Genomic DNA, 71351 nt, shown 5'->3' on the forward strand with positions numbered 1-71351 from the left:
AACCCCACAGGAAAATCTCAAACCATTGTTACTTGCCTCCACTGGATTTCTATCCAGCAACTGGGTCACATCTTCAGCCTGCAATGATGCATTCCTGACCTGAAAATCCTTGGGTCTCTCATCTCAGCACTTGAAAGGAGACTCAAAGGAAAATGGCCATGGCATAAATCACAATATGAAAGCATTGAACTGTGGAAAGCCAAAACAGAGCCTGTGCCGTTGGCTGGGATGTCTTCAATTACAGAGTCTGTTGGAAAATTACCGCCTGTATATAGCATGACTGCACACCTGGGGCGGTGCTAGAGCAGTATAAAAGCCAGCCCAAACATCCAGTCTTTCATCCACTTCTCTCACCTCTTTCTCCTTGAGGATCAGGTGAGTCTGAAGCCCTTCCTCTTCCTTTCTCTCCTCCTCTGAGCAGCATTCAGCTCCTCACCCAGCATGTGCCTTGGCTCCCTCGTAGTGGGGTGACAGGCTGCTCCTCACACATCTCCCCTGCCCTGCTTCCCCCTGCCCTCTCTCCCAGGCACACCTCCAGCCCCAAGACATGTCCTGCTACAACCCGTGCCTGCCCTGCCAGCCCTGCGGCCCCACCCCGCTGGCCAACAGCTGCAATGAGCCCTGTGTCAGGCAGTGCCAGGACTCCACCGTTGTCATCCAGCCCTCCCCCGTGGTGGTGACCCTGCCCGGACCCATCCTCAGCTCCTTCCCGCAGAACACCGCCGTGGGATCCTCCACCTCCGCTGCCGTTGGCAGCATCCTCAGCTCTCAGGGAGTGCCCATCTCCTCCGGGGGCTTTGGCCTCTCGGGCTTCGGCAGCCGCTACTGTGGCAGGAGTTGCCTCCCCTGCTAAAGCTGCTGGCAATGGCCCTGAGGATGGCCCGAAGGGACCCACAAGATGGTGGGTCCAGACTGAAGATGCAGCATAGGCTTGTGGCTTTCAGAGGGCCTAAGCAATGCCAGCAGCCCTTGCAAAAGGATAGGGCCAGCCTGGGCTCTCCAAAAGCATGGCCCATGCCTGCCTTTCCCTCTTCCGCTCTCTCCTTTCCCTCCTGTGTCCTTGTTCTGTTGCGCTCCTGTGGGCTGTGAGCCCCACAAAGCCAGCCTAGGGCAGAACTGCTGGCCCTGCTCTGTCTCTGGGGCAGGCAGATGGAGACCTGGCGGGATCTCTGCCACAGCCGTGGGGCACAGACTCTTGTCTGCTCATGGTGCTCCCTGCACTGGGATCTCCACTCAGAGTGACCTCATTTTCCTCTTGCCTCATTAAAGTTCTGCTGCATCCCAGCCTGTGCCTTTGCATCTTCATTTTACCCTGCAGACCCTCTCCCAAGATGCCCAGGGAAAGAGATGTTGCTCAGGGATGCGTTTCAGGAGGTTCTGGGGGACGGCTGTGCAGTGGTTGGTAACACTTGATTGTTAACTGTCATTGCATGGTTCTCCCTTCTTTGGATGCTCCAGACACACACAGTTAGGGGGAAGGGTGTTTCTCTGGGGAAGTTAGGGGTGCGTGCGGCACATGGAGAGCCTTTAACATTCCCAAAGGCAGGGAGGGTGGGACATAGTGCAGTGTCTTCACCCCCACCCTTCAGACACTGTCACTTGCAGATGAGGACAGGATACATAACTCCTCAGCCCCTGGCCATCAGGCCCAGCTTTGTTGAGCCTCTGCCCAGAAATGCCCTCTTGGCCTCGGTGAACTTGTATAGATGGGGTATGTGGCCATTATCCAGCTCAGTTGAGGAGCCTGGGCTGTGGAAGGCCCAGGGAGGGCAGCAGCCCCACAAGGTCTTGAAAAGGGGAGGAAAGGGAATTCCTCTTGCTCTGGATGCCACTGTGCTAGGGGGAAAAGGCTTGGGTAGAAAATGTTCCCAGAGAACAGCAGGAGCAAGAATGAGGTGAACAGGCACACAGCGCACGTCGTCCTCCTACTTCCATCTATGCTGTGGGTTTCCTAGGGAAAGTTTCTGGAGAGACACTGAGGGCAAGGAGAGAGGCAGGGGTTGTGGCCAATCATTCTTTAAGGGGAGTCCAGAAGCTCTCCAAAGCAGCACGGCCACCAGGAAAGACTGCATAGATGGTTGCAGCTGAGGAAGGGGAGCTGCTGAACTGCTTAAGGACATTCCTGAGCATGATGATGCAGGAACCTCCGAGAGCCCTAATCAGCAGTTGGCTTGGTAGCAGAGACACTGCCAGCTTTCTCCACACACACCTTCCAGCCCCTTGCAAGAAAAAGTTCAATTGTGAGTCAGGAAAATGTGTTCTGCTGGAAAATTCCATCAATATAAACATGTCCCCCACTGGAGAGATCTTCCCACTGTGGGCAGGGTCTGCTGTGGAGGCAGGTGCTAATCAGTCTAAGAGGGGAACAGACACACATGGCTCAGCTTCCTTGCCAAAGAGGCTGGCTGTGTTCATGACGGCTCTTGAATTCACAATAACACATACCCCTGAATTTGGGAGAGTCTTTTCACTGTCCCCATGGTTGGAGAGCAGCACATAGTATTCAGCACTTCAAGGCTTGCCAGACCAGACCGTCAGCAAGCAAGTGAAGAGCTGCTTTCCCTTCTGCTTGCCTTTTCTTCAAGAAAAAAGAATAAGTGAAGATCAAATGTGGAAACAAAAAAGGAGAAGGCAAGGCAAGATGCCAAGAACTCAGGCTGAGTTTTGCAGAAGTCATGCATGCTCTGGAATCGAGTGACCTGTGACTGTGAAGAGACAGTTTCCTCTCAGAAGTTCTCCCAGTCACTTTGAGAATTCAGTATAGCCCATCCTTGTATCAGCAATGGGTGCTTTAGATTCTGCAGCCCAACAGACAGCTCAGGACGGGCATCCAAGACACATGTCAGTCATTGCTTGACTGGGGAACATTCTGAAAATGGGGATAAAAAGGGTCATTCCTGTGTGTAAACCCTTGGGTTTACATAATGGTCAGAGTTGGTTTATGATCTGCACTAGTGCAGATGAGAAATACGCCACTGCAGATCATGTATGCAGGCAGACATCTCAATCCTTTGACAGATTTAGTCCATCTCAGTCCATCTTCCTGCATCCCAGGAAGCAGTTTAAGATTTTACATATTTTTTGAAGATAAAAGGACAGGAAGAAGCAAGCCTCTCTGTGCTTGAAAATGTCCTTTGTTAATATTTCCATTCAAGAGAAGCCTACACTGTTCTCCTGATCTACTGTTATGATTCTATAGACACACTATCTCTTGTACCTTAAGATGACTCTGCTGTTGCTACTACCAGAGAGCATTGGTAAGTCTTCAGTTACCTCCTGGAATTAAATTAGGCAGGACAGGACCTACTGCCAGAAAACCTTGTCCAGTAACTTCTAACAGAAAACAGTGAGAAACTCTCTAGTGTATCTTTTTCCTCTCAAGGAAATCAGGGGATTGAAGGTCAGTTCTTTTTGCTCACATCCATATGAGTCTCCCCATATGAAGTCAGTTCCAAGGAAGGGCTGTTGCCTTGAGATGTGGGCTGTGAGCATATGTTGTCCAGGGAGGACAGAAGTAGAGGCAGAATGATGGAGGAGAACAGAATGTTTTCAGCTCTACAGCAAACAGATCCCAGAATCTCATTTAGAGGGAGAAAATTAAAGTGTTGCTTTCTTTGAAGAAAAACTACCCAGGTTCCAAATTAGAAGCCAACCACCCTCCTATCCCTTGCCTGTCTCACTACTGAGAAAACCTGTTCAGCTGCAACAGGACGTCACTTTAGATGGAGTGGGGATGTAGAGGAGGACACACCAACGCAAAGCAAGTTTTGTAAGAAAATGCTAGCCACGATTCTGGCCAAGCTTGTGTGTTGGTGCAGCACATGGCAGAGCAGTGATCATGAATATCACTGTCATGGAATATAATCTTTACAGCATGATGAATGCCAGGAAGACTATGCAGTAAAAATATTCAGTGTGTAACATACCCAGCAGCGCAAGCACGAGTCAGCTTTCTCTGTAGGCTCTGTAATCTCTTGGTTTGCCCTTTGTCCTGAAGTGCTTGTACCTGACCAGAGTAGCTGTGTCCCCTATCTTGGCATCCTGCTGCAGTCAGACAACAGGGTAGAGGAGGACAACCAAATGGAAGATGAAAAGGCATCTCAGCAATGCAAGCCCAGAGGGGACAGTCAGCCAGAAAGTAAACAATGGCTTCAGTGGGCCTTAGACGCATCAGCACAGCAACGACTCACCTTCAGCTGGGACTCCAGATCCTTCAGCTCTAGGGGATGCTTATCAGGCTGTGACAGTGCTGAGGAGAGACAGTGGCAGGAGACTTTCCAGTCCGCAAGAGGAATCAGGGTGGGGGGGTGTCTCCCTTGAAAATCTCCCTCCAGGCTTTCAAGTTCACATGCATAGGAGGAGAAGAGAGCTGGGGGCACCCCACTGGGACCCTGGGAGCTCAACCACTTGCTTGGGGCAGTGATGAGACCCCTTGATGGTCTAGGCCTCCTGGAGAGATTTCACAACACCTCTAGGGAGCGTTCCTTGTGTCAGAGTGGGCAGCATAAGGGGGCCAGTGTCTCAGCCTAACAGCAGGCCTTTCCATGGACATGTCTTCAGTTCATGGGTCCTACATTCACCTGAACTAGCTGCAAATGTGTCCCTCTGAGAGGGGCTTTCCGGCTCAGAGCCCCACTGGAACCAGTGAAAGGTCATGGCAGTGATGCAGCCCTGGAAGCCACATTGCTCCAGCAGTGCTTCGTGAGCAGTATGAAAATCTGCATGGTGGATGGGAATGGATGAGGTCCACACAGCCATGTTGTGATGCTCTTGGCCTGCTTTTACCAGGAAATTTTGCAAGGGAACACACTGGAGTCTGCACTGACCTCCAAAGAGCAGCAAACTATTTTCAGATGTTTGTTGTCTCTTCCTGCCCTGGGAAAAGAGGGGACTGGAGGGAGAAGCTAAGACCATGCTGCAGTGGAAAACACACCTCTTCTTCCAGTCATTCCGGTTTCCTTCCCTCATCCCTGAAAGACACTACATAACATCAGGACAGGGATCCCCTCATGGAGCAGAACATGCCTGTGCCCCTGGGGAGCTCATGAACCCCGTAACCAGCCATCTTCCACACACATCCAGGCTCTCCAGGCTGGTGTGTCCCACTCCACAGGCCTGAGAGACCTACTCTTGAGCCCAGTTGACACGAGCCAGTGCTCAGGCAGATGCTGTGCTCCAACCACTGGGCTGCACCCCCATCCTGCCGCTGAAGGGACCTGGGTGGTGGTCTGCAGAATCCAGGCCCCTGCATTGCCAGCCTTCTGCTTTGAAAAAGTATCTTTCCATTCATTTCTACATCCACTGAACATTTATATTTTGGTTGCAAAATGACGCAATCATGAGGCAAAAGCAAGTGGCTTTGAACCCAGAAAAGTGAGGAGAGGAAGCAGCAGGGCTCTCTGATTTCATTTGACAGTAAAACCTCACGTTTCTTTCCTCCTGTGTTGCATGTGCCAAAGAGTAGTGTGTAAAAATGTGGCCTTTTTTCGAAGCTGGCTCTTTTCTCAGAGCCTTTGAGGTAGGAGACCTGTGAGGACAGAAATCAAGCGGAGCAAATAAGTTTCCTTGCTCCAAACAGCTGGAAACAGCCCAGCAGGTCAGGCCACCCACCAGGGCTGCAGGGTGCATGGCTCCACCCTGCCCTCGGCCACCTTCCAGCTCCTTCTCAGCGGCAGCCTCCTCCAAGACTTCCAGCGCAGGGACACACTCTCCTTACCTTGGGAAGGCGTTTTGAGTTTTCAGTCCCCATCCTGGGCGCCAGTGGCGAGGGGGGCCATGGCGCCAGGCCGGCGTCAACGGTTGATGATCTTAAAGGTCTTTTCCAACTCAAACGATTCTTTGATTCCACGAAGCCTGGCTTGGTCCGGAGGAACCGCGCTGCCCCGGACGGCCGCGGCCGGGGAAGATGGCGCCCTGCAGAGACTCGGCTCACGGCGTTGCCCCGGCAACCGCCCCGCGGCGGGAGGGGCGTCTCGCGGGGAGCGGGCGGTTGCTAGGAAACAGCCGCGCAGGCGCAAAGGCGCCGAGCGGCACGCGGGCCCCACTGCCGGAAAAGCGGCAGCGGCCCCGGCCCGGCCCGGCCCGGCGAGGCGAGCGCTCCCGGTCCCGCAGAGCCCTTCTCCGCCATGGAGCTGGAGGATGACTTCGGTGGGGCTCAGGGGGGAGCGTCACGGGGGAAGGGGGAAGAGGGAAGAGGGAAGGGAGTGGGGAGCGGAGCGGAGCTGAGCCATATTCTGCTGCAGGTGAGCCCCGGTCTGGCCCCACAACAGCAGCTCTGAGTCTGGCTCTGTGTCTGAGCCAAGAAGGCTCCAGTGGGTTCCGATTATTTAACTAGGCCAATATTATACGTGGTTACCACATGGAGTGCGCTGCTGGTGTGGGTGGGGTCTGGCCTTTAGGAAGCATCTGAATGAAGTGACTGAATTTGGTTAAAGTGTTGCTGCCGCCTGTGGCCGTGGTCTCAGCTGACTCCAGCCATGCTGCCTTAGGATTGTTGTGGGTTTGCGTTGGCATGCGGTATGGCAAAGGGCCAGGGATCTCCTTTGCACATAGTATTGCTGTGGTGCCCCAGCAGCTTTGGGCATTGCAGCCTTGTGTTAACTACATCTGTTTACCTGATCAAGCCAGCTCCTGTGATTTTTGTGTTTGCTGTTTTACCTGCTGTGGTGAGGGCTTTCTTCTTCCTCTGGTACTCACCTCTGTCTCCTTCCTTTTACTGGTAATGCACTCGGTCTGATCTTGTGTTGAGCCAGTTCACAGAAAGAAACCACTTCTGATTGCTCTTCCAGGGGTAGCTGAACCAGTACAAAGCTTCTCAATCCTTTGTAGTGATGAAGTCTTTAGTTTTCAGCTGTTCTAATAACTAAACTGCCTAATGGAGGGGAGAGGTGCTGACAGCAGCAGCACTGCACAGCTGAGATGGAAAGAAGGATTAAATCTCTCAGTCCTTCCTTTCTAATGGCTCACAGCATGAATTCTGCTCAGTGTGACCTGTGGAACATCATCTTAACTAGCTGTCAGCCCGTGGGCTGATATAGCTCCCTGACCTGGCTGTTGAGACAACTGGGCACGAATGCATGTGTAAGAGAAAGGGATGTGATGGCAGGGGAGCGGCTAAACTGCAGCAGCCCATATTTAGATCTGTTTAAGCTACTGTGTAATCAAATCCTAAAGGTGCTAAAAGCCCATGCAAAAAGAGTGGCAGAGCAGAAAGGAAGAAAGAAGCCTGGTCTGACTTCCTTGTGTGTGCTCCACAAACAGACCCGCAGGCAGCAGAGGGCACCCATGCCTCTGTCTGGCTACTTCTCTTCCTCACTGAGACTATGGAAATGTGATTTTTTAAATAGATATATTAAGATTTGTATTATATTTTATCTATAGGTAGATAAATTTATATCATGTGTGCATGCACCCATGCTGCTTTATTGTTCAGAGCCTAGGTTCTTAAGTGTTTTAGCTGGTCTAGTAACTCCTCAGCTCCTAAATAATTGCATGACTGTCCTGGCTTCAGCTGGGATAGAGTTAGTTTTCTTCTTGGTAGCCGGTATGGAGCTGTGTTTTGGCTTCAGGATGAGAACAATGTCGATGATACACTGATGTTTTGGCCCTTGCTAAGTAGTTGCTAAGTGGCGCTCACACTGGTCAAGGACTTCTCAGCTTCCCATGCTCTGTCAGGTGCACAAGAAGCTGGGAGGGGGCACAGGCAGGACAGCTGACCCAGACTGGCCAAGGGGCTATTCCATACCACATGACGTCATGCTCAGTATATGAGTGGGGGGAGTTGGCCAGGGGAACAAAGATCGCTGCTTGGGGCACGTGCTGGGCATCGGTTGGCGGGTGGTGAGCAATTGTACAGTGTATTGCTTGCTTTGTATTACTATTGTACTATTATTACTTGGTTTTATTATTATTGTTATTATTACTATTACTACTGTTCTCTTTTTATTTTACTTTAGTTATTAAACTGTTCTTATCTCAACCCACGAGTTTTCCCCTTTCACCCTTCCGATTCTCTCCCCCATCCCACTGGTGGGGGAGTGAGCGAGCGGCTGCATGGTGCTTAGTTGCCGGCTGGGGTTAAACCACGACAATGACTTCTGAAAATTTTCACTTAGAAGTCACGTGCACCGTGTTAGGCACGCTGCTTCCTCAGAAATGAAATTGAATTGTCTGGCATTCTTCCTCCGGCAAAACTAGGTGTTGATCAGAAAAGATTTGGTTCAGACTGGCAATGCTCCTGAAGGCACTGGTGGGTGTGTCATCATCCCACTGATTCTCCTCTAAGATAGCTGGAAAAGTACTGCTGTCCTCATTCACTTTGAGTAAGTGTGGTTACCTACCTAATATGGTAACTTAAAGAGTTATTATGCTCAATGCTACTGACTATTTATTCTGTGTCTGTTTTGACTAACATCCCAGTCACCCCAAACTTCAAAATGAATTTGTTTGGTTATGCAAAACAGGTGCCTGCCTTAATGAATGGTTTCATACTAAGAACTACTGGTTTAACTCCCTAAGATCACAGCCCTGATGTGGTGGTATGGTTTTTTCCCACTTCACTGTGTTTGTGATGCTAGATCTTGTCTCTCTAACTATTTTTTTTTTTCTCTCTGTTCTTCTGTTCTACTAGATGTTTTGGATCCAGACAGATTAATACAATGTCCATATAATAAACATCATCGAATAAGAGCCTGTCGATTTCCCTATCACCTTGTAAAGTGTAGGAAGGTAAGCGGGACTGCCAAACACGGCACTGAATGGGAATAATTCTGTGCATGTAAATATGACGCGCGTGTTCTCATTCTTGCTGCATGTGCTGGCTGTCTGGACTAAGTTCCTGACAAATAGCTTGTTTAGCCTTTATTTCAGATAACTTTATTTTTTGTTTAGTAATAGCTTCAAGCACACGTGAGTTCACGCAAGACCAGTGTGGCTCTGTTGAAAGGAGATAGAGATTCTTCATGGTTAGGTCAGGGAGGAAATTCTGGTCTCTTCCAGCCGCTTGCGTGGAGGTCAGATACATTTTTCCACTTTAAGTTGAAGAGGGAACTCGGTCCGAGTTGTGTGCACCCCTTCTGGCTAGTCAGAGTAGAAGTGCTGTGATGTTGCAATGCGTTCCTTAAGTGCTGGAAATGCAGCTGCATAGCAGGGGTGGTTTTGTTCATTTGTTTTGCTAATAACTATTTAATGTGCATCTGGCAGAAACTGCACATCCTGGGCTCAGCACATATGGGAGAGGGTTTTTTTCCCCATCTCCATCTTTTATGCAGAACTTGAATACAAATAATGTAATAGGAAGTATTCCTTCCTCTCTTCTCCTCTGTTGTCCTCATAGTTTGTTTTCTTTAAACCTCTCAAGTGCTAGCGTCTGACTGAGCTTTGGGTTTTTGCTGAGACCTTTTAAAACCCAGCTGTTCCTCTTTAAGTTTACCAATAAGTTTGCCAATATGTTTTTAAGATAGTGTAACAGTGCTGTGCCTTCCAGTTAAGATGCAGTTCTAGGGTGTGTGTCCTGGTATCAGTATGTAAAACAACTCATTTTGGTGCTAGAGCCTTAAAAAATACTAAGTAACTAGTGAAAGTGGTGGGCAGAGCTAAGTGGCAAGTACTTCCATCTTTCCAATGTTCAAGAGGGCTGGAATTTTCCTTGTTGACCCCCTGCAAATTTTGGCAAGAATCTGCATGTGGGCTAGGTGAACAATGTTGGCCAGTAAATATTTAACCATGTTGGTTTTGTCCTTGTGGTGCATAACTAATGACCAGACAGTTTTGGCAAGCCTACCTAGTTAGGAGGATGAGGCGAGACGGTGATCACCAATCAGACGCGGTTGGTGTCTGTAAGTAATTACCAGAAGAAGGGCTCGGGGATTATCATCTGATCCATCTGAAGATGCCACTCTGTAATTATTTGCAGTGGCAAGCGTCTGGGTGGAGACTGTCCCTCTTGCTTGGTAGTTTGTTGAATTTCCCTTGCATACCTTATGCATAAACCCCAATTAAATGCTTCCACCTCCCTCAGCTTCCCATTGCTTTGTGCAGAATGTAGTCCTGCCACATGAATGGGGACACCGCAAGCAGAGCAGGTTGAATCCTCTCAGCTTGAACTGCATTAGCATGGAGAAGCTGCTGCTCTGCAGCCAGAATAGCTTGCTCAAGCTAGTTGAAGCAAATAATGGACACATGAGGACACAGCAACCCTGGCTGTACAGACTGGGTAATGACAACTGCCTTGGGTGTGCCTGCAGCCGGTGCTGCAGTCACGTATCAGTGGTAGTGGAGGAGACGCTGCCTCAAGCGGCGTCTGTATGAGGCACATCTGCCTCAGGTGCAAGTCTGATCCCTGACCAGCAGAGCTGCACCAGCCAGGACCAGGCAGACACTGGGACAGTGGCAAAGGTGTGCTTTTCCCAATAAAGGCTGCATCATTTGCAGGGGGTGGACTAATTTACCCTAGTAAATTGGCAGCTGAGTGCTGCCAGTAGAACCTGGTCTGTGATAAAGTTTTACATGAATGGTAATCCTGTAGCACCAAAGTCTGCAGGTGGAATGCTACCAACTCCCTAGCTGTTTTGAAAGGTTTAAGTAATTTCTCTGCCTTTGTGCCTGCTTATTTAAAAAATATCTGAATGTTTTAGATTTGCCTAACATCTCTCCCCTGTTGTTTTTAAATTAGTTTTATCTGTGCTGTAAACCATGCAGCCATATTGCCAGTGTTGCAGCAAATTGTAGGGAGTTTAGCTGAGGGTGTGTTTCATTTCAGTCAGCTCCAGGGTGGCTCAGTTTCTCAGTGAATTGTGTTTTAAAGAGCAGTCATGTTAGTTTCCCCATGCATTTTTACTAAGTGTCTGAACAATATATCGCCACTCCTTGCTTAGCCTTTTTTTTTTTTTAAAGCAACATCACAAATATCCTTGTTGTTTTTTTCTCTGGATTAGCAAGAGATAAATGAACTTGAGGAGAGATATGGCACATGATGTTGGTTTTCCCTTGTCTAGAACTACCCTGAAGTTGCAAAGGAATTGGCCACGTGCCCCTTCAACGCTCGCCATCTAGTTCCTCAAGCTGACCTCAGCGATCACATAACAAAGTGCAATGACAAAGGGTTCATTGAGCAAGATATAGGTAAGAGAACCACCTGTGCTTCAAGATGTTTGTTCACCCTGGGGACTGAGGTCTCCTATTTGTAAGGATAGCTCACAGAATAACCAAAAAGTGGGAGTCAAAACTATTGTCTGTAGTTTCGTGTGACACAGCAGCTTTGGGGAAACTTGAGTGTTATTTCCTTTGATTTGTTGGATAGGTTCATGAGAGTATTGCAGATGCTTCTGGCAGGCCTTGCATGTATTTTGTTACCAGGCTTGTAGAATAAAAAGGTTATACCCTAGACTGTGCATGTTGAAGTACCTACAGCAGGAGCTGGGCTGCTTTAATGACCAGAAGGACAGGCACTTCTTTTTGTAGACCTGATCTCCCTTTGTTGAGCCTTGACCACTGATGCCATGTGAAAAGCTGATTTCTACCAAACGGGTGTCTAAGCTATGGAAACCCCTGGAGCTGTTCTCCTCCAGGCAACCTGAATAGTTCACTCCCACCAAGAGATGGGGCAGCTCCTCTTCCAGGCTGCTCTGCTGCTGCACTCGCTTCATCTGCTGTACAGTTAAGATTTCAGTCTCCTGCCCAGTGAGATAAGGTGGGAGGAGGGCTCTCCAAAACCACCAAAATATTTAGGAAAGCATCCTGTGCTATGCAGCGTCTTTTACATCCACTGCAGTGGCTCTTTAACTATTGCCACACTACAGAGCAGGTAGATACTTTTCTGTCTTCTGTAGAGGCTAGCAGTGATGCACTGAGGCTGGCAGTGATGCCTGCATTCATGTAAGCAGGTTTCCTCTTCACTCGAGCATTCTTGCTGCAAAGTTCCAGGGGGCAGAGTCTTTTCCTGTTCATTGAAAAAGACGAATTTGAAGTTGCTCGATTTCAGATCAGTACCTGGCTCCTGAGTGTACCTGACCCGTTTGCATTGTGCAGGGTTTCCTCTAAAGCCAAGAGATGTTTTGCAGCTTGATGCAAAGCACTTAATACGTCTGAACCAGGACTGACTGCTAGTCACTGAGTTTTCTCTCTTCCTGAAGTGAATCAGTCCTCTGGCTTCCAGAGAGAGCAGATGAATGCTGTGAGCACGTGGCAGGCACCTCCCTGTGACGAAGACTGGGAAACAGGTGAGGAACATCTCCATCTGCCTTCTCCCTGGTCCTGTCCTTCAACTCCACTTGGGACAGTGTGAGTCCAGAGATCCTGTTCACTTAGGTCTCACTTGTAGGACACCTTGCTTATGCTCATTCCTGAAAACATGCATCTCTCCACCCAGCAGGCTTTTCTTGGTATAGAGAACTATTCAACATGCCTGCCGTAATTGGCATGGAGATCTATTTCCAGGCATCTGCTCCTTCCCATCTAAGCTTTTGTTGTTTATGTGCAATGATGACAATGGAAACATGATAACTTTTGTGTTTGTCGGTTAAATGACAGTGAAGCAGACAGATTCATCATTAGATCAACTTTTACTCCCTCTTGAACACGTAGAAATATGAGAAGAGAGATTCCTGATCTGATGGTGGTTGCTGGAGTGTCTTAGTTCTGAGCTGCAACATCTCTTTCCTTTTGCAGAGTTGTTGGAGCAGTCAGATTCTCCTTTTGTTTGGGGCATGACCAATTCTGGCATGAACAGGTAGTGAATGCAAGCTTGATTCCTTACAACAGTGTCTGGTATAGAGGAATATTGCAGCCTGCTCCCAACCCAGCCTCGATGGCTGGACATGGGCTGACTTTGCTGCTGGGCGAACGCTGGGAGGAGGGATACTGATTCGCAGTGAACGTTCTTAGGGTGCTGGTTCAGTGTTACTTGCTTTCTTATATGGCTTTATGCTGACTTTGGAAATGTGGCCAGGTGCCTCCCTCTGGAGCATTTTCAAACAGTTACGGAGCTTCTGTTGAGCTAATGGTTAGCTAGCAGTCCCTTGCCACCTCCTGTCACTCAGACTTGGCAGATGTGCTGGCGTTAGGGCGCTATGTTAGCAGAAGTCCCCCCCTCTTGCCCTTTGCAAAGTGTAATCACAGTTTGGGTTTGGGGGAGTGAGGAGCTTAATGGCTGGAGCTGTCTTGACTGGTTTCATTGATCCAACAGTGGATCATGATTGCAGGCTTTATACAAGATGTGATGGCACCACCAAAGTTGCCAACGCCTGTTTTAAGGTTCGTCTAAGCCCATATGCAGCAACAGTCCTGCACCTGACAGCTCTGCAGTTCTGTGTGAGCTCCACCGTGATACAGCTCTCCTTCCATAGCGGGTGACAACAGTGCTATTTGTTTCACTTGTTACACTTTTTGGAAAACTTTCTAGTGTTTAGAGCATACATAGCTCTTCTGAGCACCACCACCTCCGAGTGGCAAGGTTCCATCCCCTTATGTCCCTGCTCTCCTCCATGCTATAGTAAAATGCATAAATTTGAGCAACTGCATTTGTCAGGAGAAGTAACTGAAGTCTTTCAGTTCCAGTACCACCTTTGAACAAAAGAATTGCTTGCCTTCAAGAGTACGTGCCCCGGAGTCCTTCCCATACGCTGTATCATGGAAAGGCTGTAAGTACTATGCATGTGGCTTTGGCACTGTGATTTCTGTAGATGGTGACAGCTGCTGAAATCTCTGGCTGCAGCAGTGCTTTATGGCCACTGCTGCATGGTTGGAAGCGGTAGTATGTAACACCTGCCTCCTCGAGAGCAGCTTCTGAGGGAATCTGATGCTTGGGTCATCCTCTGTGTGCTTTCTTTGAAGCCTCCTCTGTATTCTTTATTTCATATTCTTGACAGGCCCTTCATTACAGCGGTCCAATTTAAGCAGCCCCGCTCCCCAGCCACTTTGGCTGTGTCTCTCACAAGCCCATCCACGCTATCTACACTAACCCCTTTCATCCCCCACCCTCCCCTCCCCCCCGACTTAAACCAAATGATTTCCTTGCTTTGTGCAACTCTGCTCACTGTCGTATGCCGCAAAGTCAGAGCAGGGGTAAAGCTACGGCCACTTAAACCAGCCCTACTGGGGGAAAAAACTACACCTGGAGGTGGGAGGGAGGGAGCCTCCCTTGTTGAAGTGTCTGATGCTGAAATCACAAACCATTATTTGCCATTAGCAGCAAAGCAAAAGCTTAAAGGTGCTTTGAGGAATGACTGTCTTGTTTCCTACTTGGAGCAACTAAACCCGGTACCCTCGGGGCTTTGCAGGCATGGCTTCTGCACAAGCCAGTGACTGTGCAATTGCCATAGTGTCAGCCTGAATCTGCCAAACCAAATTAAAATACCACTTGTAGATAAGCTTTGTTGCCAAGGTGACAAGTGCTGCTTCAGCAAAGGCCACTCTCACCTGGGGGAGTGGAGGAAGTTCTTGTATTTTCCTCCATCTCATGCAAAAAATGTGTCTTACCCTTTTCAGAGCTGGGACTATTAGTGTCTCTTCCCCCTGGAAGTTTGTTCCCCCCAGCACTAAATGGCTCCCTTTCTAGGACCATAGAGCTCCTGCGGATGGGAGGTATTCTCTGGACCTGATGGCAGGACGCTGTAGACTTGGCTGTTGCTGCATGACATGTTTTTGCAACATTTGACTTTGTAAAACCGCCCTAGGTTGCCAAATCTTTTTCCCAAGCATTTGTTTCATAAGTTGCCCTGATCTTCATTTGGTGATCTTTGTTACTGTTCTTGAGTAAATGGACTAATAAATTTACACAGCACCAACTCGGAACCCTTCCCTCAGACAGCAGTGAGTAGTTAACAGGAAAAATGCAAGAATTAGCCAGTCTCTGTTAGTTCACTTGTCAAATGGCAGCACTGATGATCTGTGAAGCTGTTCTGTTTACTCCCGTGATTTGGAAACAGCAGGAAAACTCTTCTGAAGTGATGATGGGGTTTAGGGGGTGGAGAAGGGGGGGTAATTTTAAGTAGAGGAGGTGGGGTCTGATTAGGTTCCTAATCAGAGAAGTGATAGTGGGAAACAGAAGATCATGGGGGGTTGCACATACCACTAAAACCTTGTCCCTTAGCTTGATGCTTTAAAACAAGCGTGTGCATTTGCAAAAGAGGCCCCTTCAGAGTTGTGTACCTGCAAAAATGGCAGATTTGTGTGAATTCAGCCCTTGGTGTAGTCCCATTTCAGTGGAGGTCAGGAACCACACAATGGAGTAATTTCCAGGAATTTCTACCCTGCACCATAAACACGTGTCTTGCATCTGCAAAGCAGTACTATGTGTTCCTGTTCTCAGGATTATGTGGTGTCTGGTGTGATTTCTGTGGAACTTTTACTGGGCATTTGTGAGAACATTTGGTTGTTTGCTGGGGAGGTGCAGAAAACTTTCTCTGCAGTAAGCTGTGGTCACAACATCTGTAGGTAGTGAAGTCATATTTGAGGGCCTGTTACAGCCTGCAGAGCATAAAGTAAGTTCTGAGAGTTTCTCCAGCCTGTAAAGAGGCCAAGACTTCCTACTGCATAATGTTTAATTAAAATCATCTGGATCAGCCAAAAACCTAGAAGTATTTTTTCTGTGCATGCGCTTTTTGTTTTTTATCTTGTCAGCATCTGAGTTTGTCCATATCGGGTACGTAAAGTGGACAGTTGGTTTTAAACTACATTGTCATTTACAAACTTCTGTCTTCTTCCTAGAAAGCATCCTGATCACGCCTTCGCAGCTTCAAGCCTTAAGCCTGAGCTTTGTCACGGGGGTGCGTGGTGCTTCAAGTCATACAATAACGGGGAATCCTCCGTGAATTCCTCACAATATGCGTAATACCAAACAGGTGAAGTTTAAAGAGTACGCTTAAGTACTTGTCTAGTTTCCATTAGGATTTTGTAGTTTTCTAACACTTAAAACATATTTGAGAGCTCTAATATTACTCTTCTTTGTTGGTGGGGAGGGAGGAGGCAGCAATGGTTTAAATCACTAAAAATACGTTTGGGAGAGTAAATGTTTGGATCAAGCAGTGTATTTCTAAAAATGGATGCAAAGTACAAAATGGTATCTAAATATACAAACACAAAGAATTAAGAAACCAGATATGGTATCTGTCTAGAAAGAAATTAATGCCTTTCACATTTGGAAAAGAATGTTCCTCCAAATACTGTATTTTCACCACTTGTATTACTACCAGTATAAAATAATACCTGGTGACTAGAATGTGCAAGATTAGGATTATCTTAAAGTTCAGTTCTGTTAAGGTTCTTATTGGCAATTTAGAATAAAAAGGTTATGAATACTCTTGGACCCATTTTATATTTCTAAAAGATATCTGCAGTGATTAGTTATACCCTCATTCTGTTGAATAAGTAAATGCTCACACGGTAAGCCCCCCACTCAACCTTTGATATTTTTTTTTTTTTTTTTTTGGTCACTTTGAATGAAAGTGGTGACAAATGTCAGCTGTGTGATTGTTTCTGGTTTGACTGCAGCAGCTTATTTGCAGGATTTGTGGGCTAGAGCATTATAATTTTTCAGATAGATGCCGTAATTGGGCCCCATTACCCTAAGTTCATTTACCTGCCAGTTGGTAAAAGACTGGCAGTACTTAGTGCAGTAACTACCTGCTTTTTGATGGGTCTCTCTGCACTGCAGAGGAGGTGAGCTTTGAGTGCACCTACTCCCAGGAGGCACATTAGCCCCAGCTCTTTGCCAGGGTGGGTCCTGGGAAAGCACTGTTCTTCAATAGCCCTGCCTTCCTGGAAAGGACCAGATGGGCTTGGAAGGTCATGGTTGTGACTTCAAAACATCCCCTGGCCACAGTAATCGGGGGATAGGGACCACAAGAAGTGGGTTTGCCATGTAGGGTAGGCACAGCCAACACATGACAGCTCTGAGATCTGAAATCCCGTATCCTTCTGGGCAGCTTCCTCAAGCACGTCCTGCACATGCCACTGCCTGTGATGAGCGGGAAACCCATCATTTTACTGTTTCCTGCAGTGATTTGGGAATGCGAGATTAACAGGCTGTAAGGATATAAAACACAAAGATGACCCTCCTCCAGCGTTATGACTATTCAAAATCCCAGTATCGTCTGTCATTGGGCTGTTGGGATGAAGCTCCCTCTGATTTTTTTGTATTTACCACAAGACAAGGACTGCTTTAAGAAGTATGCCAAATGCCACCTACTCCAAGGTGGCAGAGCAAGGACTTTCACGTGACTACCACTGCAGTCACAGCCACATATCCCTGTGCTAAATCCTCAGTCTCTCTTATGATGGGCAGGCTCTGCAGTGCTGGAGCCTTCACCCCTATCCTTAGAGGCTGGATGTGTCCCTTGCCAGGAGAAGCTGGTGGGATGTTGGATGAAGGATGATGGGCTGATGGGGAAATATCGGCCCCTTTTGGCCTGCCAGGGAGGGTTTCTGAGCACACGCTTGGGTGACTCTCCCCCAGCCTGAGCTTCTTGGTAGCTCAATGGTGCCTGCGCTCACTCTGTGAGCACTCCTATGGGTGCAGCCTGCCTGCTGGGCCATTTCTGCCTAGCAATAGGCCTGGTCTGACTAGAAATGCCTATGGAAATTTGGGATAGAAATGGTTGTGTCTGCAGTTGTCACTGGTGACTCAGGAGGGAGGAGAGAAGGCAGCATTTACCTTTAAGCACAGATTCCTCTGTGTTGCAGAGCCTGGACACACTGGAGTTCCTTGTTGTTTCTCCTGGTGCTCGCAGCCCTGCGTGGTGTCTGATGGGTCTCCTGACCCCTGATTTGCACCCAGCCACAGAGGTGCAGCGGCTCTGCTCAGTGATGAGGTGCACCCATGCTGTTGGTGCAGCTCCTGGACCCACAGAGGTCTAGTGCTCTGCTTTGTCCCTGAGGCTTACTGTATGGTTCTGCACAGACTTTCTCCCGCTGTAGGGCTGAGCCTGTGCTGCAGGACACCCCCGTGCTGTTGCTGTTCCCCACTGGGGCTGGAGCACAGCAAGGAGCACAGGCCTACGTGGATTGGGGGCGAACCACATCGCTTCCCCTTCGTAGGCTCTGTGTTCCCCATGGACTGTGGCCTGGTCAGCGCAGCCAGCTCCCTGCAGTTCCCCCTGTGGGGACCCTTGCTTGCCGGATCTTTCCTGAGTCAGACCCTCTTCCACACCTTGGCGGTCTGGTCTGCGGTGCCCAGCTCCTCTCTGCTTGGCCACTGGCTGCAGCTGGAACAGGGACACCATGAGCAGGGCCCTCTGCCACTTCCCACACTGTCCCTGCTGTTCTCCTCTGCAGGATGCAGCACGTGCTTTCCCTCAGCAGAGCTGCAGTCCACTGGCCCAGGAAAGAAGTGTCCTTTCTCCAGCCTTCCCTCTCCTCCCGCCGGTTCCAGAGCACTGAGGAAGGGATAAGTCCCTTTCCTTCCCCACTCACATGGCCAGAGCCAGGCCTGTGCACAGATTTGTTTATTTTTCACTTCACTGTCTTGGGGGAAGAAGAGGGGTGCTCTGCCTTCAGCCAGACATCTTTTCAGGGTCAATCCCCTGGTCACAGCCAGTGGCACCACTTTCTCCTTCTGTTCCGCACCATTTTCTCCTTCTGTTCCCCTGAACCTTTGTTGTGATCTAGAGATGAACACAGGGTGCCTGTAATCCCACGGAGACGCACTTGTGGCTGCAGTGTGTCCATATGCATGGCTCACATTCAGTGGCATAGCCCTGGAGAACCACGCTCCCCTGCCTCGCGCTCCCCCAGCAGTTCAGACTGTGCTCTTTCCTCCTTTCCTCAGTGCTGTCTTCAGTTCATTGGGATTTGGGGTAGTTGTTGTGTTTGTTCCCAGCCAATATCCAGGAGACCGGCACTCTCTGGTGTCCCCCTATCAAAGGGGACAGGGATCCTTGGTACTGCAAATAAGCAGCTTTGAATCTGATCAGTTAAATCCTGCTTAGTCACTCGTGTAACCTAATCATCACACACAAATACAGGGTCCTGAGCTATATTGGCTCCTGCCCGGTGCAAAAGGGAAGAGGGAAAGGGAATAAGGAAGACTTTCCATCATGAGGGTGTTTGCAAGCAAACATAAAGTGCTAGAGGTGGGAGAGAGAGAGAGAAGGGAACACATCCACATGGCAGGGCAAGGAAACACCAGCTACAAAAATGCCCCTTCATGCTTGTCCTGGAAGGTGAACGAGCTCCTGGTAGTGTTTTGCCTTTGGAGTTCAGTGTCCAGCTCCTTTGTGCTGTGGTCAGGAAGGCTGGAGGAGAAGAGCTGGGGGGTGGTGGGGACCAGGCTGTCCAGGGACTTTTCCCAGGGACTACGGCCTTGCTGCTTCGCAGCAGCAGTTCAGCCTGGCTTACGCTGATCAGTTGCATGCGATGTTTCCTGTAACTCCCCGGGGAACCACCTCCTGCTTCTAAGAGTCAGGTTCCAGCGGGCGAGAGCGCCTGGGGTAACTGAAGGCAGCACAAAGTCGCCTTTTTCTGGCAGATCAGGTTCTGGTGGCAGATCTCAATTTTATAACCAAACCACATTTAAGAAGTCATTTCCCCTTTCCTGGCTTTTAGTCCAGGTTATAACTCATAAAAACAAAAGCATGGTTTCAGCTCGGAGATCGTTTACGAGTGCTTGCTCAGCGATAGGCTGAAAATCAAAGCAATGGCTGTGTGGGCTGCCCACACGGCTGCAGAGCTGAGCATATTTCTCTCTAACCATTAGCCAAACCGTGCAGACAAGATGTCTCCTTACGCAGGTCTGATGTGCACATTCCGGAGCAGGTAGATTGAAACAGCCCATTTGCCTCCTATCCCGTGTCCGGGAAGGACCTTCCTACACAAAGCTCCCAGCCCTGCCGATGTCTGGGTGCCCTGTGGCAGCTGTTCGTCGTCCCTGGAGCGCGCAGGTCAGCGTGGGAAGGACCGTGGCTGTCACGTCCCATCCTTGCGCTGTGATGTCCCTGTCCTGGGAATGCTGTCGTGAGCCGCTGGGATCGCAGGCAGCACCTGCTCCGTGCTCCCAGCTAGCCCCTGCCACTTGGGCTCCAGAGGTGGACAGGCTCTTGCACACTCATCCCAGAGCCCTGCCACCAAACCAGGCGGGAATCCAGGGGCTGCAGGCCAAGTCCCTCCGGCCGCTGGCCAGCCTGGCCATGCCCTCCTCCCTGCCCATGCCCGCCTCCCTGCCCATGAGGAGGGGCTGCACCAAGCCAGGGTCTGAGTTACTCTGGAGGTACCGCGATGGCCAAGGGCAGCAGCACTCCTTTGCTATGTCCGCCACAACCGATGTCTCCGACAATATACCTGCCCTATATTTTGTGAGTCTGGTATCATCTGAAGCCCAGCCAGGTTGTCATTTCTACTGCCCATTTCCAGAACATTGCTATCGCTTACTGTTCTCTGGTACCCAGTCACTGTTTTACCCCCCCGCATTGCTCTTAGCTTTTCACTTTCTAAATCCAGGTGCAAAGATAGATACCCAAGCATGGTAGAACAAGAGCCAAATGATTGCCTGGGGAGGAGGAGGGCCGCTTGCTGCCAAGAATCCACCTGGGACTGGAGCAGCTCCTGCTTGCTGGGTGCTGGGAGAGCTGGAGTTGGGCTGAGGGAGGGGCAGGGGGTGCACAGGCCTTGGGCAAGACAAAACAGAGTGAGGCAGGAGCACCCTCTGCAGAACAACTACCGAAATCGTTATATTGAGACAGCGTTATTGTGAAACAATGATACCATCACCTTGGGGTTGTCTTACAGCGCACAAAGAGAAATTTTTCTTCTACAGTTGAGGCGTTCAATATCGTTACTATAGTCACGGGTTGTGTTACCATTGTTTTTGTTTTACACTAAAGGAGGTGTTGATTTTTTAATATCAGTTGTAATCATGCATTATAGGGTTAACATTTGGAAACAGTATACATAATACAGGCATACATATTAAGCTTTGGTAGACAAGTACAAACATCCTCTAGTACTTATCTCTACTGTCTTCCTTCCAACGTAATTCTCTCCCACCCAGCCATGAGGTCTTATTATCTCCCCTTCCAATCTGTACAGACGTTAGAACCACAGAATCATCAAGGTTGGAAAAGACCCTTAAGGTCATCGAGTCCAACCGTTAACCCAGCACTGCCAAGTCCATCTATACTATGTCTTCGAGCACCACATCTATCCGTCCTTTAAATACCTCCAGGGATGGAGACTCAACCACTGCCCTGGGCAGCCTGTTCCAATGCTTGACCACCCTCTTGGTGAAGAACTTTTTCCTAACATCCAACCTAAACCTGCCCTGGCGCAGCTTGAGGCCATTTCCTCTCGTTCTGTCACTTGTTACCTGGGAGAAGAGACCGAGCCCCACCTCGCTACAACCTCCTTTCAGGCAGTTGTAGAGAGCAATAAGTCCTCCCCTCAGCCTCCTCTTCTCCAGACTAAACAGCCCCAGCTCCCTCAGCCACTCCTCATCAGCCTTGTGCTCCAGACCCTTCACCAACTTTGTTGCCCTCCTCTGGCCACGCTCCAGCCCCTCCATGTCCTTCTTGTAGTGAGGGGCCCAACACTGACCCCAGCACTCGAGGTGCGGCCTCACCAGTGCCAAGTACAGGGGCACTATCACCTCCCTGATTAGCCACATTTCAGTCTGCTTTTAACTGCTAAAATACTGACTGCACTCAGCCTCTCTGTTTCAAGATGTTTACCTCTCCGTTTTGTACCCTCCTAGATCTCTTCTACACATGCAATCACACCTTACAGCACACAGCTGATCAACAATCCTATTTCTAGGCTTGAGCTGCTGCTTATCATATTGAAGTCCTTCAGGGGACCACCCAAGAAGATAAACCGTGAGGACCTGTCTCAGCAGACTGCCAAAGGCTGATCTCATCTCTGTATCTAGTTGATACCTACATCACTGGATGAATTTTTAACTTTTTGCATTCTTTGCTGGATATTTTCTCATTTAATAACTGTTTTGTAGCTGTGGGGAATGTCAGTTACAACAAAACATAATTGTAGGAGAAAGATCTCACCCCTTGATCGCACATTTTAAATCCACAATCTATCAGCAAACAAACAGCCACGTTTTGCCCTCTGAGTTCTTCCTTTGCTGTCCTTGACGAGACCCCCGAAGGAAGGTTGAGCAGGACACCAGGGCTCCAGCCCCCACCTCCTGCATCGGTAGCAGGCCGCGGGCAGGAGAGAGGAAGGTCTGGCCCCTCTCCAGCGCCAAAGGGAGCGGGCAGCGCTCGCTGAGGTCCTGGATGGCTTCCCCACAGCACAGCTCCCACCTGCCCCCAGCTCCCCTCCACCCCAGGTGCCCCCGCACTCCTGACCCACCACCCAGCCAGCAGAGACCACCACCACCATTTCCACCACCCTTCTGAGCCACCACCACCTCCAGGGCCATACAAGCGTGCCGTGCCAGCACCAGCCTCACCAGGGAGAGCCGTCGCTGGGAGCGCCTGGTCTGGAGCCAGCGCGTGCTGTCCCAACCCACAGTGCAGCTGCAAGGTGTAGACTGGGCCACCCCACAGCCCCCCTGCGACCCTCTCCCTTCTCCTCTGCAAAACCCTCTCTCCATCCATTCTCAGCGAACTGGGGAGAAAATCCACCCCACCTCTCCCATCTCTTTTCTCCTCAGTGCACCCTTTCTCCCGCCATATGCAGGACATTCCTGGTTTCTGCCTCCCGGGGTGTTTCCATCTGGCTCTGCGCTCCCTCCCTTCACAGAAGCCCGGCGAGCCAGTCCCCTCCCTTCTGGCACTGCTTCCCCCTCAGCTGGGGCATCTGCCGCCATGCACCCTCCTGCGCGGGCAAAGGGTGGGGAGGCTGCGGGAGGAAAGACTGTCACCCGGATACCTCCTGTAGTGCCACCCAGGTGCCTCCTGTAGTGTCATAGAATCATAGAATTGTTAAGGTTGGAAAAGACCCTTAAGATCATCAAGTCCAAGCGTTAACCCAGCACTGCCAAGTCCATCACTACACCATGTCCTCGAGCACCACATCTATCCGTTCTTTAAATACCTCCAGGGATGGGGACTCAACCCCTGCCCTGGGCAGCCTGGGCCAGGGCCTGACAGCCCTTTCGGTGAAGAAATTTTTCCTAACATCCAACCTAAACCTGCCCTGGCGCAGCTTGAGGCCGTTCCCTCTCGTCCCATCGCTTGTTCCTGGGGAGCAGAGACCGACCCCCCCGGCTCCAGCCTCCTTTCAGGCCGTTGCAGAGAGCGATGAGGGCTCCCCTCAGCCTCCTCTTCTCCAGGCTGAGCCCCCCCAGCTCCCCCAGCCGCTCCTCCCCAGCCTTGTGCTCCAGCCCCTGCCCCAGCCTCGCTGCCCTGCTCTGGCCACGCTCCAGCCCCTCCATGGCCGCCTTGGGGTGCGGGGCCCAGCGCTGAGCACAGCATTCGAGGGGCGGCCTCACCAGTGCCCAGCGCAGGGGCACCATCACCTCCCTGGTCCTGCTGGCCACGCTATTCCTGGTACAACCCAGAATGCTGTTGGCCTTCTTGGCCACCTGAGCACACTGCTGGCTCATGTTCAGGCAGCTGTCGACCAACACCCCTAGGTCCTTTTCCGTCAGACAAATACCTCCTGTAGTGTCCCCTTCCCTTTGGCTGGTGGCTCTGGTTCTTTTTGCTACCAATGCACTTACAGGAGCCCTTCTTATCCCTCACTTGTTGCAGTGCCAGCTGAGCTTTGGCTTTGACCCTTCAGTATCATCTTTCCATTCCAGATCGATTCCCTGTCCTCCGGGGTAGCTGAGCCCCGATTCCACCATCTGTGAACCTCCTTTGCACAGCTGAGCTCAGGCAGGGGGGGCCGCCCATGTGGGCAAGCCGGCCTTCTGCCTCACCTGCCTCAATATTTAGAATATTGGAATTTGTCCAGCTTGTTTAAGTCTTTGGGCACCTTACATGTTAAGTCGAGGTAAAAAACTTCATTTTGGTTGAAAAATCTTTATTCACATAACACATCACATGAATCACATCATGTCCCAGCCCTGCCCCTTATGTATAAAATACTGGTAAAAAGTTTTTTTCCAGGGGCAAGTTAATTTCCACAGTGTCCTCACATGAGAAAGCAGTTCATCCAACAGCTGGGCCGCTTGCTGTGCCACAGAAAACAGCTCTGTTGAAGGAAACGTAGTCTTTAGTAAGAAAGGAAACTTTTCAGAGAGCTGTAGCAGCCACATGTGTAAAGCCACCAGGGTTTCAGCTCTGTCTCTTCACATTAGCAGGGATCTTGCTCCCACCTGTGCTCCCACTGTGACACGGTAACAGAGGCTTTGCAGGTTTTACACTAACCGTTGGAGATAGCACAGATGCTCTTGTGAACCGTTTTGGACTTAACATGTAGTACAACTTTGTTTGAAGTTGCACATCATCAAATCCAGTTACCTACGTGGTTCCTTCAAGCCCCTCATCTCACCTTTCGACACGGTGAACAGCAAGGACACTGCTTACAAAAGGGAAATCAGCCTACATAAGGAGACTCTAAAAGGGCAAAATAAATGAACAGAGAAACACGTATTAAAATGCCAAGCTAGTCTCAAAAACAGAACAAAAAATCCAGTTCCAATTATTTTATGGCTCCTACCACAAGCCAAAAAAGGAAACAAATTGGCTAGAGTCCCACCCTGGTGTAAGGCAAATCCTGCGACACTGGGCGACAACTATATAAACTTTAAACACCGTCAAATGATATCCTTCAAACACTAAATTGTAACGTTGTAAAATCAAGGTGGAATCGGACCAGTTTACTGGAACAGAAAAAGATCTGCCAGGGATCCCTCGCAAGGCACTCAACTGAGTTCACAGAAGATGATCTCGCCAGTGCGTAGTACACTAAATCTATCAAATTTCATATTTAAAATAAATTTAAGGTAAATTTCAATTTAAGACTTAGGTTAAAGATACAGTAAGACAGATGATCTATCACTGCAGAGTTCCCCTTTGAATTCCCTAGTCCCGTAGGCTCAAATGAAAACCAATTCCGTACTTCGTCTGCTGAGGTGTTTCCTTGGGAAAGCCTAGCCGACTGAGGAACACGAAGACCACAAAACACTTGAGAAGCATCAAACACACTGAGAAGCACAAAACGGAGAGCCAGAAGGCGCGCAGCACGCAGGATATTCAACAAGCGTTGAGGCTTTCCTGCTTTCTTCTGCTGAACCATCCGACGGGATCACCTAGGCCCTGAGGGCACCCGGGCTTCCACGCGTCTCCGCGGTGCGGCCAGCTGGCGCTCGACTGCTGACTTGTCCCTTGCCCTGGGTGCTCTCACCTGGGCCGCCAAGCTACGCCACGGCGCACGGGGCGGTCAATACTTCAGTTATGCAGCTGTAACCAAGCACAGCTAAAGCCTGTTTCACTTGCCCGTATTCACTGAAATTCACCACTTCTCCAAGTTTGCAACAGGCGACATAAAAGCAAAGCTTAGTGCTGCAAAGATAGGATGCAGAGCTTGTAATCTGTTACTAATTAAAAGACCCACAACCATTCCAGACAGAAAAAAATGAAGGCATTTCCAGCATTATGCCACATCATCGGAATACGACACTTCTGTGCCACCGTCAGACATGTGGAAGTGCTGCAGACTTGTACACAAACCGGGATGGAATGTATCTGAAGGCTGACTGAAATGGAGGATGCCCAAAAGTTCAGTATGGTGACTCGAACAGAGCCCCCACGGTCTGTAGGGAAAGGATTACCGTATTTAAACAATGAGGCATTTCATAACCGTGAATGTTTAAATGTGGATAGATATCTACAACCAAGGAGACAGGTCTAAGCTGGCTGTCATCTTGGGGAGATGATTGGTATGAGAATGTCTTTCACAGTAATTTTGTGGGTAGAAAGGATAACGCAAAGAACACCCTTCCCAAGGATGAGGGATGTTTACCATCCCAAGGCACGTAACTTCAGGAAACTCTTCTGACAACTGATTTTAAGCGAGAGGTCTGTTGCCCTGATCCCCCCTGTTACTCTGAATGTAAAGCACAGCAGAGCGTGCTCATTCCAGTTCTACGAACGTAATCACAAATCTGAATTTGAGCACGGTGAGGACGTACTGGCTTCATTGATTCAAAAAATACCAGCTACAGAGCACAAAACCCCAACCAGCCACCTCAGAAAATGAATAGAACTCACCCAAATGTGATGTGCACTAGCATGAAAAATGTCAGTCTCAAGAGTTTTCGGAGGCTGGATTTGGTACGAGGCACAGTGAGATGACACAGGCCTGATGCGCACCTGACCGAAAGCAGGCAGCACTACAGCGTTCAGCTTCCACTGGGAAGCAGCGGGGCATAAAAAGGTACCAGAACATACCTCGGATGAGAAGCATTTCAGCCTCAAACAGGAAGATTTGTGCTGGTTAATACTGTATGCGTAAACAAAAAAGTTTGCTGAGGTTATAACCGTGCTTTAAGACCCTTCCTCACAAATCCTTCTCCCTCCAAGCAAAATGGTGAGTTTGCAGAGGCACTTCCCACCTCTTTTTGCACATTTACTCCGCAGGAGTGTGCCCGCAATGTGAATTCTCCTCAGTGGCATTCTTTCATTGCAAAATACAGTGATCAGGGTCACTTCTAGCTCACTGCATCTTATGCTCTGCCTTTGCATCCTCTTATCCCTATCTACCCAAAAGGACGCTCCTACCTTGTAATACAGCCGGGCAAAATTTTCACTTCTGTTTCCTATTTAACCAGATTCTTAAACTTGCAGACAAGAAGGTGAGAACAGTAAAGGCTAGGGAGATTTTTATAGGGCCATTCTTAACTACAGCGTCCCCACAGAAATTCGTTTCCCTATGTGCTTTCCACACGACGTGTCTGAGCGTGATTTGTAAACTCTGAATTTCACAGGAGGGGCTCATCCAAAGCGGCACTCAGAGGAAAGTACAGTTTGGAGAACAGTCCGTCTTGCTCCAGAAGACAATCTCCTCTGGCTATAGTTCCGTAGCTCATGTCAGATACTGCACGACGAGGAACATAATTACACAAGTCAAAATCATTCCCCCAATCATGAAGTATTTATCTTGAAAAGCTCGCTTCTCAATCAGCCGCATTACTGTATTGGATAAACCCAACATGTTGGCAACATCCAGGATCTTCTTGTGAGTACCCTAAGAATAAAAAGACAGCAAAGAAACAATTAACCTCATGGTCCAACACCTCTTATTCCAGAGTCTGAGAATTTCATCATGGGTGGCAAATGCTGAATTCTCATCGATGGAACTTGCCATCGGCCAACAGTTCCTACAGTTTAAGAAGAAATGGCCACAGGACCCTGGAAATATGATGAAAAAAAAAATTGCCTTTCTTGCAGAACTTCCCTCCTGCTGAAGTACAGCTCATACCAAGAGATTGAAAAGGAGTCCAGAAACTTGTAAGGCTAATGGTTGAGTGCAATGAAAAGGGTAATTAATGCAATTTCAAGAAATCCTTCTGGAGAAAAGCACTGAATCATAGAATAGGTTGGGTTGGAAGGGACCTTTAAAGGTCATCCAGTTCAACCCCCCTGCCATGGGCAGGGACATCTTCAACCAGATCAGGTTGCTCAGAGCCCCATCCAACCTGGCCTTGACTGTTTCCAGGGATGGGGCATCTACCACCTCTCTGGGCAACGTGGGCCAGTGCTTCACCACCTTCATCGTAAAAAATTTCTTCCTTATAGCTCGTCTGAATCTCCCCTCTTTTAGTTTAAAACCATCACCCCTTCTCCTATCCCTACAGGCCCTGCTAAAAAGTCTGTCCCCCACTGAACAAAGACTGCTAGCAGGTGCACTGCAGGCAGGCCCACGCCTCAGTTTTGTTCCACTGCTGAAGCAGTTGGTGTTATTAAGAATGTGGATCCCACCAGCTACCACATCAGCAGGAAGCACATAACAGATAAACACAGCGAGCCGCACAACTGGAGGTACCAGGAGACGAGCCGGGGGCCACTGCTGCAGTGCAGCAGGAATACGCCTGCTTTATCTCAGGGCAACGGTCAAAGGAGACTGTAAGAAACCCAGGCACGTAGATGTACTCTGGGCACAGTTCAGGGCAGGATGTCATCCCCTCTGGGAAGAAGCAAGAGAACTCATGGCTGCAGTGTCACGATGGTACACATAGGCGAGAAGCCCCTTTTTAGATAAGCTAGACAAGCGGGCAGCATAGCGATGGGCAGGCAGGGATGCTGCACCGAGCCCCGCAGCTCAGCTCACAGTGCGCAGTCAGACCCTGGCCAGGAGCAACCTCCACCACACCTACGTGTGCACAAAGGGGGGTGCTGCTAGAGGGTAGCCTTGTCACATCGTGGTGATGATAACGGACCTCATCTCTCAGACCGACTTCTGGGTCCAGGTCCTTAACAGAACACCCTGCTTCAGAAAGCTGTTCAGACTTAAGTCACTTCTTCTCTGAGCAAGGTCAATAGCACAGATTCCCATCACAACGCTCCACTACCACACTTTAAAATAAAAACTCTAGTTTCTGTTCTCAACAGTCCACTGTATCTTTGGTCTCAAAAGAATAAAAAGGTGAAATTTGGGAACTGTTTTGAATATAACCTGATTAAAGATCAGAAAAGCTCTCTCAGGACAGAATTTATATCAACTATATTAGACATACATGCACAGTTTCTCAACCCGTAAAATATACAGATTTGCAACACCAAATTAGGTAATCAGTTTCTTCTGTAGAAGGCTGTGTAGGCATTCAGGCCCTTTGCTGAAATCGGGTCATCTCTCTGCTCGTAAAACATAATCACATTTTTCACCTTCATTTCATACACCTCACATTAAACCCCTGCATACTACGCTTTCAAGTTCTGTCTCTGGAGCAATCTTTTCACACTACTTTGGAACAAAAGAAAACCTTGCTTGGAGAAGAGAAATAAAAAATGAAGCTTTCAAATGAAAGCAAACAATAGCAAGTGAAGACACTTTGATTCTTGTGGTCCATGGAACAGTGGAATAGAATGACTGTAACAGTTAAAGCCTTGCAGCAATTTGGGAACACTGGGAACACCTGCCTACTTATATCCAATACCCCAGAAGCTACATAGATTAACATGCTTCCAAATTAACCCATTTATCGCGATAAGCTGTCTCTATGCTAGCTGGTTCTGCCAGATTTGTAAACGTGCAACGTCTTTGATAGTGTCAGAAAAGCTAAGCTAAGGGGGAAAGGAATATGAACAGATGCTTCCTCATCTGTGAGTGAGAAGAAATACTCCCTGAAAACATCATATGAACATGACAGTCCCGAAATTACAGACTATCAGTAGCAGTGGGCACATGAACAACTTCACTATTGCAGTCCTGACCTGAAGTATCCTGGACTTGCCTCAAGTTGGCAGCTGAGGCAAGGCACGCTTACATTTGCAGAAGGGCCATCATGACCTAATAGGAATCCAGGCACATCACTGCGACTAACTAGCAAAAGAAACAAGACAGGACTATTGACTACAACTAGAAATAGTATTTCCTCTCAATCTTTTTGAGGCAGCAGGTCCTGCAATTGTTCCTTTATCGTATTTGCCAACCATGGTTAAGTTCTCCTGACTTGTGATGTATGCAGTAATCTTCCAGAAACCAAGTGCTTCAGTCACTCATCAGAGATTACCTCGAATCAGTGACTCACCTTCTTGTAGAATCACCAACTCGACTCCCTGTGTGAAGCACAGCTACACTCATGCACTTTAATGACTGGATGCCCCAACCAAAGCTATCCAGTGCTAAACGCAGGAGACAAATGTCCTCCGCTGTTACATCCCGCGGCCCTGTCCAGCGCTTTGGGAATACCAGCTAGCCTGGACCTCTGTGATCAGGATAGGAAGTACCTGGCTTGTGAACTGCAACAGACATTAGGATTCAAACAAGCACCTAGCAACTCTGCCCTGCAAAGACACCCAGCTCCGGTAACTCCTCGGAAATGGGTACCACAGGTACTAGAAGCTGCTCCAGCAGAATGCCTATGCACTCCAAGGGTGAGCGCCATAGGTGCGTACGTTCAGGTATGCGTAAGCTGGCGAGACTGCCTGTACAGCCAGCGAAACCCCAGCCTATACAGCGAGTGGAGCCTGAGGTGCGATTCGTCTGACCCGATGTAGGGATTTATGTTAGCGATTAAAAATACCTAAATCCTCTGGCAGATACATCCCAAAACAAAGCAATATCACAAAACAGACAACAATAGTTATCCTCACCAGATGAATACAACAGAGAGATGAATTGCCCCACATTTTTCAGAAATCCAGCTTTCCCCCAACACAGGCTTCTTATTAAAAAGCTTTTTGTATCTTTGAGGTATTTGCTCAAAATTTAACACCACTTTGAATGGTCTTTAAAATAAAAGACAAATATTTGTTCTTAAGAGACATGAAGAAATACAGCTGTCATTAACAGTATTCAGGCAAAGATAATATTGTTGAGGTGATTAGACCTGGGAGAGTATTATCTTTATTACTAATCTTAAACACAAGTACTTTATGCCAGCTTTGTGGTTGCTCTGAGTGATGTTCATCTGAATCAACGTCTATCTGCGAGCTAGCCATTACTTCCCATTCTTCACCTGAACAAAAAAAAAACCCAAACAAACAAACAAAAAAAAGGTAACGGAACAAAACATAACATTCAGCACTCCAGATGCTAACTACTGTGCAGGTGAAGACTGCTAGGCCATCCAGCCACAAAAAGAGCTTAAAGGTCTTCCTAATAAGATGATAAAACGTAAAGATTTCAGGTTCAGTTAAAATGGAATTTGGGCCTTTCCCAGCATTCTCAGCTTGAAGCAGTGCACTGAAACAAACTCATGTATTTATTTTACTTAGCCTGGTCATCACAAACGCAGAAAAACGTGGGGTCTTTTTGGGAAAAAATGGTGCCCCCACCTTTAATGTCACTCTCTGGTCCCTCAGCCCCTGAAGGATGTTGGTCCCACTGCCAATAAGATCATCCATGCCACGATGGGCATTCTGGAGGGATTCATTAAACTGTAATGTTTCGTCGATCGGTATGGTGGTGTCAGAGTCCTGTAGGGGAAATGCAGGGTCTTGGTTACCTTGCCTGCTCACTCACACTGCCCACACATAGTTAGATCCAGAAAAAGAACATGCAGAAACAACGTGGCAAAAACTTGACAGGACTTCAAGGATTAAGTTTTCAACATTTTTTTCATAGGGATATTAAATATTTAATATTTGAGTGAAAAAAGTAATTTAGAGAAGGCTACAGGACACAAGCCGAAAAGCAGAGCTGATCAGCTATTCAACTGCAATTAGATCTCAAAGGATAAAAAGTCAGATTGAAAGTGGAGAGGTTTTTATAATCTCAGTTTATGGTATAGGTAGGAAAGGGTATTACAAGAGAGAACATCAAAACTAACAGAAGGTGGTTAACAGGGATTCATTTGATCATTGCAAGACTTTTGAAAGATTTAATATCACATTTCTAAGCGACAAAAGGCCTGCAAAACACAGTGTCTGGGAGATGACATTCTATCAATTCCTATTTACAACATGGTGCAAATTTCTGATGGTGAGGGCAGACGGACATGAACCTGGCTCACTGAAGGTCTGACTCGCTCAACACCAAAGGCCTTATCTAAAAAAAAAAAAAACCAAACCACATTTTTCCAGAAAAGATGCATTAGCTCCCCTAGAAACTATGAATCTTGAAATGGAAATAACTGGATAAAATTCTGTAACCTGGGTTGCACAAGACGTCAGAGGATGCGATCGCTTTTGTCTTTCAAAGGCTTCCAGTTTAATCTTCTCTGGACACCATTCCACCAAGAGAGCCAAGAAAGTAGCTCATCACTCTCACATTGTTTTACAAACAGGAATCGTGATACTGGTAGGAGGTAAGTGTGGAAACACTGGCTTACCTGCTTCCATGTACTCGGAATGGCAAGAACTACTAAAATGCAGAGTTCATATTTAGGGCAGAAGATGGTTAATACCCTACGTTTGACTCAGCTGCAGGTTACACGTATGTAACAATACTAAACTTGCTCTGAGTAGACTCTGGTGATTATTGTAAAAAAAAAAAGTTAATATGGGAATGACATTTACAGACCAGTGCTAGGTGTTGTACTGCCTAGCTGCGCGTTCTGCTTAGTGTAAAAGAATGAAGAATAAAGGACAGAGCTGTTAGCAGTTGCAGGATCAAAGTTACTGGATGAAGAAGCCGCGACAGCACGCGCACACATCTCTCTGATCAAATGTTAATAAAGCACTAAGGTTGAAACACGCGTCTTGTCTTACGTGAGTCTGCAGAGCAGAAGCATGTGGATTTGCATCTGAATGGCTATTATTTCAGATATTTATTAAAACTTCAAATCAGCAGGGATTCCATTTCCTATATGAGAAGCTTGCAGGGTTTGTTTTTTGGTTGGTTTTTTTTTTTTTTTTTTTTACACACCACAAGGCAGCAAGAAAAATATCGAAGTAGATTTTTGACCCTTCTCATAAGAAGACTAGATAGCATCATATTTTTCATTTGCTGTTAGTGGTTTTCTCCAGAATGGTACAAGGGAAGGCTTTAAAGACAAAGACCACATTTATCTTTGAATTAAGCAAAATGTTCAGAACTGCTACAGCTTTCAAAAGCTGTTAGGTGATATAACTGATTTATTCAGGATGCTCACATGCTCAGCTGACATTTCTATTTAATAGAATAGGGTAGTATATAAATAGAAACTGTGTAAACAGATCTGCCAATAACTGACAAATAAATCATCATTTTCCTATTAAAGGAATATTGTACTTTAAAAGGCACATTTTTGTAATGAGTTAAAAGAAATACAAAATAATCATGCTTTTTTTTTTCTCATCTTGAGACACCTTTCAGCATCTAAAGGAGGAAAAAAAAACCTCGCCATTTATTTTGTATTTGCAAGCCTGCTACTGCTCTTCAAAACTGTTCCACTTACACGTGTTTTATTTCTGCACAACAAGTTTTCCTACAGGAAAATTTCTCCACATTTGCAGAGGAACACCACAGTGTTTTGAAAACAAATCAGGTTTCAAATGTCAGTGTTCCTTTCGAGTCTCGTTTAGAATTTTGAAATAACCAACAAAATGCTAGATGACATCTTTATGTCAGGCTTTGAGAAGTGCATCGAACTTCCCAAATCTCAAGAAAACAGGACTGCTCACATTCATTCTTCCTTGCCCTAACAGTAAATGACAACACAAAAAATGAATGGTAGGTTATATGCCTTTAACAAAAAAAAAAACAAAAACAAACAAACAAAAAAAAAACACCAAACACCCCCCCGCCAAATAAAAAACCACACACAAAAAAAAAATAGACTACCTTTTCAGTTACAGAAAAGTGAGATCTGAAAGCAAACCTACGCTATTCAGAGCAAAATTCCTCTAGGAATTTGCACTGGGGGGACTTCCCAGTGCAGGAACTAAAAATTAACAAGAACAGGTGGAAACACATTCTTGTCATTAAAAACTTTTGAATCATTTACAGGTAAAAAGCAAGGGGTTTTTTCCCCAGCTCTGTGATTTATATTTGGACAAATTAAAGCTTGCTGACATCTACTGACAGCAGGGGGTATAAAAGCCAGACATTTTACAAGTCTCAGGATTTGACAAAGACAGACTCATGCCTACATCTTGCCTGAAACTTCTCTGAAAGACTATGGCTTCTAGAACACCGAGATCTAAAATAAAGAATATTTACATTCGTAGTGAATGTACGTGCAAGCAACTCTTCTCGCTGTCGCTCCTGCTGCTCCCGGATGTAACGGCGATGTTGGAAGTTCCTCAGAGCTGTCTGCAGATGCTGAACATCATACTTCAGCTGGTCAACTCGGCTAGGAAGAATCAACAACAGGAAGACATTCCCAGGGATAAAAATACCATTCTTTTCTGGTGTTTTATAATGAACAATAGAGTGTTAATATAAATTAACAGTGACAAATAATAAAGAATGATGGGTTCCACTTATCTAGAAGATAAAGGATGTTCAGCGTTAGGCTTCTATTCCAGACTTAGGTCTTCTGTGCCTCATTTTTCTACTAAACAGGTGATTATTTAACTGGAGGCAAACAACAGAATGTGAAGCAGAATTCTTGAGCTCTCTCGGACATCCTCGCCCATGACTAGTCTCTTCAGGAGTTATATATATATTCCTTATTTAACACAGATTTGGAAAGATGGTAGGATTTGAACAGTTTCTATTTTATGACCCTTATGCACATAAAAGATTAAGCTTTCAAGTTTCATTAATTAGCGCCATGTTCTTAAGTTTGAGTTTTTATTAAAAGCGAGTTTGGAAGTCAGTGAGCAAAACAGGAAACATCTCCATTGGGCTAAAACAAATAATGTCCAGAACTCCATTGGCTATGATTAAATGTTTGATGACTATGAAGAAAGCCTAGATGACTATTTCAGACACTGAACTCTATAATAGAGGTGCCATGAAATCCACCCTAGTATCTACAAAGGCATTTTGGGACTAAACATTAGTAGTAGAGTCACAGAATAAATTAGAACAGAAAGTCTTGAGGTCTCTGGTCCAACCTCCTGCTCAAACCAGCTCTATCTTTAGAAACCTCCTTATTTCAGTCACCAACAGCTACGAAAATGGTCCAGAGAAAATGACACCAACTGAAGTAAGTTTACTCCTTACCTCCACAAATGCCGTTAAAAGCAAATGCCATATAGAGTAGAAATATTTTTAAGCACCGCAGTGCCATGTTCTGCTCATCTCAGAACAGAGCCATGAATCCAGTTCCATCACCAGTCTGTGGTTAAATGCAGGAAAGTGATTTCGCCTCTGTGCCTCAATTTTGCTACTGTAGAGCACAGACATAAGTTATGCAAACTGTAAAGGTTTCACTCAACTCAAAAGGCAAAGGGCTTCAATCAATTTAATGAAAATAATTACAAAGACTACACTACACTATCACAGCAAAGAAGGTGAACTTACAGTTTAGCGTTCTGTCGCTTATTGGGAGGTTCTTTGCTGGACAGGATTTCCAGACGCTCCAAGTTGCTGAATATATTGTCTATTCTTGCCTGAATCTCATTTTCTACTACTGCAAGGAAATAAAAATGTGATTTGATTTGAAGAACTGCAATCTGAGTGAAGGTAAAAGCTCAAAAGCATTAAAACCAGCCAAGATGATTCTCACAAGAATGGCAATTGAAACCTCCGAAAACTGTTACCACAGAGTTAATGTACATCATCCATACCTATAACAGGGGAGACTGACAAGAGCATGGGAAGGATTCAGAGTTGACAGGAATTAGCAAACTGGACAAACAGCTCAGAAAGACACGGCCAAAACAGGGCTGAAGCCCTTGCAAGTGGGAAAACAAGGCCACAAAATAATTGCCTCTGTAATCATCTATATTGCAATTGCTTCTGATAATCTGGGCAGAAGTAGCAGAGGGGCAATAGTGCACAATGCACACTCATGTGCTTTAATGAGGTGGGAAACTGATACAGCTGGGGAAAAAGCCACATGCTTTCAGTTCCTGCAGTCATCGCACAGAAAACTCCGTACAAGCCACAACCCCCTTCCTCATTTGACAACCGCGTTTTCTAACCATGTCACAACCCAGCATTTCACAACTTAAAGAACTGCAGAGAAGGGTGAAAGGCAGGAGCACTATTAATCATTCTTGTGTTTAAAGAAGGTGAGCTGTAAGGCTGAAAGTACGCACCCTCCAGAGCACGTCCACAGACGGATTATTAGAGGACAGCAGCACCGTCGTGGCTGTGCAGCCACGAGGACAGTCCTGAACTCTCAGACTGCCATGGTCAGACCTGATATAAACAATCACCAAATCCTACAGACACCATTTGTTCTTATTTTGCATTTAGACTAAAGAGGCATACAGAAAAGCGTTATGAACCAACTGCTAACTACTCCACAGTATCTCGGGACTTCCCAGAAAACTGCATTCAGCAGAACCTGGAAAAGCAAACAGCACGTACAACCCCTTTTCTTTGCCCTTTGATCTCACACAATCAAAGAGTAACTAACTCACACACATAGACACAAATCAATCCAATTGTCCTAATTCATCTCTCCATCATTTAGCCCAGCTAAACTTAACAAAAAAGCAACCAGGAGAGCAGACAGACAATTACATCAGCTTTTGCTAGTCCAAACAATAGTCATACTTTCTTGGTCATTTTATGCTTTTCTGAGCAAGAAGGGATTATTTGCCCAAAGTTGGAAAAGGAAAGCTGCAACAGAAAGTTCGATTTCCTGGCTCTTATTCCCACTCTTCAGCCAAAAGATAATGCTTTTTCCCATAAATTCTGAAATATGCACTAATATCTAGAGCAGATATCTGTATCTTTTTATACGTATATAAAAAACCCAGTATGTTCATTTATTGACCATGTAAGATGGTGCATAATCCTGTCTCTTGAAATGGTCTCAGGTAGCAGAGGCAAGATGGCAACTTAGGCTAATTTTTAAGGGCCTCCAAAATCACATCCAGTGAACAGCGGTCCAGGAAGCCTGGCATTGTACTAGGAGTAGTATAACCACCACAAAACCCAAAACCAGTAGACAAGTCATTATTTTTTGATATAAAACGTTATCACAGCCCTTTCTACAGCAAAGTCATGCTTCACAAGTATATTTAGGGCAAGAGAAGTCAGTCAACATGTGCATAAATGTATCCCGTCAATGCAGTGTGCTTTCACTTCAGAAGTTTCTGATGAGGCCCATTAGCAATTACTTGTACAGAAATTAAAGGCTTCAAACACAGGTCCAAAATACATTTGCCAACTCTGCACTGGGGTAAAAAGTCCTGCCACAACACGTCATATTATTTTATTACAGTCATTTCATTAGCACAGGGCTATAGTCCAAATTTACTGAAGCAGTTTCAGACCAGGCTGTTCTACATAGTTCTCATAAGCAGATGGAATTACAGGTTCTGACTCTGATGCAACAGGAACGATCACAATCATCCTGCTTAAATTCCTGCACACCAAATCATGGCATTTTCCCTAGAAACTGGACTAAGTATCTTTTGGAGAATACTGCCAGTTAGTGGATGCCTAAAGAACAGCAAGATAACAGGACAGGTATACAGTGACATTTCTCAGCCTTTGAGCTTTTAACAAATGAGCCCAGTGATGCCCTGAATTTGCAGTTCTGTCCACCTCAATGTGTTCGTTACACCTCCACGAATGCATCAGTGTGGGCTTTTTTAACCTGTTTATGTTGAAGGCCTCTACAGCATACCCTGACAATGAGCTCCAAAATCTAACAGCACCAAAAAATATCTGGCATTCCCCTATCAAGACATTGTAGAAGCATCCACAGTAAGCACTATTTGTCAATTAAAGAATTACAATAGGAAGATGATTTGAAGTAAATTCTTGTGGCTTTTCTGCTCTGTCCTTCATACAAAACATTCACCTTACTGAAGTCAAATAGTCAAACTAATTTTAATGCGTTCCAAATTGGTGATGTGCCTCACCAGTTGATCACAATGACCGAAGAGACAAATTTGTTCCAATGAAGATTGTAAATACAGCAATAAAGCATACAAGGTTAAAGATGTGAGCTAAATCAAATCAGTACTGCAGTGGGACTTTTCTCACTAATTAATTACTTACAGTGTACTGACTCTTTGTCTGAAGTCTCCAGGCGCCCCATGTAAGACTGGACCTCATGGACTTGCCTATTGAAAGACAAAGAGTAAATTAACAGAAGTGAGTTAAGAGGTATAAAATCAAATCATTTTTCAATACCTCAATTTGCAGCTTCTTTTACTTAAAAGTACTTTTTAGAACAGAATAGGCATCAGCTACATGGTATTCAGTGCAGAAAGGCCACCACTGAACACAAATAACCAACCCAGTTCTTCAGCATGAAGAAAGCTGTGCTTTCACTTAATATACATCTACAAAATAACTTTCAGTTTAAAAACAAAAGTCAAGGTGAAAGGGCTTTTTTTTCTGCAGAGATTTCCAATCCAGTTCTAGCTCCCTTTTCATATTTATAACCTGAACTGGGGCTCTCCCCTGTGCCACACACCCACCATGCTGAAAGCCGTTAAGATCCACCTTCTCCTAGACAACCACGGAGACAAGGTTTCAGGCTCACACTAGGAACTCACAAGCGGTGAGCACAGCAGAGGGAAGATCTGACTGGGAGGAGAGTCGGTACAAGAGAGACCTTAATAATAGATCTGCAGTGAAATACTACCTACGTACGCCACTAAAGTGGCACTGATGAGACCCCATACATCTATGTCACTGCATAAATGGGTAGTATACATCTTCAACATTCAACACAGGTTTTGTGCCTCCCCTCTCAAAAGGAAAACAGAAGCACTGGCAAAGGTTCAGAGGAGGACAAGGAAGGTTATGAAAAGCACAGAACAGCTTTTATACAGGAAAAAGTTGTTCTATCTGGACTGGAGATGGTAACAGGGAGATGTCCTAGAGCATAGATGGCACAGAAGGTGAATAAGGAATGACTTTCACTGTCTCTTACAACATATGAATTACAGAGGCATCAAATGAAATTAAAAGATAGCTTAAAACTGAAGAGAAGGAACTCCTGACGCTGGACAGGCACTGCCAAACAAAAAAAACCCAAACAAACACTGATGGGGTTGTTAAGTTTCTCTGTTTCAAGAAGCCCCCAAGCCTCAAATTTCTGGGCGGCTGGGACAATATTCAACAAAAGTATCACATACGTTTGCCCACTTCTTACTGTCTGTCCTAGAGATCTGCAGGTAGACAATGCTGAACATACACTGGGACAGATGGACCTTTGGCCATACTGGGTGTGAACAATCTCACAGCAGCTGGGATTCAGACTTTAAGAAATGCACTTAAAAAGTTACAAAAATATCATGACCTTTTTCAAAAAATATTTAAGAGATCGTAATTTTGGTCACATTAGTGATTCTTTTTCTGGTACATGTACCATTTGATAACTACAGCACAAATGTTTATGAAGCCAGACCTCTGAAACCAACTAACCTTACAGAGCAATAAAATATTTACTCTTCAGTTGTTATATGAGATCTTTAAGTAACTATCAGGGCTACCTTCCAAACCATGACACTGCACTGCTAAAGAGATAACAGAGTACATCGTAAGTACTGTATTACTTGGAATTAACTAGAGAACCAACTCAATATCCAGTATCTTGCAGCCCACACTTGTTCTACCGTTTTGTTTTCAATCAGTTTCTCTAGGATGCCCCAGACAGCTCGAGAATCACATTGCTCTTAAAATGCCTGTTTAGAAACCCAGGTGTAGGAGCCAAATCAGATCATGTGCAACTGGATCAGACAAACTACTTTACGCTCACCAGGACGCTTCCCATGACAGGAAATACAGTCAGTCTGGGGAAAAGCTGGAAAGAGAGTTTAAAGATTCAGAGTATCTCCAGACTGACAACAACCTACAACAAAAACACAGCTCAGTGACTACGATGCCCAGAGAAGCTGTGGCTGCCCCGTCCCTGGAAGCGTCCAAGGCCAGGTTGGACGGGGCTTTGAGCAACCTGATCCAGTGAGAGATGTCCCTACCCCTGGCAGGGGTTGGACTGGGTGATCTGTCAAGGTCCCTTCCGACCCAAACCATCCTGCGACCACAGAATGAGGCAATATGGAAATGGGCACAAGACAAGGCTATTCCCCTTATCGATAAGTTACTGTTATGGGTATGCATTTCTAGATCAACAGCAGGATTTCCTGCTCTTCCCTGCAGGGTCACTCTGTATCGTTATTTAATGAAACTCTCTTTCTTACCACACTATCTCCTTCAACAGAGCTCAACACAGAAACCCATTACCACTAAAAGCTGAACTATTTGGATTAACTGTCTCCTTTGGCTCTTTCCCACATCACACAGAGCTGCAAGATTTTTCCCCTTATTTTGCAATTTTCATACCACTTCTATCTCACCAGACTGGCATTATCTGTGAAACAGTGCTTTATATCATCATGGAGTCACACGTTTCCCGAGGCAGTTTAAATGCTGCCTGCTAGCAATTGCGATCTCCCGCTGCCATATAAATCCTACTAAATTAGTATGCCTTAAATGTATGAACATCTGGTAACGCAGAATCCCTTGTTATCAGTGAATACTTGCAATCCTGCGCTTTAAAATCTCGCGGCGAGCAGGGTTTGCCTGCTTTCGACCTGACGTGGCTAAGAGCAGGCTGGGACTCCGGACAGACACACGGCCAGCCGGGAGGAACAGGCTTTTGCTTCCTTCCGCGGCTGAAACACAGCCCTCACGGCAAGGCTCCGGGGCGGAAGATGAGGATTTGCGTGACAGAAAAGCTTTTAAAGGGCGCTGGGCCGCAGGCAGGGGGTCCGCCCTCAAACTCTTCCCCCGCGCCCCCTCAGGCAGACCGCTGCGGCTGCGGCCGCGCCCGACCCCGGGCTTCCCTCGAGGGTTAGGCCAGTTACAGCCCCTCGCCCCGCGTGGCCTCACGCACTTGTTGGTCTGGTGGTAGAGCCCCTCCATAGCGACGGCCCGGCCCGCTCGCCTCCACGTCGCCGCCGTCCGCTTCCGGTCCCGCCAACTTCCGCTTCCGCCGGCCGCGGACAACGCCCACCGGCCTCCAGGCGCCTGCGCGGCTCGCGGCGCCAGGCGCGGCCGCCAGGGGACGCTGCGGGATCGCCCTCCCGCCGCGCGCCAGCGGCGCCCCCCGCCCCGCGCGCCGTGTGCCTCCGCATCCCCCGCATCCCCGCCCGCACCTGGCCCGGCCCCGGGCCGCCCGCGCGGGGGCGTCCTCCGAGGGCCGCGTCTGAGGCGCCCAGGCCGCGCTGTGCCCCTGTCAGAGGGGCTGTGCCCGTCCCGTCCTCAGAAGCGAGGCTGGACGGGGCTTTGAGCGACCTGATCCAGAGACAGACGGCCCTGTCCAGGGCACGGGGCTTGGCCGAGGTGATCTCAACCTGTTGGTTGGTTAACAGTTGGACCTGGTGCTCTTAAGGGTCTTTTGCAACCTTAACGATTCTGATTCTATGATCTTTCAAGGTCCCTTCCAACGCAAACCAATCCATGAGTCCGTCAGGTATGCACGCTGTGAAGTAGTTATTTTACATTCCCATGATGGTCAGGGAAGGTGTTGTCAGCTAAGACAGCTGCCTTTGGTCATATGAACTGCATCCACTCATAGAGTTGTTTAGGTTGCAAAAGACCTTTAAGATCATCAAGTCCAACCGTTAACCCAGCACTGCCAAGGCCACCACTAAACCATGTCCCTCAGCACCGCATCTCCCCGGCTTTTAAACACCTCCAGGGATGGGGACTCAGCCCCTGCCCTGGGCAGCCTGGGCCAGGGCCTGACAGCCCTTTCAGTGAAGTTTTTCCTAACATCCAGCCTAAACCTGCCCTGGTGCAACTTGAGGCCATTTCCTCTCGTCCTATCGCTTGTTACTTGGGAGAAGAGACCAACCCCTCTCATTCTTCATAGAATGAGAGAATGGTTTGAGTTGGAAGGGACCTTAAAGATCATCTGGTTCCAACCCTGGTGCCATGGGCAGGGACACCTTCCACTAGACCAGGTTGCTCAAAGCCCCGTCCAACCTGACCTTGAACACTTCCAATGAAATGGAACGAAATGCAATGAATGGGACAGCCACAGCTTCTCTGGGCAACTTGTTCCAGTGCCTCACCACCCTCACAATAAAGAATTTCTTCCTAATATCTAATCTAAACCCACCCTCTTTCAGTTTAAAACTGTTACCCCTCATCCTGTCGCTACACTCCCTGATAAAGAGTCCCTCCCCATCTTTCCTGTAGGCCCCCTTTAAGTACTGGAAGGCCGCTATAAGGTCTCCCCGGAGCCTTCTCTTCTCCAGGCTGAACAATCCTGACCCTCTTACAACCTGTCCTTGTAGGGGAGGTGCTCCAGCCTCCTGGTCATCTTCATGGTCCTCCTCTGGACCCGCTTGAGCAGGTCCATGTCTGTCTTATGTTGGGGGCCCTAAGCAGAACACAGTACTCCAGGTGGGGTCTCTAGAAGTCAGGTCATCTCTAGAAGTCTAGGTGACTAGTGCACATGGAGATGCAGATACCGAGCAGGAAGTAGGATGAATCCTGCAGCTAGCCATCCCTTCTACAACAGCTGTTCCAGCTCTTTGAGCATCATTACCGTCTTCTTTGAACCTTGCCTAGCTGTCCCATTCAGTCTTTCATTTTCATAAAACTACTTACTCTGATGCCAAAGGTTTGTTCACGAGTGGTCATGGTCAGCTCCGGGCATCCGTTGTGCACGTAGGTTTGTTTTCTTAATAATCTTGTTTTTTCCTCTCACATTCAGATACACTAAATTCCCTGCACCAGGTTGTCACCCATTCGTCGTGTAACAGCAGGTTCCTCTGTCATTTTTCACAGGGCTGGAAGTTTAGGCCTTGCGCTGGGGTTGTATGAAAGGCTCCTTTCAGTTAGCTCATCTGCACATAGTTTCTTAATTGTTTTGACCAGATAAGCAACTGCAGTTGAAGCCACAACCCTTTCTTGTATGTGCTGGACTACAAAATCTGACATGCTTTAGGGTCGTAGTCTGCTGAGCCATCTGAACTCCTGCAACCTTTTAACTTTATGGGAGAATCAGGGAGAAGGTGGCTTATCAAAAAAAGGGTAGATATAGGCCAGTTAGTCAGGGCACCAGGCCATTAGAAATACCGATACAAAACCTGATTGATTAAAAATCTAAAATTAGGACTATAACTCATTCTGCTCAGTGTACTTTAATGGCAAATAGTTCTTGTCAAGAAACATGACTTCATGCTAGCAAGACAATGAGCTTGATTGGGAAAAATTGGGAAAGACATGTATTCTGTAAAGCATTCAACTTAATACCACAAGATCAGTCATTTAAAAATTAGTAGGACCAAGCAAGCAGGGTATGCACCTCTTTCCTTCTCCACTATTTCTTCCCTCTCTTAAATGTTGTCTTTTTACACTTGTTCCTCAGGCTTTGAATTCTCCCTGATGTTGGGCTGTTACTGCCCTTTTCTGGGTTCATGCTACCTGTCCCACTTGTGGTATGGAGAGAAACCTGCTGTATCACAAAGAATAATGTACTAAACTGGGTCCATCCAAATAAAATGCTCCAATACATTTAAATATAATGTTTTAAACCATAAGTAGTCTTCAGCAACCTCAGCCCTATTCTGCACTTTTCTTCACTTAGGCAAAGCCTAAATAACTTTACAGGAAAAATTCAAGGTACTGAAGGATGACAAACATTGGAGGAAAGACCAGAAATTATTTGAAGAGGTGAGGAAGCTTAAGGCGCACAGCTTCTTACGTGACACTGGGCAAAACATGAAACCTTGAGACTGGAACAGTCTCCAAAGTGTTGGGTTTTTCTGCTGTTACTCATTTACAGTTGAGGGTGTGCACCTGAAGAATACAGTCTATTCACATGAGAACAAGTCACTGAGCATCATGAAGATATAAATGAGTGAAATAACTGCACATCTTTAATTAATAAGAGATTCTTGGTCTTGTGGATCCATCCCTTGCATTTCAGTTGATGCGTGAAACTTCCTTTGTCTGCCCTGCCCTGCTAGGCAGCGAGCCAGGTCTGTGACAAAACGTTATCGTCTGGATGTCTAATAGTAACTCCAGCCACAGAACTCACATCAGTCTAAGAATAAACAGCGTATCAATAAAAAACATTAACTGCAGCAGTAACAAATACATTCAGTCCTTGTTCTTTGCTCTCCCTTATCTGAGTTATTATACCCTGTTTTCAAACACTTTCTGGAAATAGAGAGGTTCAATGAAAACAGATGCTGGGATTTCCCTCCTGGCCAGGGCTTTAAGAAGTATCACAAGAGTTTTGATGAAGTGGCAAGCACTGAAATACAGGAACGAATTTCTCTTCTTTTGTGAAGAAATTGATTTTTGCCAGAAACAACATGCTGCAACTAAACGTCTGTTCTTGTTAGGCTTCAAGTCCTTCCAGGAGGAGTCCTTCAGCAAATTGGCTCATTTAGACACAACAGCCAGGAGCACGGAGAGTAAAAAAAGAGTTTTGTTCAAGGAAAGCCTCTGTATTGTAAACAGGATAAAAGGGGATGGAGAGAGTCACTTATCACTGTCTAATGTGTCCCCAGGTCATTCCTGTGTAGCACCTACTGGAGAAAAAGGATTTCATATTCACTGCTCTCTTAGAAACCCCAAGCCAACTGTGGGGATTTTCTCTATCAGACAATCTACAGACATCATGTGCATTCAACAGCAGCGTTCAAACCCCCATCAGTGCATTCCCCATTACTCTCCTCTGGCTTCTAGTTTAAAGCCTTGCAGCACCAAAGGGAAAGCTGGATCCTTGTAGGGTCTCCTTTGTTCTGCCTGCACCAGCCCGTTTTCCCCTCACAGCTCCAGGACTTCGTTCTCTCTCTGAAAAAGATGACCTTGATTCTTTATTTAAAACCAGACCCTAATAATGTGTCCCTCCCTGTTTCTCTAGGCATGATCCCAACAAGGCATAGAAACTCTCTTTCCCCCTCCTCTCTCCCTCCCTCCCTCCCTCTCTTTTTTAGGCACACAAAGATTCCCCAGCTCTTTGCATGCTTTCTCGATACTAATAACTGTGGCTTTAAAAACAAAGGAGTGCTGAACCTGAGGGCATGCCGCAGAGGCAAGACATTTAGATGAATGCTTGATGGAGACTCCTCACTTAGTCCAGCTGCAGGCCATGGGACTGCATGTCCCAGCTCTGTCAGACTCCCTTACAGAAGCCAGACCTCACAGCACGCCTCTCAGCATTTCGAGGCTGTGGAAGCAGTGAAAAAGAGAAGGGGAGACACGACAAGAATGTCGGAGACTCATCTATCAAATTACTTGAACTGTTGGGTGATGTGCTGGACCCAGGTCTTCCTGGGCAGTAAGCTTTTTAAAGACACATCGCACCTTCCTTCTCATCTTCCCAAATTGAGAATGGTTCTGCACTACTATCGTGGTCTGTTTTGAGACTGATCTGTGGCCAGAAGAGTCACAAATCCTTGGGCCATCGTTCCCTTCTTCATAAATATAATACCAGGTAAAGGGAGACGGCAAGGGTGGGGAAGGTGAGGCCAATGGAAAAAGAAGTCATGCAACATCTCTACCATTTGACTGATTCCCTCCCTTCTGCAATGACACCAGGGAAATATGACAGAAATAGAAGAAAAAAAAAAATCACCCAAGGGTGAGAAACACTGCAGCATCCCCCAGCTTTAGGGATCTTTGAGACACTGGCTGGAGGTTTGGAGAATATCCTCAGGAGGTATATTTGCCTCATGCTTTTATTTTTCCCTGGGTGACAGCCACAGATCACTGCTGGAGATGAAATATTGACCTCGATGGATTTTTGGTGCATGAACTACATGGAGTGTGTTTGGTACCTCCATGGTACCTCCATTGCAGTATAATGTGTCATATTATAATAATGATTAAACATGGCCCAGTTATCCATGCAGGACTGAGATCCTTCTGCCTTTCCCCTGTTGATCACATCTCAGTTTGACCTTATCAATGAAATTCAGAAAACAGAAACAGAAAAGCCTCCTCCAACAAAGCCAAGGAGGCAGAAAGGGCAAGAAATTACATTGCCTTCCCCAGTCAATGAACAGATGAAATTATGATAATCCTGCCAATAAATGTAGCACCTCGCATCCATTTGCCCAGCATCAGGAACTTGTTAGGAGCCTCAGTTGCCTTCTGTTGAGATGGCATTACCCCCTATATCCCAAATCCTATAGCAATCTCTGGGTCCAGGCCTTGAAAGCACTGGCTTTGAAAATCTGAATTTATTTACTGGGCAGCCCTGTTTGATACATCAATGTATTAGGACAGATGCTGTTTTGGCACTAATGTAGCCCTGAACTGTATACATAATTTAACACTTACATAGGAAAATCTTAAAATATGTGAGCAAAACCATGTGCTATTATCCTGATTTTTTCCAGGGGTCAGTTCCCTGACAGTCAGTCTCTCTGAAATGTGTCAAGTTAAGAATTCCATCAGCATTAGACAAAATCATCAGCTGCTTTGGGAAATTTTAGGCACAGATCTTTCATGTGCTACACTTTTCCACTGAATAAACACCCATTTGCTAGGTCTAATTTTGGCAAACCACTCCAGATAACTGCGCTGCTTTGTTCATTTGTTTAATAGGTTTATTCTGAACTGCTTTCCAAGTCAAATCTGAATGTCAATCTGCCTCATGCTCACATTTTGTCAATACGGGGGATCTCAAAATTTAAAAAAAATGTAAAAATTGTTTTCATCCCCGTTTCATCAACTGGGTAATCCAGGCATAAATGGATGGACGTGCGGGGTTGCCTCTCCCTGCTTCTCACACGCTGGACTGGATGCTCCAGGGGCTGTGATATGTTTGTTGTTAAAACAGCCTGACACAAAGCGGCCCCGGGAGCTGCATGCATCCACAGGATAGATGTCTTCTTCTGTCAATCCAGCTGGAGTCCCCCAAGAGGGAAAACTGGCTTGTCTGTATGGGTAAGGGGAGGGTGGGGAGAGTCCTCTTAAGAATGCCATAGAGGAATTTTCCTAAAACCTTCTCCAGTAATCTGAACAAAACCTTAGCAAGTCTTTTGCCATTAACAAAGGCCAGGAGGAATTGTGAGGACTGAATGCAGACATAAAAGATGCAATTTGCCATTCGGTCCAGCTCCCATGCCAAAGAGTCCATAGTAGTCAGCTTGACTGGGTGTTTATCAGAGTGTAATTACAACAGTGTGGTGCTTTTCAGGCCTTTTTCCAATGCCCCAGTAAGACTGATGCTCTACTCAGAGGGGTCCCAGGAGTTTCTTATAGTCCAGTAAATATGGACTTATAGTGGCATTCAGGAATGTATAGCATAGGCTCCAGACAGGGATCTCTTTGGGTGGGGGTTCTTTTTACCAAGTCCGCACTCATCATCCAACACACACTGCTATATAGAAAATTGGGCCTTAATGCTGACTTTTCTGGTGCTTTTGCAAACTTTCTCCTTGGGAATTTAATTTTGCTATCTTCTCACAGGATGGTTTTGGTACCTGTAAGTAACATAAATCATATCTCTTTGGGGCTGGAAAATACCTGAAAAAGGATGGAGAAGCAGATTTTGTAGCTTCTTTATAAAAGCTTCATTAGCTTTTATATTCTTTAAGAGTGAGGCCCACATCGCAGGCTGAGAAGCATTGTTTGCATCGGTTTGGTTCAGCTTCCTCGCCAGCAGGAGTGGACCAGGCACTGGTGCAGGCAGCTGGAGCTGCAGATGTCCCCTTGGAACTGAGGTCACTCCACTGGTGCGGTGGCATTTACCTGCTTGCCAGGATGTCTGCAGGGAGAGGGAAGGTGCCACAGCAGGAGATGTTAGACTGCCTGTCTCATCGCTGTGTTGGAGATCTTATCTCCGGTGATTAGCCTGGCCCTGCTGTACTGCTCTGTTCACTATCGGGAGCTATCTGTCAATTTGCTACCTCTATTTCAAATTCAAAGAAGGGCTTGTTTTTCCTAAAGCTTATCTGCTTTTTCTGACCAGACTAGATGGTCTAATTGCAAAAAAATCTACCTCCAGCAGCCAGCCTTGCACCTCTTATGTTACAATTCAATCTTCCAGGTTCAGTTGCATTTGCCCACTCCAGTCATTAATTGCACTGGCAGCAGGGTTTTATTTGCCCCAGTACAAGGCAGGTTTATTTAACAACAAATGAGATCTGCAAAATTACATCTACCAGTCTTCCCTGTTTTAATGAAATGGATTTACTTTATTGCTCCTTTGAGTTTTCCAATGCTGTTCCAGTGACCATGGTGCAATTAGTTGCAGCACAACGCAGCAACTGGGGCTATGATGGGTGGCACAAGAGCTCCAGGTTTCACTGCGCTCCTCAAGCGGTTTTGGACTGCCCATGTTGGGAGGAATCCATAATCACTTTAGTCCCTGGTAAACCAATGTCTGGTGAGACTAGCCAGGGGTGCTCACCTCCCTGGTCATGCTGCCCACGGCTGCTCTGTTGACAGAGAGCAATATGCCCAGCAAGCTAAACTGAGCACAAAGTGCCAGTGAAAGGTCTGGGAGTCTATGCAAGAAGTGGGAGGGCTGAATATGAAAGGTGAGCAGAGCGAAAGGTGACGAACACATCATGAAGAGATTAGGTTTTTTAACATGGTTTTTATTGTGTTTTCATCCTGTTTTTGGAAAAGTGCCTGAAATTCAAGATCATTTTCTGTTGGCCATATCCATCACTGAATTGGTGGTAGCTTACTATCCTTGTGGATCTGAATTTCCCAAGATATAGTTTTAGCTCCTGCTGGATAATTTGATGAATTATAAAATTATAAAAATTATATAACATTATAAAAATATATATGCTATAATTATATAATTATAGAATATTACAAAACTCTGTTGGTAACAGGCATTCAGAGCTTATCTCTACCTGTCCGGTCACAGATCTTTCTGCATCACTTCCCTGCAGCCTCCAAACCAGATAAGTTCTTTGTTCACAGCAAGTGATGCAGAACCAGCCTGTCTCCACTGATGGCAAAAGACTTTTGGTGCATTTCCACCAGCCAAGACTCTTCTCCCCACTGTCCATACCACAGGCTGGCTGGGAGAACCACTCTTGCTTCCCCAAGCCCACTTCACTTTCCTGCTACAGCTGTCATAAAACACCTGCTTTTCGAGCATTTCAGATGCCACAAGCTTCACTTCCATGATTATGAGTTAAAACTAGAAATATGATGTGTATTTTTAGGGAACCCTTATACCATAAAGACAAATATCTTATCGTTTTTATTGCATATGCTGAGGTTAATTCCTCTGGCCTGTGTCAGGCAATGTGATCTCTCAAACCTGCATGTTAAAATAACATTATTTCAGTTGTAAGGCTGAACACAAGGATGCTCGCAAAGCCTCCACTTTTTCCCTGAATCACTAACCATCTGTCTGAAATGAGACCGAGGAAAAGAAGAGAGAAAAGTGGCATCATTATGTAATTACCAGCCACATCACTCTCAGCAAGGGGAGCTGCATTTGCCAAGACCACATTAATGACTGTGTGCTGGCCCTGAGTGCTTGACGCTCAACCTTGTACAGATTTGCAATGTAAATCTCTTTCCCTCCTCCTAACCAGGATTTATTTCTTTATTTCTGTCTACAGCAACATCAGGTCCATTCCTGCATTCTGGCAGCTGCAATGTGAGAGCCCTGCCTTTCATGTGCTTGAGCCGACACTGCTCTTGCCCACACTGCAGGGCTAAACATAAGGACTGGAGTATTTGTCAGGCAGGTGCAAGCTCTTTCTGGCTGTACTCGGCCATGAGCAGAAAGGACATGGCTGTGGGTGGTTCAGCGTGGGGTCCAATGCTGCCCATTGATGAGGCTCACTGAGGCTCAGCAGGAGACCACCGTGGCAATACAGCTGACCTGGCTTCAGGAGGTCACATTTGCCTGCAGAACCACTAGCTATTTCTTCCCTCAAAATGGTCATGAAGGTAGCGAGCAACAGCATGCCTTCCCCTCTCCATCACCCTCTTGGGAAGGGAGGATGCTCTTTTCCACACACTGCCCCAGAGTGCGAGGTTGCTTGCTGGAGTTGAGGGCTGGAGCTAGAATCTGGTCAGCAGCATCCTTACCTGGGTGACACAGACACCATCTCCTGCCACCCAGCAAGGTTTCAGCCCTGTGGGTGCTACTGCATATAAGATCTGGAGGGAGAAAGAGAGCAAGCACAAGGGCGAGAGAAATCCTTTGAGAGGGGAAGCCGGGACCATTAGCTCTGTGAGCAACTGGAGACCAGTGATGGACTTGGAGACTGAGGGGTTCAGCACAGGTCTCCAGCCCTGCTTCAGCTTCTGATAGCTCCTGGATCTTCCCAGTGAAAGACAGGATGGGATCAGTTTTGGAGCGCTGGTTAAGGCCTGTCTGTACTGGGTGGGAAGAACTCAGCGAAAGGAGGGAGATGGTGACTGCACAAGTTGACCAGAGCACAGGAACACATTTCTGCAGTGTGGGAGCCTGTTCCTGGCTGTGGTCTTGCTGCCAGTGTCCATGTATGGTCCTGCACAGCAACAGTTCACCTTCTTTCATCATTTTACTACCCACAGATATCAAAGTGCTATCAGTTTCTTTGTTGGAGAATTTGAGACAGAAGGAGCAGACCCAAGTTGTCTAATAAGTAGACTTGAGAAAAGACTACAGCACAACCCTCTTGTCCCTGCTGTCTGACCACTGATCCCCACTGGCATCTCCTCCTTTCATTACTCAGGTGCTGCAGCCCTGACCTGGGATGTTCTGCCCAGTTGCAGACTGGGGAGAAGCAGCACTGCAGCTCCTCCCAGAGAGCTCAAGGAGCGGCAGTGCCTTAGGGCACTCAGTAAATGAATAAAAAAACAGAGTCAGAACTGATTAGGGAGCTCAGGTTTTGGCTCAGACTCTCTAGAGCCTCCAAGGCATTGCAAAGGCTCAGAACCTCATTACTTCTATAAAGTGAATTCAGTAATTAGCTCAGGTCAAAAGTTTAAGGCTTGGAGACTGCTGCTGGGGAAATGGTTCCTCCTGGACGTTAGAAACCAAACTGCAGAAAGCAGCAATAGTTGGTACCAAGGCAAAACACTTAATCAAGGATCCTGTAGATGGGATTGTCTTTCTGTATAGTCTTATTGGACAGTGAGTCCCTCAAAAGGAAATACATTGCACTGGAGAAGTAGACAGGACATTACCACAAATACTTGTGCACCTAGGAATTGCCTAACTGGATGGGTTCTGGTCTAAGCCAAAATCTTGCCATGGCCAAAACAAGGTTTTTCAAACAAGGCTGCAAGTAGCTGTTACAGGCCATGGCCTACCCCCGTTGCCTCCAAACAGCGTAGATGAAGAGCAGCCGAGACCGAGAGCAGTGGGATGGTGTTGTCATCAGTTTAAATAGCCAATCTCTACTTAAATGTTTCTGTGTTCCTGGTTTCAAAGACATCCCAAAGCAGCAATTCTACATCCTTTATTCGTCCTACATACAAAAGCCTTTCAGTGGCTGAAATTTCTTTATTTTTCCAATTTCATGTAATATCCCCCAATGATATAAGACAGGAAAGCCCAGTATCATTTGCTGTTTAGTCATTCTGGTTATGTTTTAACAATTTATCTGACTCCCAAACAATTAATTTTCCTTATAATGATCAGATCTCTGGGTCTCATCCCACACTTAGAAGCCTCTGCAATTCTGCCACATCCCATGGGATGCGAAGTACATCTTGCCAGCAGTCAGAGCTGCGCTGCTGAGCTCTGACATGGCACTGGAGGATTTTCCATCCTAGCCTTTACCTGGGGTTCTGCAGCCTCGCATCCTGCCCATTTCGAGGTCACAACGCAGAGATCGTGCCACACTGCCTAGCACGACACCCCGCCTGCTTTCCCCTTGCCTGACTGTGCCAGAGAGAAAGTGGGACGGGGAGGAGGGAAGGGAGGGGCTGAGGGATTAAACAAGACAGACCAGAAAGCCTTGAATTTTTCCCCTAATACTCAGCCATTTAATGACTAGTTTGATGATAAGCATGAAATTAAATAGACAAAGAAAATTCTCTCATGTCTAAGAAGTCAGCAGATAATTAGGCTTTGATGGCGACATTCTGAGATGCTTTCTACTTATTTTGTGAGTCTGATTTAATGTTGCGGCTGTCTTGGTTGTCCCTGCAGTTGAACTCTTCTGATCTCTCCTGGCCAGACCTTGGATAGGTGCTAGTGCTGGTGGATGCCTCCTTTACTCAGGGAAGTGCTAGTCCTCTGGAAGAACCTTCTTCAATAGGGAAAAGCCTTCTGTTCCACTCATTTTCCATTTCCCATGTTGTTCCTCTTTTAAACTCAGCAGTATTAACATAAAGCTGTTCAAAGAATTTGGTATGCATATTTGTCTTGTCCCCTTGTGAGGGTAAAACCGGTAGCAGCAGTGTGAGGAACAGTCCTTCAGCAGCTTTGAAACTCAAATGCATTGTTTCTGTACCTATTTATAGATGTAAGTGCTTTATTTTAAGCCTGAAAATTTTGAAAGCCAGAAAAGAATGAATCAGCTCAAAGACTCAGACCCAAAACCGCCAGCTTCAAAGGTCTGAGGACTATCTAGATAAGAAAATCCTTGCACACCAGATAGTGTGTGAATTCACAGTATCCTGGTCCCTCCCAAGGTAGCCATAATTTGAGCACTCCTAAGTGCCAGGAAAAAAAATCCCTTTGCTCACATGTAAGCACTCCTAAAGATATGTTATGCTTTATTTTCAGGCAAATACAGGCTCATTATGCCAACGCTTCAAGCCAAAATCACCAAATGCAAGCTAGCTCCGTACAAGGCTGCCTGCAAAGTAAGGCACATTAGCTGTTTGCCAGAAGCATCTCTAAAACCTTGAGGTAGGAAAGAGGTGATTAAATGAGAGAGAACTAGAAAATAGGGGAGAAATGGAAGGAAGGGAAAGACATAAGGAATCCCATTTGCAAAGCAAAAGTGGACAGTGTGCCTTTTGACGCAGGATTTAAAAAAAACAGTGCAAAGCTGAGTGTGTGAGAGAGGAGAGGTGAACCTGAGGCTGCTGGCTTTTTCACAGTAAACTTTGGACTTGGAGAAGAGTAGGAGGATTGCCTGGCTTTGGCACACAGCATCAATAGCCAAGTGTCATCTGAGAGCACAGAAAGCACAAGCTTTGATAAAGTCACTGTCCCTAAAATGGCATGTCTCCAGATTTTGAAAAGAAGTTCCCATCATTCCATTTAAAATGTTCCCAAAATGAGAAATCTGATTGATCCCATTGAAAAATCGGACTGTCAGCTCACCCTAACACTCCACAGTTTTTGCTTTGATCACAATATATGATGGGAAAAATTCCAAATCTTTGAAAACTTTCCCTGGGGAGGAAAGAAAACCATTTCCTACTAAGCTCTGATCTCAAATACATTTTGCTGTTTATTTTTGGAGGGAGAAGACCAGCAAACTTGACAGTGCCCATAAGGAATGTCCAGCTGCCGGCAAGCTGTTCACAGCTTTCGGGCTCCTGGAGGAGTGATGGGAGGCAGGGAGGGAGAGTCCACTTCAGGAATGCTGCTCGGGCGTTTAGGAAGGCTGAGCTGTGTTTGACAGTGTAATAGACCCCCAGAGAAACACTGAGTCTTATGCATAGCCCGCAGCTATTCAAGAACTCAAAGCTCAAACATACACACAGAAAGGTTAGCTTTTAATGGATGGTAAATGTTTGGAGAGACCTTTGACCAGCTCTAATACTGCAGCTGACCATTCAGAAAGTCGGTAATGAATGACCACACATTAGGCTCGGCTGCTCACTTTAGCGGACAATAACTGTCAAACCTTGCTTCTTAACCCCCAGCGAGCTCTCCTGCCTGTCAAGTGGTAACTGAGCAGGTATCGAGGGGGTTAGACCTGGCTTTGCATTGCGCTTGTTCTGTACAACCATCAAAGTGGTCCAGAGCACCATGCTGAGTTGGAAAAGATGCAAGAATAGCTTTGGATGCCTCAAAAAATGCTTTTTTTCCTGATTTTTCAAAGGAGCCAAACCTGTTTCAGCCCTGGTCATAGTCAGTAGCTTCATCTGCTCCTGGCAAGGATAAGAAAGCAATCAAGTGTCTGGGACTTGGATCCTGTCTCGGTCTGTCTGAGGAAGCCATGAAAGGAGACATTTTGCTTTCCATGTTCTTAGCATATACCACTGGGCTTAAATTCCCCCAGGAATCTCGCACTTGAGGACATTGTGCACAGACACGTGGGCTGACTCCCTGAAAATTTTCACTGCAGAAATTTGCACAAGCAGTTTTTGTCAGACTGGAAGCTCCCAAGTAAAATATTGCTGACAGTAGCCATACTTTGGTGCCCTCTTCACTAGTCTTCCCGTGTCAGGCATTTAAATTTTTCCCTCTTTAAAGATGTAAACACTTTCAAGAGACTTTCAGCTTACCAAAAATCATTCTGATAACCTGAGGCAAAGCCATCAATACAAAATGAGTCTTCATTCTTACCGCCATGCACTGTCCACAGAGCAATGATGTCTCTCCATTTATTATGCCTATGACTCGTCCGCTTTGAGGACTGATAGGACAGCAGTCTCCATGTCTTTCTGTCCAGTATCTTCTACTAGGAATTTCAGGAAAAATTATTTTACAGAAACGGAGTTGTGAATGGCTCATTAGGGATAATGAGTAGGAAAGAATGCACCATATTCCACGATGATGTATCATGGAGGAAAATTGATTAAAATGAATAAGAAACAGCAGAGAAAAGGCTCCAGGCCTTGAGCCAGTTCATCAGGAGACCCCCTGAAGCAAATACTAGCTTTGCCCTATCTCTGGTTACAGGCTCAGCATGTGGTTTCATGATCCTATTGCCACTCTTGGGAAGCTTGGAGGCTCTGTAAGTCTTCTGAAGTGCCACCAAACTGCATAGCAAATCAAGAATACTTCAGCATAGTAAATATCTCAGAGCTCTTCAGAGTGCCTAGTGTTGAGATCAAGTAACACGAGTGTGTCACTGAACCTTACAAATGGCGTGTCATGCCAGTAGCAACTGTTGTTAAGCCCGTCTAGATCAATGGATCCACCATGCTTCTTTCAACATGAGTCATCCTGCCTACCAGTAACCCCAGTCCCTTGGACCTCCTTAAATATCACCTCAGATGCTCTGTATGACTGTCCAACGTGCATGGTCATCTGAAGGGAGGATGGAAGGCCTTCAGTGTCAGATCTGAGGTTGATCGTCCTTTTCTTACCCCAGCAGTGTTTGCCTGCACATGGCAATGGCAGCAAAGAGAGCATTTAGCAGAAGAGGTTGGATTAGGGTCAAGGTGGTCACCTGAAACTACCAGTAACTACACAAGCTGTTGTTGGGTCTCTCTACTTTGAAAACCAGGAAGGAAAATCGTCATGATTGATTTACAGAGAATCCCTGATGAATGCTTGCTATAACCTGACATTTTGCACAGAGTGGACAGAAACAATAAATTTGCAATTTTGCTACGTTTCTTATTGGCAGGTGGTATTTTCCCTTTCAGGCCCCTCAATCAACCCTGCAGGTTCTGCCAACCAAATCCTTGTGACTTTTAAAATCCCAACCACAGAAATAATCTCAGTTCACACAAGAACTGAAGTATTTACCAGCATTGAAGTGCTAGAACCAAAGCTACGGGTGCGCAGAAGTTGATTGGAGAGGAGAAAAGAGTGCCTGAAGGGTCACTCTACAGGAGTCGCTATAATGAATGTACAGAGCTTCAAGTTGCTTGACTTTGCTTCATAAGTCCAACGCAGATCAGACTGCAGGAGGAACATGAGATGCTGGGAAGACAGTAGGTGATAGGTCCTATGGAAGATATGTCATATGTTGTGCTTCAGACTGCATCATGTTGACAAGCTGAATGGCTGAATCTCAGTGCATCATGTTTAAAGGAAGGGTAGACATGGTGCTCAAGGACATGGTTTAGTGGTGAACTTGGCAGTGATAGGTTAACGGTTGGACTCGATGATCTTAAGGGTTCAAGTTGCAAGGGATCTCAGATCTATAGTTCAACATCCAGCTCAAAGCAGCACCAGCTATGAGATCAGACCAGGTTGCACCAGACTTTAAACCTCCAGCAGCTTTGTGGATGATGCTAAACTGGTGGGTGGTTGACAAGCTGAATGGCTGAATCTCAGTGCAGAAGGACCTTAAACTTCATAACTGGGCCAAGCAAAACCTCATGAGGTTAATACAGGAAGAGGCAACTGTAGTACTATCTGTCACCCCTTAGCTTTCTCTTCGCTCATTCTGCACCAGGGTCAGGATTATACCCTGTGTTGCTACAGGTTGGGAGCGAACCGGCAGAGCAACAATCCTGCTGCCAAATACCAGTGATCATGGTGGATGCCAGGGTGAATATGAGCTGGCAGTCACTTTCACTGCAAATAAGACAAACTGCTTGCTGGACTATATGTGGAGCAGCATAGCCAGAAAGTAGAAAGAAGTTACTGTCCCTCTGCTCTGGGAAGGCTGCACCTGGAACACTGCATTCTGTTTTGAGCTCCCAGTTCAGAAAGGATGTGGAGAAACTGAAGAGGGACCAGTCAAGGCAACCAAGATGGTCAAGGCCTGGGGCACGTGATCTGCCAGGAGAGGTAAAGGGAGCAGGGCTGATTTAGCAAAGAGGTGGAGAGAAGGCTCCACCTCTCCTACTTGGTGAAAGGAGACTGAGTGGTGTCTAACAGTAGCCTATAAATTTTTGAAGGACCATTACAGGGATGACAGAGCCAAACTCTTCTCACTGGTGCCAGATGATACAGCAAGGGTAAACAAACACAAACTGGAGCTTAGAAGGTTCAGGCTAGGCATTAGGAAACACTCACTCTCCAGGAGGGTGATGCAGCCATGGGCCAATTGCCAAGAGAGCCTTTATCCTTCAATATTTACAGGGTTCAGTTGTACAAAGCCCTGGTTAGCCTGATCTAGTCCTGGGGATCACCCTGCTCCAGGGAAGGTTGGGCTGGAGACTTCCAAGGGTCTCTTTCCACCAGTACTGTTGTAATTCCTATGGTTTGATTTCTTTGAGAGTTGCTTTCTCATGGAGGTACATTTTTCTGCAGGTTGCTACTCTTTCACAGAGGGGAATAAGTTATCTTAAGACTCTTGCAAGGTTTCCCCCACACAGTCCTTCGAAGGTCTCTGCCCTGTCACAAATTCCAGCTAAGATCATTGTTGCACAGACGGAATTTCTCTTCAGTAATGAGGGGCCACCAGTATCCTTGTCCTTCCTGTAGGCGTTTTCCAGGGCTTTGACCTTGGTCCCGCGCTTCTTCAATCCTGCAGCACAACAGCCCTCCCGCAAGAGACTGTGCCTGGATGTCATCGGAACTGCAGTGAACAGAATTATGACTGCAGGAGATAAAAGAAAGAAGGACGTATTGCTTGCAGTGGATCTCACTATGGCCGGGAGTGTGAATCTGGCTTGGGGAGGATGCTGAACTACAGTATCAGAAGATCAACGTTACTGTGTCAGTGAAGTCTGATGTGGAGGCAATGAACAAGGCAAGGTCCGTGTCAAGGTCCATGACAAGGACAGGACCAAAGATGCTGAATGTCTGTCCTGGTTTCAGCTGGGATAGAGTTAATTTTCTTCTTAGTAGCTGGTAGAGTGCTGTGTTTTGGATTTAGGATGAGAATAATGTTGATAAGACACTGATGTTTTGGTTCTTGCTGAGTAGAGTTTACACTAGTCAAGGACTTTTTAGCTTCTTGTGCTCTGCCAGGTGCATAAGAAGCTGGGAGGGAGCATAGCTAGGACAGCTGACCCAGACTGGCCAAAGGGCTATTCCATACCATACGACGTCATGCTCAGTATATAAGCTGGGGGAAGAAGAAGGAAGGGGGGGACATTGGGTGTGATGGCGTTTGTCTTCCCAAGTAACCGTTACGCGTGATGGAGCCCTGCTTTCCTGGAGATGGCTGAACACCTGCCTGCCGATGGGAAGTAGTGAATGAATTCCTTGCTTTGCTTTGCTTGTGCGTGTGGCTTTTGCTTTACCTATTAAACTGTCTTTATCTCAACCCATGAGTTTTCTCACTTTTACTCTTCCGATTCTCTCCCCCATCCCACCGGGGGGGAGTGAGCGAGCGGCTGTGTGGTGCTTAGTTGCTGGCTGGGGTTAAACCACGACAGTCCTTTTTGGCGCCCAACGTGGGGCTCGAAGGGTTCGAGATAATGACAGATTTAATTGGAATGTGCTAGATTGAATTTATAGCTGTTACTGCTGTTTAGGTATTAATCAGCAGGCTTCTGTACTTGCCATGGGGCTTGCTTGCCTTACTGTATATTAGAGTATAGTGCTCGTTAGTGGCTGCTTTTTGCTTTTGCTACTTGCTGAACTGCTTATCATCTTACTGTGCTGTGCCTGGGAACATTTTGATAACAACAACGGCCATGCCCTGGGTTGGCAGATGGCCAGGGCATTGCTGCTGTTTCTGCGCTGCTGTACTGGACAGGCTGGAACTCCAGTGTGAACTCGAGTCAAAGGGACTGTGACCTGTGGATGAGTCCATGTGGGAGCAGGACACCCCGAAGCGCCTGTGGACGTGGATAAGCCCATACCAGAGCAGGTATGTCTCGAAGAGTCTGTGGCCATGGTTATGTCTGTGCCACAGCAGGTATACTTCTTGAAGGGATTGTGGCCCAAGGATAAGTCCACGCTGGAGAGGGTACACCTCGAAGCATCTGTGGCTGTGGATAAGTCCGTGCTGCAGCAGGTACACCTTGAAGCATCAGTGGCTGTGCATGAGGTCATGCTGGAGCACCTCAAAGCGTGTGGCCATGGGTAAGGCCATGGTGGAGCAAGTTTACTTCTGAAGAGACTGTGGCTGCGGGTAAGGCCATGGTGGAGCAAGTTTACTTCTGAAGAGACTGTGGCTGCGGGCAAGGCCACGCTGGAGCAGGTATATCTCTGAAAGCATTGTGGCCCATGGAGAAGGTCATGTGGGAACAGGTGCACCTCTAAGTGACTGTGGCTGTGGATAAATCCATGCCACAGCAGGTATACCCCTGGAGAGACTGTGGCTCATAGACAAGGCTCCGCTTGGAGCAGGTAAACCGCTAAGGGACTACAGTCTGTGGATAAGTCCAAGCCGAAGCAGGGGCAAGGGGAGGAGTCCATTGCAGTGTTAAACCCAATGGTCTGGTCCAAAGGGGCCAGGGGTGGAGATTGTAATGGAAATACCTTTAAATTGTTGTAACCCAGGATTTGAGTTGCATGTTATGAGAATTACTATAACAGGAACCCCTTGTTGCTAGCCAGGCTAGGAGCAAGGGGAGGAGTTCATTGCAATGTTAATCCTGGCCCAAAGTGGCCAGGGGTGGAGATTGTAATGGAAATACCTTTAAATTGTTGTAACCCATGATCTGAGTTGCATGTTATAGGAATTACCATAGCAGGAACCACCTGAACAAATGGAGGAGAAGCCTTACAAGAAGCAGTGCAAGTGCAGCAGTAACCCGACCTGAGCTGGCTTTGGTGCTCAATAACTCCACGCAACACACCACCTCTCCTGTCCTGAGTGATCACCATCACCGATGGAGCCCAGTCACGGACTAAATGAACCCAATGGACATTATGTGGACATTTGTGGATGTTTATGGACATTTTACAGACATTTTACAGGAGTGGTCCATAGAATAAGTGGGGTGGTGGTTAATGAGGATGTATTGGATAATGTGGGACCTGAGCATGACGTAAATGGTATGGAATAAGGGGTGGATACTGTCCTGGTTTCAGCTGGGATAGAGTTAATTTTCTTCTTAGTAGCTGGTAGAGTGCTGTGTTTTGGATTTAGGATGAGAATAATGTTGATAAGACACTGATGTTTTGGTTCTTGCTGAGTAGAGTTTACACTAGTCAAGGACTTTTTAGCTTCTTGTGCTCTGCCAGGTGCATAAGAAGCTGGGAGGGAGCATAGCTAGGACAGCTGACCCAGACTGGCCAAAGGGCTATTCCATACCATACGACGTCATGCTCAGTATATAAGCTGGGGGAAGAAGAAGGAAGGGGGGGACATTGGGTGTGATGGCGTTTGTCTTCCCAAGTAACCGTTACGCGTGATGGAGCCCTGCTTTCCTGGAGATGGCTGAACACCTGCCTGCCGATGGGAAGTAGTGAATGAATTCCTTGCTTTGCTTTGCTTGTGCGTGTGGCTTTTGCTTTACCTATTAAACTGTCTTTATCTCAACCCATGAGTTTTCTCACTTTTACTCTTCCGATTCTCTCCCCCATCCCACCGGGGGGGAGTGAGCGAGCGGCTGTGTGGTGCTTAGTTGCTGGCTGGGGTTAAACCACGACAATGTCCAAAGTGGAAAGAAACATATATGTGGTGATGCACGGAGGCAGTGACTTGAAGATTATATGAGTGGGAAGAGAGCAAGAAGGGACTGATGAAAAGGCCTACAAGACAAGGGAGGTCTAACAAAATGCTACTTCTGTTTGCATGCTGATGGCATATCTGACATGAAATATGCTGGCACAAAGTTAACCAATTGTCCTGTGCTGGTTTTGTCTGGGGTAGAGTTAATTTTCTTCATAGTAGCTAGTATGGGGTTATGGTTTGGATTTGTGCTGGAAACCGTGTTGATGATAGAGGGACATTTTAGTTACTGCTGAGCAGTACTTACACAGTCAAGGCCTTTTCTGTTCCTCACCCCACCCCACCAGCGAGTAGGCTGGGGGTGCATGAGAGGCTGGGAGGGGACACAGCTGGGACAGCTGACCCCAACTGACCAAGGGGCTATTCTATACCATATGATGTCACGCTCAGTATATAAGGCTGGGGGAAGAAGAAGGAAAGGGGGGGATGTTCAGACTGATGGCATTTGTCTTCCCAAGTAACAATTACACGTGATGGAGCCCTGCTTTCTTGAGATGGCTGAACACCTGCCTGCTGATGGGAAGTAGTGAATAAATTCCTTGCTTTGCTTTGCTTGCGTGCACGCGGCTTTTGCTTTACCTATTAAACTGTCTTTATCTCAACCCACGAGTTTTCTCACTCTTACCCTTCCAGTTCTCTCCCTTATCCCACCAGGGGGGGACTGAGCGAGCAGCTGTGTGGTGCTTAGTTGCCAGCTGGGGTTAAACCATGACACAGCCCTATTTGAACTGACACAAAAAGTTTACTCCAGATCAGCACGTTGAGTCGTGAGGCTGTGGTATTTCTACTGTAGCACTAAAAACCCTCAAGTTAGATTTAGTGTATCACTGAAATGCAGTTTTAAATCACAGCTTGCCCATGTACTCTTTCCTTTCGGGAAAAAACAAGCATCAAAGGACTCTCTTAGGAGCTTCCCCTCCTACTCCTTCCATCTCATTTTTCTAATTTGAGGAAATACATTGTATGCTAATTTCACCTCCTTTCTCTCAGTTTCTTCCATTTGGCTGATGCCTTTGCATACTGTTCCAGTGTCAGTGAATATGCAAATACCATTTTGTTTGTCTTGCCTTGGGACAATGAAGTCTTTGAAATGTAAATGTGGGATCTTCAATTTGTCTTGCTGTCTAAGAACCTACTTTCTCTTTAACTCTTAATTTTTGAGGCGATTCAGTAGAAGGGCTCTTCTCTTGTCTTTTACTTTCACTGCAACTAGCCATTCACTCTTATTTAGACACAGTAGAATATATTTCATGTCGTCACTGTTTTTGTTTGCTGAACTACATCACAAATTATATAATTTTTATAAACTCTTCTCATTCACTGCCTTAACAGCAAGACAGCTGTCTGTTTCTTCCTAGAATTACACGAAGTGTGAACAGTATACCTAAACATAGCTGAGAGATGAACAGACTGTACAGAGCCCTCCTGGTTTAGACATGAGGACACATGATTGTCAAATCTGAATCAAGTCCAAGATCCTTTTAGCTCCATGCTGTGTCCCTGGCTGTGGCCAGGAGAAATCTCTAAGGAAGGTGGACAGGAACAGGATGAGTAGAGAATGAAGCCCAGTCAATGAAGCACCAGGGCACTTATATAGCAGGAGGTACCAGTGAATCTGTCTTTGAGAAAGGACCAATACAGAACAGGGCCACCCATGTGTCAGCAGAGAGCTACCTATCCCTGGTGACAGGACCTTATCCCTCATGAAATACCCATGTAGAAGAACTGGCAATCCCAGTGTTCCGAACCAAACATGACGCTGTCTAGTTAGGTGATGTACCCCATGGTGCACTCTGCACAACTCTTTCACACCATGAGAGTGGATGCAGTCCTATTTGAACTAACACAGTGAGAGCTGGCTGGTTGCACTGAGATTAAACTTCCTGTTGGCATATCATAAGAAGCTCCCACATATTTCATGTGGTTGTTTCAAGAGATGACTATCCAGCTGTGCTGGCCTGTCCACCCCTGAGACACCTCTCCTGGTGAGGTACCTCAGTATGGTGGAAGTTCATGATGAGAAGCTAATCTGGCAGCTGCCACCTCAAGAACGAAGCTAGCAGACCATCATGTCATGGCTGTGCCCTGATTGCACACTTCAGTCTCATCAAAAGCCTGGCTGGTGACTCACAATCCAATGACCCAGGGCTGACATCCAGCTTGCTCTGCTTCTACAAGTGCAGTATGGTGGTTGCTCAACTTGCTACAAACCATCTCCACTTTGCCCTTCTCCACAGTCACCCTAATCACTGCAAATAATTAATTTAGTTCTTAATTAATTTGGTTCTTAGTTTAGTTCAACTGAAAGTTGATGTTAAGTTTCACCCTGTCTGCCCATGTCTGATCTTTTGACTAAAGCGATCTATTTTTTCCCTTTACTGAAGAGGTTTCAGTTACTCCAGAGATGTCTTCCTCCGTGAGCTCCTGAACTGCCAGTTCTGGAGACTGGAAGAACATCTTGGGGAAGCCTCCTACCTGTTTGCCCTGTTCATCCCTGAGTATCTCTAGGTGGACTTTTAATCCAGGATAACTCTTAAGTTCTCCTGTCTGCTTTGCTTACTCATGAGACTTACTCTGACAAGCACACATGCAGATTATTTCTAGTTGTTGGGAGAAAATTTGACTGCATCTTATCATCCCATTCAAAGAGAATTATTGGATTAGGTTAACTGGATTTAGAAGAATGCCATAGATTGAATTCTCACCTGAGTTCTTCTAGCTGAATTTTCTTATAATATATTATAATATATTCCTCTGTGCAACAAACCAGGTTTTTATTTCAAGTGTAATTTTCACCTGTGGGTTCAAATGTTCTAAAGCCATCTCTTTTTTTTTTGCTTCTGCTTGTATGGTGCAATGTTCGAAGAGGCTAGGGGGAACTCAAGACATGGGCCAAGAACAGCAAAAAATACATAGATAAAGATCCACAGGATGTATTTACTGGTATGGCTTGGCTGCTGGAAATAAAGTTTACCCAACACACTGCTCTCCACCATGTTGGTCCATCATCTTAAAATCTTAGCTTAAAAAAGACCCTCTTCCCTTTGTCTTCCTCCATGAAGATATACCTAACTTCCCTTGTCTTCTTAAAACCTCCCATGATAAGCTTTTGCCCACACAACTGACTTCCCCACCCAGACTCCTGACTGATCAAGCCCTGGAAGAGATTTTGATTGATCTTAAAAAAAATCTGATAGAAATTACAGTCTGTAATTGACCAGGATGTAAGAGCTAAGACTCAAAAAGCGGTCATATAAGCCCCCATGAAATAGTCAGGGTACAGTTGTGATGAAGAAATCTCTTCACATGTGTGCAGAGGAGCCCACTCAGAAGGGACCCAGCAGAGCCAGTGGAGCTACTGAGGGCTCATTCGTACTGGGGACAAATTTGCCCTTCCTGCAACTTTATGTCTATTAACAAACACCCACAGCAGGGGCATTTCTGCTGCTAATTCGCAATGAGCTACTGGGAAGTGGCAAGATAATTTGTGGTTTGGCTCTTGGCTTTCAACCCCACTTCCCGATTCCTGTCCTGACTTGGCTCATGGCTTCAGTGCTGTCCCCATGGCCTGCCTATATCCCCAGAGAGGCAGAATTAAGCCTCCCTTCTTTGCTCTAGCATTGTCTGTTGCCTGATTAGTTACCCCATGCTATCCTGCTTTGTAGGCAATCCACTCGTCACAAATGCTGTACTTGGGCTTGTGCATGACTGAACACCTCAAATCGCGCATTGCAGAGTTTGGTCACCACTGCTTGAATCCCTCTCAAGAGTCTAACCAGAAGTTTACAAAAGGACCCAGGAGCAGATTTCCAGCACAAGTCAGGACTGGGGAAACAAACGCTACAACAGGAAACAGAAAACAAAATCTGACAAGTAAAAAGTGCTTAAAATTAAAATACAATAGTAGATTCTTTTCAAAGACAACTTAGGGAAAAATCTCGTGAGGCCCTTTTTGTTATCTTTTAATTTCATAATAGGTTTGTTCATTGTTGCTCCAAGTTCTCCAGAATTTAAGGATGCTTGGAACACATTTTTAAAAAGAAAAGGAAACACTCTGTATTTCATGGTAAAATTGCAAAACCTCTTAAATATACTTCCAAGAATAGAAACAGCCTTGTTAAAAGAATGAACTGCCAGTGCAATGAAGGGTGAAATGCAATAGGAAACTGACTTGATAAAAGGATAATTCCAGTAAATGAATAACACTTCCCTTGTATCACGCAAAATACATAATGCTCGGTTCATAAGAATAGCAGCTGCAGCCCATGTTCTGAATTGCTCTTCTGGCAATGGCAAACCTGGATGGGAGCCTGTTGAGAGGGTGCTTTACAGCTGAGTCTAGCTGAAGAGCATGAAGCTCCATGATCAAAAGGAATTCTAGATGACCAGCGCAGCTAAAAATTGTTTCAATTAATGTCATCTAATGCCATTGAAAACATTACCCCCAATCAGCAAGAGGAGCATGCAGGTGAGTGTCCAGCACCTGAGACTGCATGGGTGGGATTCATCTCAGTTCTGGAACTGGAAAGTGAGATGTCAAGTGTGAGCCAGTCACCTTAGGCTCTGCTCATACTCAGTGAAGAAAAAAGGCTCAGGACAATTCATTAGGCCTACCTTAGTGAGCATTGATCCTTTGAGGGCCTGATTCTTCCACTGCCCATAAAGGGAGCACAGAGTAACTAGCTCAGGTGGGGACATTGAATTATTAGTTGAGGCAGCTCCGACAAAGAGCCCTCACCATGTCAGGACTCCTTAGGAAGGATCTTTGACTAGATGGCAAGCCTTGAAACTGATTGTCAGTGGGCAGTTTTTAATGCCAGAAGGAATGGGGATTCCTGTATTTTCCTCATGGCTGTAACTCCGACTCAGCACATCATTACTCTGGACTGATCTCTTCCTCAGCTCTTCTTTTGCTAATTACATAACGATGGCTGTGAATTCAAGGTTCAAAGAAAAGCTGTGGATCTGGGGAACCGAGGGGCAGGGTCTGCAGGATGGCAATCAGCCAGCACCACTTCCTGAGCCCACACAGCTCTAGACAGCATCACTAGGTGCCAGCCATACCATTTTCCTACCTCCCTCAAGTACCAAGTGTTGCGGTCAGCCTCTAAACCACAGCTACCGGTGACGATGCGTAGGTACCCAAGCCAGGTTGGAATGCACTCCCATGACCACTGGAGTCAGAATAGACATGTTAATACTAGACGCTAACATGCAACATGCTGATTAGCCCTGCAAAGAAGGAAGGTGTGTGAAGTCCCCGAGACTGACACCAATGTATTTAGAGCCATGGGATGAGCCCCTGTGCCACTAAGTACACCTCAGGTGGAAGGTGTTTTCCTAATCCCATGAAAATGGTTTTATTTCAGTAGGGACAGGAGTTGCAATGTACTGATTTTAGAGGTTGGAGGCATTAGGAATGAGTATGTCAAGCAAGGCGATCGTTTAGTCCTCCCACCTTAGAAGAGGTGTCAAGGTCCTGCAGTAAATCTACATGGCATGGTGCTGGCAAGTGGCATACACTCATTTGAGAACAGCCAACACTCAGGCCACACTGTGTGCACACTTATGCCGAAAGGCTTGAGCGAGGAAGAGGAAGGCTCGGTCCTGCCAGGCCTTCTGAAGAACTGGATTTCTCTTTCAGCATGGCCAACCTCTTTAAAACTCTTCTTCTAGCTGCTGTGTTGGTGGCAAAAACAGCTGGAGCCCTTCTGAGGTCAGATAGTGGAATTTTAGCTAGAGGCAATTTTTGCCTCAACAGAGATGCCGCCGGTTTGTTCGGCTGAAAGATCTAAAGTAGGGGCCGCTGCAGCAGAAATCCACTTGCTTGGGCCAACCACTGCCCACCCACCCTGGAATTACTCCAACACACTCACTAGACCCCCCACCTCTTGTTTAATCTTTAATGCACCTCCAGTTGCCCTAGGCTGGACACCGCAGCAAGGCAGGCAAGATAGGAGTGATGATTAGCTCCCTGACCCCGCGTGCTATGCTGGGCATTGGGAAATGTATGTCTAACGGCTGACCCTCCATCGATCCCGACTCTGTCCTCCAGGCAGAAGGAATCATTAGCAGCAGCTTATGATGGAGGGGCATGCGATACCTCTCATTCTCCTGGGTGCAGGCACATGAAAAAGCCACAGGCACAGCAGGCTTGTCCTACCTGTTCGTGCTCCCCTGTCTCTCAATTTGGCTGTTCCTAGGTATCTGGTGCAATAAGGAATGGGGGAAGGATGAACAAGTGTGCCCTATACATAGCCCCTTCGGTGCTTGCCTCGATCCTTTTCTTCCTGTGATACCCATCCTGTGCCATAGGGAGCCAGCTCTTGCACTAACAGGACAACTGTCCTATCTACAACCTGTCTACAACCCCTGACGCCTACCCAGGCACTAACGCAAAAACCCAGAAATTCCAGGTGCAAATCTGGAGACAACTGCGTTTCACTGTTTACCCAACCCCTAACATCTATGCTCAATTTTGATGAAAGGCTGTGCTAGAATGGAAATACACACAGGGACGAAAAAGGATCAAGAGAGTCATTGGCCCCCACCAAAGAAGAACTTCTCCAAAGCTGGAGCAATCCAAGATCTAAGGTCAAGTATCCTCATATACAACACAAGGTGGGGTTGCCAACAACCAAGTATTACTAATGGTGAAGGAACTCAGACCAGAAAACACAACAGAAAATAGCAAAAGAAAAGGATTTTGTGGCCAACGCATGAAATAAGGGAACTTCTGTCTGACCAATGAATAAAAAGAGCATTTGGGGAGAACAACAGAAGGGGTTGAGAACCTAACTGTGGAAGAAGAAAGCAGAAAGAAAATCAAGAGATCAGGGACCTTAGAAGACAGCTGGATAGCTCCATTGCTATCATGTCCCATGGGCTAGATACCAACAGTGCAAAGGCTTCCTAGAGGCTAGAATAAAGATAAATTCCCCTAAGGGAAATAAAGTTCTATAAAAGAAAGAAACTGGTTAAGCAATACTGAAAATGTGCTTTGTCCAGGTTCTATCCAGGGTCCATCTGGTGGGCACTGCTCTGTGTATGAATGAAGCCTCAGTGGTGATATGAGAATAGACTTACATGGCAGGAAGAAATTACCCAATTGAAAATATCATTCAAGAGACCAGTGCGAGATCCTGGAGTAGCAAGGACTTTGTTGAGAGAGACTTGCTAAAGTCATGCATGGTAATACCAAGATGAATAATGCTTGAATCAGTTAATTGGCTGCTAAAACAGAAATTAATATCTGGAAATCATCATGCTCAAAGCAGCCTTAGGCAGACAGGCTTGGGATGGGGAAGCAGACATTTTCAATATATGTCAGACCCAACAGAGACACTTCTTATGAGGCTAGTGCCTGTTCCAGGGGCAGTGACTGAGGCCTCTGAGGACATGCAGGGCATATCCTCTAATTTGCTCCATAATCTGTGGGTTCTCCACACTAGCGCTTGGTCACAGATGAATTTCTCATCTGCTCCTCTGTTCTTCCTCCATATGGGAAAGGGTGGTTGGTGATGGCTGTGCCCTCATTTGTCATCCAGCAGCACACGAGAACAATTACAGCCCAGAGGGTCAGCCATACTGGATTAAAAATATTTAGGTCTGTTCTTTGTAATTTCTGACAAGCAAGAATCAGTATGCTCAGAAAACTTCTTTCAGGGTTTTAGTCCTCTCCTTGTACCAGAGAGCAGTAGCCACACGTAAGAAATTGCCTTCCTCAATCCCACTATTATGGGTGCCAATTTTTTTAACCACTAGCCACTAGCAGACTGAAGCAACCTGATGGCAACAAGCCTTCTACATTTGTGCATTTTCCCTCTCCTTCCACCCACTCTTCCCACCCTCTGAACATCTCACTTCTGGTTTTCGTGGCTGCATTATACGAAGTTTCAGATCTGTTCTGTGGCTGACTCTACGCATAAGCTTTTCTTCTCCCCTGATGCTTTCCAGAGACAAACTCCAAATTTACAGCAGAAGGTGCTGTAAGGATTTTGTAAATGTACATCTTTCCATTCTATACTCCTGAATTACATCTTTTCTATTACATATTGTCAGGGACATAGAGACGTGCCCCAGGATATCACTATTACTTCTGACTTGGCAGTGCCTCCCAGCTTTCTGCTATTAACATTAAATTAAGACACAGCTACATGGACTTTTCAAGAAGTAATCACACCAAAACAGCTCAGGTCCAGTGTGAGGGTAATGAGCCTGGTGGCTAAGAAAGAAGCAAGTGGATTCATATATCTTATTTTCACTTGAGTCACTGAAGTAGGTTAGAAAAACATAGTTTACCTCCAATGACAATAAGGGGTCTCCAGGGAGTGATTATGAAGTTTCATTATGAAACTTCATGCAATGGCCCCAGTTCAGTTCTGGTTCTGGTATTATAAGAATTTGCATTAGTTAATGATTAGGATACTGGAATAAAGAATACCTTTTCTAAACCTACAGGTGATGGCAACCAAGCAAGGTCTTCCTGCATGTTAAAAAACAGGGTAAGAACTCATTTCAAATGAGTTCAGATTTTTTTTTTTTTTTCATTAAAACAGTTGCTTTATCAAACTGTTTGGTCTATCACAGTTGTCCTCTGATAAACCAGTCTTTTAGCCAAATCCCACTTCTTTAATTACATGTTCCATCAAAATCTTTTGCTTAGTACAGAGATCAAATATACAAACCTACAGCCACTCACATCACTTTTTTTCTCTCCCTTTTTATTCCAGGGCACTACTTTTTCCAAGACATGCGAGACAGTTTGATGAGAACTGAATGGTGATGTGATACAACCACCCAGATTTAGCATGATTTAGGATGACCAGCACAGCTCCATAAGTGTCTTCCTGGCTGTGGACAATGCAGATAAGGAAGTGAGGAGGAGCAAGGAGGGCAGGGGTTCAGTCCTATCTGGAAGAAGGTTAAGGGAATGCTACTTCATTGTCCATATTGCCCACAGCACCATGCTGTCCACCAGCATAGGAATTCTCTTACTTTTGCTCTCCACCTACTTGCCCGGGTGATGTAACTTGTCCACTGCTTTGTCCTCCTTTATTTGACAGTCTCTTCCAACAGTGGAGTTCACACAAGAGTCTCCCAACTTTCTCTTCCATTTCTCAGTTTGACATTTGTCTAAGTCACGCTAATCTTTACCTCAAAAGAATTCCCTACAGTTAGATTTATCTACTAGAAAGAAATTGTTTTTAATAAATGCACCCTGAGGGGGAACATCAAAAACCATTCTCACATCGTCAACTCTGAAATTAGCTGTTGATCTAGATTTTATTGTCATGAGTTACCCTTCTTCCCATAACTGGGAAGGATTCTGTCTATGACCACCTCATTTCTCTTTGGATATGCCCTACTTTGGTAGGAGCATCTTCAATCCATCTCAGCATTGTAAAGGACAGTGATGGATACTTCTATGCCCCACCACAGTGTTTGTCAGCCTCATATCCACATTTCATGTTTTATTCCTAGAAGATGTAACACTTTTCTATTTTTTAGATCTTCTTTGAAGAATTACCAAATCATCAAATATGTACAAGTTAGAAATTAATCTCCATTGCATAGAGAATGCAATAGCATGAATACAGAGATAGTAGCTTAAATCAGGGGTGGGTTTCCTATGTAAGACATGGGTGTCCAGTCTAAGCCAATATCAAAATCTTAGACTAAGTGGAACAACTGTTGTTTCAGTTAGCAAGGCAAATGGAACTGGAGTTAAGGCCAGCATCCCTCATTTACAGGGAACAGAGGTCTAGAGGGGTGGCAGGTATAGTGAAAGACAGCACTTCATGTGAAACTACGTCTGAGGGACTGAGAAATAATCTAAACAAATAAGGAGAGGGGAAATGATGTTTTAAAAAAGTAAATGACACATCCATGTTGTCTCCTTCAAGAAAGTTAGAAGATACAAATCCCATGAGATATATGTGGAGTGGGTGCTTCTTAAGGTGTAGGATTTATAAAGGACTGGTTCTGCCTACAAATTGAGACAAGTTTGGGGTCTTATGTTTTTTAGAAATGAGTTTGCTGAGCTGCAAGAGTTACAATGGCAGCTGACATTGTTAAGTCAGGGCAGAAGAAAAGGTGTTCCTCCAGCAGAAGTTACTCAGGATCTCTGTGACATGGGAAGGACCATGTCCAGTCAACCAGTCGCAGGAAGTTTCTTCCTATCACAAATGCAGTAAGAAGCAAGGGACTTAAATTTCCATAAAAGCAACCTCAGCTGGGCATTCAGTTTTGTTTTGGGTGTTGTGGGGTTTTTTTCCCCTAACAGGACAAATAGTGAAGCAATGAAAGAAATTGCCTAGATAACTGTAGAAACCCTTTCAGTGTTATCTCTGTTCAAGCCAGGCTTGTCTTATCTTTTTCACAATGCCACAATATGCAGCTCCTATGAGCTCTCCGTTCCCCCCATTCCTTTTCACTCCCTCCCTATGTTCTTGCCTTTCAGTAAGTCCCAAGGAATCCAATAAAGACTCCTGCAGGAATTTGTAGCAACACATTCCTTTTCCGTCATCATCTGCACTTTGAGCAAAGCACTTCTCTTATATATCTCTTCTGACAGAATATGAAACCACAAGTATTTTAAGCTGAAACAAAGAAAGTAGAAGGCTGTAATCCAAACTGACAGCAACATTATTAATCGGGGAAGAAGAGGCTGAGCAGAGCAGATTGCTCAGAGATCTAAGAAATGGCATCGTGTTGGGAGGGGGCTCCCAGGTAGTTCTGGGCACTGTGGATGGGCTGCAGAGCCTCTTGCCTAGAGGACACCACATCAGTCCCCAAAGGCAGTAGTAGGAACAGAGATACAAGACCACCCAGTGTTGAAGCACACCCATTCCCAGTGTCTGCTTTTCTTCAGAGCCTGGTCTGAATGCTATTGCTTTGATCAGATTACTGGGGAAAAAGTGGGGCAGGCACTTTTTTCAAAATATCTTAGTAAGGTTTTTTTCCAGTACAGGGCCCTATTCCTAACAGTGCTCTCCTGGATGTAGTTTTAGGACCTGTGTGTCTTGCCATTTGCAGTAGCAGGTTGTGCCATCACTGTATCAACTAGGTCCTGATTCAGCTAGAAGCGGAGCTGAGATATGTCGAGCTAGGTACCTGCATGGTGCACTCTGGCAGTTAGACAGGGGATAAACATTGCAACACTGCTGCTGGAGATGGACTCCCCCTCTACCTTCTACACACCCATGCACTTTGATAAAACCCACTCCTAAATACTTTTTACAGTTGATGGAGAAATAAGAGAGTTGAGTTCAAAAAGTACCTTCCTCTCTGCTGGGGACCTGAACAAGAAGCTCATATTCAAGGGTCTGCACAGTGTTTGCATGAAGCGGGTAAGTCCCAACCATGCTATTTAAATAAGCTTGGTTACAATGTAATCCAGAGTATTCTTTAAACCTGGCTTCTGGTTTTAATTATACAAGATTATTTAGGTTTTCTGCAACTTTTACTGATAATAATCTACACTAGTCCAATCACCAGCATGCTTTGAACATGGCTATG

General features: G+C 46.3%; 3 protein-coding genes across 4 annotated transcripts; 2 read left to right on the forward strand and 1 right to left on the reverse strand.

The window, feature by feature from the left end:
* Positions 1-547: 547 nt before the first annotated feature.
* On the forward strand, positions 548-853 carry LOC309599963 (feather keratin 1-like; the record flags this gene model as incomplete). The annotated part of the gene is made up of 1 exon (XM_082331906.1): positions 548-853. One exon carries the CDS (start codon positions 548-550, stop codon positions 851-853), a length of 306 nt encoding a protein of 101 aa, XP_082188032.1.
* A 5272-nt stretch (positions 854-6125) lies between these two features.
* LOC309600107 (gametocyte-specific factor 1-like) lies at positions 6126-13696 on the forward strand (the record flags this gene model as incomplete). Its single annotated transcript, XM_082332169.1, has 6 exons — positions 6126-6147; positions 8630-8727; positions 10995-11121; positions 12132-12218; positions 12667-12727; positions 13549-13696. The coding sequence occupies 6 exons, from the start codon at positions 6126-6128 to the stop codon at positions 13694-13696; spliced, it is 543 nt and encodes a 180-aa protein (XP_082188295.1).
* Positions 13697-23955: 10259 nt separating this feature from the next.
* On the reverse strand, positions 23956-40486 carry GOSR2 (golgi SNAP receptor complex member 2). 2 transcript variants are annotated; one of them, XM_082332033.1, is made up of 6 exons: positions 40400-40486; positions 37552-37616; positions 34891-34999; positions 33640-33772; positions 30834-30974; positions 23956-27081 (listed from the first exon to the last, which is right to left on the reverse strand). In XM_082332033.1, the coding sequence occupies exons 1-6, from the start codon at positions 40426-40428 to the stop codon at positions 26920-26922; spliced, it is 639 nt and encodes a 212-aa protein (XP_082188159.1). In that variant the 5' UTR covers positions 40429-40486; the 3' UTR covers positions 23956-26919. The 2 variants fall into 2 exon arrangements, with proteins under 2 accessions (XP_082188159.1, XP_082188160.1); XM_082332034.1 differs by lacking the exon at positions 30834-30974.
* Between the last annotated feature and the right edge of the window lie 30865 nt (positions 40487-71351).

This window comes from Platalea leucorodia (genome assembly GCF_965183815.1).
Source record: "Platalea leucorodia genome assembly, chromosome: 22".
In the NCBI taxonomy this organism is placed as follows: domain Eukaryota; kingdom Metazoa; phylum Chordata; class Aves; order Pelecaniformes; family Threskiornithidae; genus Platalea; species Platalea leucorodia.

Excerpts from the sequence above, each read along its gene's own strand:
- GOSR2 (XM_082332033.1), bottom strand. The coding sequence starts at position 40,428 with ATGGAGGGGCTCTACCACCAGACCAACAA. Across the intron at positions 37,617-40,399 it reads CTCTACCACCAGACCAACAA|GCAAGTCCATGAGGTCCAGT; the intron begins GTGCGTGAGGCC and ends GTCTTTCAATAG. Across the intron at positions 33,773-34,890 it reads AAGCGACAGAACGCTAAACT|CCGAGTTGACCAGCTGAAGT; the intron begins GTAAGTTCACCT and ends GATTCTTCCTAG.